Source organism: Coturnix japonica, chromosome 3 (assembly GCF_001577835.2).
Source record: "Coturnix japonica isolate 7356 chromosome 3, Coturnix japonica 2.1, whole genome shotgun sequence".
NCBI lineage: Eukaryota > Metazoa > Chordata > Aves > Galliformes > Phasianidae > Coturnix > Coturnix japonica.
In genome coordinates, this window is record NC_029518.1 from 93,236,381 (window position 1) to 93,308,469 (window position 72,089).

Sequence of the window (72,089 nt, forward strand, 5' to 3'; positions counted from 1 at the left end):
ACTCAAAGGTGACATGTGAGGTACACAGGGTGGATCTGCAGACAGGTTTCACCTTGTGTTTACACTGCAATAGCAAACACCGATGGAGAGGTCTGCAGAAGACACATACTGATGTTGCACAGATAGCACACTGACAGTCATTCTATCTGATGAGCATCTGATGGACAAATCTTGAAGAGCACATGAGGACTATCTCGTTCCCTTTTTCTGGTGTGTGGTCTCTGTATTTCATTTGTCCAGAGAGGTAGGAGTAGAACTTGAAAGAATCCTGGCTGTTAGGAAGTACTTGAGGTCCTTCTGCTAAGATCATAGCAAATACTCTTGGTTTGGGAAAACACACAAAAAAGTAATCTTTTAGAAGATGAACTGTGTGATGGCGTAGGTATCGATTCAAAGTTGCAGATGTATAGCCCATCTTGGAGAAACAAAGGACTTTGGAATTTTTAGCTTGAAAGCTACACTGACATAGATATGTACATAACAAATGTAATGACTAAGTATTACTCACAGAAAATTGAGAGCACAAAAATTTACTGCAGAATTCGTGGAGTCTGGCATTTTTTCTTCATTCCTAAGTGATGCTTGGGGTGGTGTTTCTTTCCTTTGTTTGTTATAGCTAATTCCCTTTCTGGTTTCGTGGTAGGAATTTGGCATAAAAGAGAACACCACTGCTGTTATTCATATTAATTGTCATGTTAAGTAACCTGATGCTAAGAGCTACCATAGGTGTTAACAAAAATTGCTTCCAGAACATAAATGTGTGTTGCCAGCAGAATTTAACCTCAGGCTGTAATGGTAACACTGAGACACGATGAGGCTGGAGTCGAGTTCTGCCAGATTTCCCCGGGCAGTTTCTGCAGGTGTTTCCCTGAAAATGAAGAGTTGCTAATAGATACGATGGCAATTTCTTTGTTCCAAAAGATAGAGTGGGCAAGTAGACTTCTGGATGTGTTTTGACCAGGAAATAGTTTGTGATCTCCCTGATACTGTTTAAATGCATTTTTATAGAAAGCATAAGGAAATTAATATTAAAATCTATCTTGTCAAAATCCCTATACTTGATGAATGAAAAATGTTGGTGGCTATTCCCATAATGCTTTTTGAATTAGAAACATGGGGGGAGAAATCAAGAAACTGGAAAGGAGTAATGTTTTAGAAGGAAAACATAGGAAATATAGGAGGTTTTTCTCTGTCTCTCTGTCTCTCTTTTGTTTCCCCAGTCAGCTATCCTTGGCAGTCTCAAGAAGATTTTGCTAAACTAACATGGGGACTCTATGGCCTAGGAGGGTTTATGACGTTCCTTTGACTTAGGTCCCCTAGACCAGTCTGAACAGCTAAAGGCCAGTCCCACTGTGTCCTTAGTTATAGCCACCAGAAGTCTGTATCCTATAGGGCTGCTTCTCCTTTCATTTGCAATACAAGAAAACAAAAAAGGACTTATGAATATGAAATGAGAATAAAGGAGAGAAAGAAGTCTTTTGTCCTTAAAACTGCACTTCAGCTAAGGCTGATTCCACTGGTATTAATGGTTTTACACTGCTGGAAGTGCTCAGGGGATCAGAAAGCTGCTCAGCTCTATTTCATCTGCAGTGGCTGCCAACGCATGCCAGATGTGGTCTGGACTGCGATGCTGTGTAGAGATACAGATTTACCTCCATGGGAATGTGGCTCTCAAGTGCCTGGCTAAGCTGTTTAGCTCTGCGTTGGCTCCAGCTCCAAGGGAATGTAAAAGCATCTGCTGTGATAGTCATTATTCTTTCCTCTTTTTTTGCCAGTGAAGAGTTTTGATTGACTTGAACATTTCAGAGGTGTCCAGATATACACAGGGAGAAGCATAGTTGGGTAGATTACTGATTTTAGGTCAAGAAATGATTTTAAATATTGAGAGGTGTGGACAGTGCTGTTCTGGCATACATCCCAAGAAGGTGGGGATATACATTCGTGTGTTTGGGTTACAATTGGATTTGCCACTCCAGAAAGACACTGGAGCAAAGCCAACCTGCAAAGACTCCCCCTCAAACCCACCCCAAAATTATAACCAGCACTGGGGCTGTTTTCTCTCACCTCACAAGTACTGTCCAAAACGCACCATTCCTGAACCTGCCCCATTCCATCTACCACCCTTGTCCTTTCCTCGACCCTGCGTGCCTGCTGCTCTCCTCTCTGCCTGTTAGCACAGCTGAAATCAAGACCAGTCTCCTCTTACATCTTACCGAATGGGGGGTGAGTAAGTAGCTGGCTTGGAAGGAGAGAGAGATTTCTTCAATTTACGTGTTTTTTTAATTCCTTCCTTCTTCTGTTTTCATGCAATGAAATCACTCTTTATCTCTCCCCCCCCAGGCCCCTCCCCCCCAAAAAAAGAAAGAGAAGAGTGATGCATTGAATTTAACCCAACATTTAAGTCCTGTGAACAAGTCACAAATCAAGTTGGATTCTTTTTTTCTTTCCTTTTCTTTCATTCTCTTTTTTTCCTCTCTCTTTTCACTTTAATGGTGAGTCCAAGCAGGGGAGAATTGCCAATGTGCTTATGAAAAAATGACAGACAATCCATCTGCAGAGAAAACAAACAAACCAATAACTAAGCCTACAATCCAGGAGAAGTACATCAGCTTTCACCTGGCATCAAAATGGCTTAGTTTAATCTGATTGAAAAGCGGGAGAGTCTTGCTGGCTAAAAACAAACAGAAAATTTCAGAAGAGGTCAAATATGAGATGTAAGATATATGTTGGTTCCTGGGACCTGGGAAGAAGGGAATACATTCCTGGCCCTATTAGCCTGCTCTGTAGATGAAGTTAGAACATCTCAGTCATTCTGTTTCTTCTACAGAAATTTGTGATACTCAGATTGCTGTGAAATTCAAACTGTAGAGCTGAGGCATTCTGCAGCAGGCTACTTGTGGCAGTGTTTGTAGAGATAGCGTACCTTTTATAATCTGAGAATTATAATTGACAAAAACACTGAGCTTCTGAAATCCCCAAACCTCCTAAACATCCTAAACTTTATTACTGCTTGTCATTTAGAATAGTACACTTGAACTCATTAAGTTTGCACATTGTCATTGGTTGTTTATTCAATTAAAGCTTATCTGCATACTCTCAAAGGAGCCAAGGAGTGACTGTGGGAGAGAAGCCTGAACAACACCCTTCTCCAACATCTTTCAGCCCATCCTAGAAGCCATAAGCCCATTAAAGGTCTATCTCTAGAAGCCCAGAGGAGTCCAGAGGCACATAGGCAGCTGGAAACCCAAATAAAGGGCTAAGCAGAAGGAACATAATCTCTAGGCTTTCCCAGGAGATTCTCAGCTCCAGTGTGCAAGTGTGGCAACAATTACAACAAGCCAACATTGAGGCAGCTTTTGGATTTGGTTGTTGACCATAGGGTTGTGGGATGCCTGATGCAGGGGAAGAATCTTTGGTAATTGTGCCAGACTTATTATGTAACATTTAGAGGAGAAACAAAAGGTAAACAAAGGAAGGGATTTAGGAGATTTGAGGAGGGATGACTATTGTGTGTGTGTGGGGGCGGAGGGGGGTGGCTAAGAAAAGAAAAGGAATAAAAGAGGTTAAAAGTGTTGGCTACCTGTAGATAATTTACTGGTTGGTATCCCAGTCTGGCCCCACCTGGCTCCTGAGCAGCTCAGTGTGTCCTGTGTTCTCATTAAGTTCCATTTCCAAATCTTTTCCTTGGTGAGGGACTCCATTAGTTGCATTTGTGCATGTAGGGGGGTCATGCCAGCATCTGGAATCTGACTCTTTGTCAGGGGTTGCCCAGAGAGGGGTTGCCCAAAGTCTTGCCCAGAGAGGCTTTGGATGCCCCATCCCTGGAGGTGTTCAAGACCACATTGGATGGGGAGCTGGCAACCTGGTCTAGTATCAGATCTGGAGGTTGGTGGCTCCACCTGTGGCAGGGGGATTGGAACTTGATGATCTTTGGGGTTCCTTCCAACCCAAGCCATTCTATGACTCTATGAAAGTCCATGTGTCTGTAGGGCCAGTGCAAGTGTGTGTTAATGCTGGCAGCTTGGTGACCCATGTGAGGGTGGAAGCTGTCCTGACTGAACCCAAACTTCACCTCATGTCCACTCACCCATAGCTGTGGGCAGCCACCACAGGTAGAAAAGGCACCTGAGCCCATTCTAATTGAGCTAATTTTAAAGGGAGAAAAGCAGGATGATGTGGGTCAAACTCCACTGCAACCAGCCAGCAGACTCCAGTGTATTTGCATGATATAAGATCAAGAACAGGCAAATGATCTGCTTTGGGAAATGGTGTTGTGAAAGTATGAAAGTATCCTGGAGTGAACCAGCTTGGAAAAAGCAGCCTCACAGCAGTGAAGATTGAGTGGGATCTTCCTCTGCACATCCCCATCTATTTCTAACCCCCCTCCCCTCCCCTTCTCCCTTTCCCTCCCCTCCCCTCCCCTATTTATGTACTGCGAAAGACAATTGGGATTACTGTTGAAAGCTGAGAAATATTGTGAGAAACATTATTCTTGGAACAGCACATGTATGTGTTGAGGGATGAGAGGGGACATGCGCCAGCATGGGGTGGTTAAGGGGGCTCCAACCACATTTAGATTAAGGCCAGATTTAGGCTCTGACCAAGAACTTGGATGGGTGTTTTCTTCCTGTTTTCCAAAGCTAAAGCTAAACAGGACAACTGCTGGAAAAGAGGGAAAAAAGCAGGTTTACTCTGTTTATCTGTGTTGGGTATGAATGAAGCAGGTTAAAAACGGTGGAGATTTACTAGGAAAAATAAACATTTTTTGGTATTTCCTGTAAATGCCATGACAGTTTACCAGCATTTTGAAGCGTTGTGCTCTGTGAGACATGCAGACTGAAGGCAGGTTTGGAGCTTTCATCTGCTACTGGTTTCATCATCTGCAGCTGGGTGGTAAACACTGATCTGCAGCAAAGACAAAGCATAAACTCCTGATGCTGCACTGTAGCCTTCCCATGTCATCTGGTTTCTGCCTGGCTCACTGGAGAACTGCTTTAGGAATATGTTAGAGGAAATTTAAAGATACAGCTTATAAGACTGGCACAACTCTCCTCTATATAGACTCTGAGCCTGGTCTAGTGGTTGGCGACCTTGCACATATAGCAGGGGGGTTGAAAATGGATGATCATTGTGGTCCTTTTCAACCCAGGACATTCTATGTTTCTACGAAAAGGAGTAGCCTGAAAGTATGATTATTTTTCATTGTTGAAAAAATCTTTTATATATATATATATTTTTTTATTTTTTAACATAATCAGTTTGCTTTTTTAAAAAGAAGACATTTACAAATACCATCAAAGCTTTTTCAATGATTTCTATTTCTTCAGCGTCATTTGAAAATGGAAAATGCTTTTCATGTAAAAAAAGAAAAGGTCTGTCAGCTATATTAGAATTTTTTGCAGAGTGCCTTTTCCAGAGTAAAGCAATACCACAGGAGATGATGAAGCAGTGGTTGATACTCCAGGCTGCTCCTGGGTCTGCTGCATGTGGCACAAGAAAGCAAACTTTCAATTCAGCTGATATTGTAGAACGATTCCTGTGTGAAATCCCCAAGTGCTTCAGAAAAGGAGAGCTTTGTTACTATTAAGAGACGTTTAGCTTGAATTCCATCAAGCTAGGTAACTTCAGGAATTAAAAAATAAATCTCTTGGCCTTTGTTGAAGCCTTTCTTTTCCTCCCCTCTTCCACAAAAGAAATAGTGTGGAGAGGAGAATTTTAGACATGCATATGTTTGGTGAAAAGATACTTTTTTAGCTATAAGAACCAGCTTGTTGCCAATTTCCGTCAAAATAAATACCCCAGGTTAAATCCTGTCCCTATTGAAGTCATTGTCCAAGTGCCCATTGGCTGCGAGGGGAGATCAGGATTTGTCCTGCTCAATTCATTAGTGATGGTATGAACCCCAAGTAGTATTACGCTTCCTTTAAAGAAAGAGAAGCTCCTACTTACTGTTTATATACCAGTGTTATTTCTCACACGTTTATTGTGTTACTCTCCTTAATTTGGTACCACGCTGGGTCCCTGTGGGATGCCACTCAAACATTATGTCAATGATCTCAAAATTGAACTCCGGCGCTTTATTTTACAAATGGTTTCTAGCAGATGTGTGGCACACTTTATTAACTTAAGTACCCATTAGTTGAAAATTTCATTAGTTTGGGGGAAAGGGATCAGTTTCGTCAATAGATCTGGTATGGGTGGACTCTTTGTGTCAACCTGACCCATATCAAAATGGATTATTGTTGTAAGTGAGACAAGCGACCTAATGTTCTGCCTATTATGCACACATGATCTATAACCTTTTAAAATACTAGTGTGGGAAAGGAGCACACTTCACTGCATCCCCGAACCATGGATTCTTAACAGGTGGCAGTCCTTCTCTTAGCAACCTTTGCTATGGGCTGCCTGTGAGGGTGGATGAGTTATCAGGGGGTACAGTTTCCAACCAGGTAACCAGGGGAAAGCTGGGATTGAGAATGAAAGCAGAATAATGAACAGCCCAAGGGGTGTTTTAATGAGCGCAGGACACAGCTGGTGGAGCTGGGTCTGTAGTGCCATCATCTGACTGACTGGTGCAGTTCGGCCAAGGTATTTTGCAAGATCTTTGCATTTTGCAGCTACAAAGCTGCCGAGGTAGAGCTGGACGTGGTTACATCAACAACATATGGTACATTTTACTCCACAGTTTTAATGTTTTGATGCTGTTCGATCCCTGAATGATGGAAGCAGTAGTTTCCAATATATTGTTTGACCTTGTTTTGGAAACCATTTTAGGGCCAACATGAAGGCCACATGTAAAAATATTTGGTGGGACCACCCACTAAAAGGTGCACCATGCAACCCTGGGCTGTTTTGTGCAGCGGCTCTCACACCTGCCCTGCACTACCTGACCTTTATAGAGGGCAAGGAAAATCATGTTTCTCCTTATCTTGTATTCTACACTATTATACTGGAATATAAGCAATTATATTACAGTTGTGTGGCATCTTGTTTCTGGAGAGCAGCTGATGGCAAATGCAGAAGTTTTGGGAAGGCACAGCCATGAAATGTCCCACAGCCACCTAAGTTCTGTAGGCAGGACCACAGGCAAAAATCCTCTGTTTATTGCCTAGTAAATTGGAAGTGGAGGTGATCACACCAAATAAATTTTATGTATTGTATGTAAACAGACCGGTATAAAATGCTGCTGAAAAGGCACTCCTCCAGGCACTGCAAAAATTCTTCCATAGAATCACAGAACTGCTCAGGTTGGAAAAGACCTTAAAGATCATCGAGTCCAACTACAACCTAACCATACTACCCTCACTAACAACCCTCTGATAAATCCTGTCCCTGAGCACCACATCCAAATGGTTTTAAACACATCCAGGGATGGTGACTCAACCACTTCCATGGGGAGCCTATTCCAGTGCTTAACTATGCTTTCTGTAAATAAGTTGTTCCTGATTTCCAACCTAAACTTACCCTGGCACAGCTTAAGGCCATTTCCTGTCACCTGTCACCAGTGAGAAGATACTCACTGTATCCATACTCACAGTACTCACTGTGCCCATACCGTAGGGCACTGCATCCAAATTTAGTGGTGTCACCGACTCCTCTGGAAGCATGACACATAAACTTCTGTTTGCCCCAAAAAATCCCAGAAATCAGGATGCTGTTGCAGGGAAGATGTTGCAACTTACTCTCCTGTGCACTGTGAGCTGTGGGATAGGTAGCAGAGTAAGGCTTCTAAGGATGCCTTTCCCTGCTGCATATTGGAGATCTGTATTTTGGTGGGGTTTTATCAGGTGTGATATATCCTGGAGAACACCAGCAGTGAGAAACTGATAATGTCAGAGCCACTAATCTGATTCACAACCAATTGCTTGCAGCTGTGTCTGGGCAACACATTGATGGAACCGTTCACACAGGACTGGCACAGCCTGAGGTCGTATGTTGAATGCAGTAACAAGAACAATAATAATAATGATGATGCAAAAGATAAGGAAAAGAGGAGAAGAAAGGAGAGGAGTGAAGAAGGGAAGAGAAGAAAAAAGGCAGGGGAGGGGAAGGGAAGGGGAAGGGGAAGGGGAAGGGAAGGGAACAGAGAAGAGAAAAGAAGAGAAGAGAAGAGAAGAGAAGAGAAGAGAAGAGAAGAGAAGAGAAGAGAAGAGAAGAGAAAAGAAGAGGGAAAACCGCAATACTGAGAATGTTTCCTAAAAGGTGAAATTGACTTTTGGTTATTGGGAAGCCATAGGCAAGTCAGCACTCCTAGGACTGGTGGCTGTTCACAATATGGCAAGCCTGTGGATTTTGTTATTACATTTATTGTGTGGTTTTCCTGGATATATCTATACTGGTAAAAACAAACAAACAACAGAGCCAGACCAGAGATTCAGGCACTGTGATTCAAACTTTTGCAATATTACATTTTTAGAATATTCTCTGGTGTGTTTTTTGCCTATAAACAACAACCACACTCCATGCAATTTCTGGGCACAGCTCTAAAGACAATACAGCTCAAGGATCATTCCCAACAAGTAACATGGGGTTGTGATTATCCAGTGGAGTCTGAGACAGTTTGATTATACTAACGTATGTGATAACAGCAGCAGGTCATTCAAATTCCTTGTTGAGGTACATCCACTCAGACAAGGCTTTCAGAGATATTACAGAATCTAGTCTCTAAATTTTCATCGCAAATCTCAAGTAAATAAAATATGCCCATGATGTTGTAGTATTTGTTCAAAGTTTTACAATGGGGAGAAAAACATTTGTAGCATGCACCACTCCTTCTCTACACATATCCCTTATTTTAGACAGAATGATGAGTATGTAACCTGTCATAGAGTGCTCCTGCTGTTCAGGTGGAACCTCCTGTGCTCCACTTTGTGCCCATTGCCTGCATTTCCCTGCTTGTGAGAGATTTCCTTCCTCCCTCTGCCAGCTTTCATGTCTCTGTAAGAAGTAAGTGTTTGTCCAGAGCTGTCTGGTTTCTTCAGGATAGTCATGCACTGATTTCTCTGAATCAGGCTGACTCAGAGAAGTGAAATCAGAAGGGTTTGTGCCTATGTCCAAATGCTCCCAGTTGCATTTTGGGGCTTCTAAGCAGCTATGGGAGCATTGTTCTCTTTCAGCTACTCATATTGGTTTCTCACCTCTAAGATTTAGGTTTGTCTTCTGCAGAAAGCGTTTGGAGGTGAAGAAAATATTATGTAAGAATGATGTATGTCCATTCTTACTGTATAGTGTCATCATAAATTATGTTATGAAGCAAAAGCACATTGGTTTATTATGCTTATTCTTATGTCTAGCATTCAAACAAAGAACTTACGAGATTTAATTCTAGTCACTGCTCCTGCTGACAAGCTGAGGACCCCCCACTCTCAAGTCAGTAAGGAAACATATAGTCTAGCTGCTCTTTTTATATCAGCTCAGTTGTCATTGCGTAATCCTTGCAAGCGACATTTGCTGGAGAAGTTGTTTCTCACAGCCAGTCTCCTCATGATACCAATAATCTTGAGTGTACATGGTACTCTCTCCTTATTTCCTCTAGAGACTAATAAATCCTTTACAGTACTTTCAGCTTGAAATGAAGTGTATGACCTAAAGTCTATAGAATACTATGAATCACTGGACAGTAATTTATAGGGTCACCTCATAATTACTTGTGAGTATAACACAATCGTTATTTCTGAAATTTTTATTGCTCATTCAAGCCAACATTGCTCCAAACATGTTTGTGTTTATTGATACCACAATAAAATAATTGTTAAATGCAAAGGAAGCTTTTGAAACAGGTAGAATTGTCCTACTGAAATTTGCTTTTGTGGACAGTAAGGAACAATCTATGGCTCATGACTTCCCAATGAAACACCATCTTTTTTGTGTACAAAGAATCAAGATTTACTTAGGGATCAGTAATAAGAATTAACTAACTAGATGATATCAAAGCATGTTGAGCATTAGTGTTCCAAAAAAACACATTGTGTTTGGAAGAAAAGTGGACTAAAGTAAAGAACTTAAAGAGGGAAAGTTACATTTTGTGAATTCTCAGGTTTCCACATTTTCTGCCCTCTTCATGAGAGGATGAAGAGTTAAAAGCACCTAGATACATCACATCAGATCAGAGACCTTTGGGAACTGACAACAAGAGATAATCAAAGCCTTCACAGCCAATGTAGTAAGTGCGGTGCTTCAGAAACCCAGCTTGTTGCTCTTCTGGCATTCAGGATCCCTTAACATTGTCACACATTCCAGATGTGCATCCCAGACTGCTCCAGTTCTGAGAGTATGTTTGGCTTGACAAAACATAGGTTTTTTTTTTTTATTCCAAGCTGAGATGTACTCATTTGCAGTCATGAAAAAAAAATATATTTCAGGAGGAAAGCTTGGACACAGCAAGCTAATACACTGATTATGAGTGTGTAAAGAAGTACTGTCAGGCTGCATATGTTTTAAATATCTAAATACAGAGACCAAAATGCATAGGCACATCAAATGCATTAGTGACATGCTTGTAAAGCTATGGCTACATGCGTTCTAGTAAATTAAATAGTGTCAGGACATGGGTACATATGCTGGAACATACTCATCTGCTCTATTCAATTGCTAGAACAGTCCTTGGCATGATTTTTGCTCTGAGCCACTAACAGTCTCCCAGAAATTCCTAGGTATGGTCTGTGAGTGGCCAGGGACCACTGCCAGTAGGCAACACAGAGGTGGCTGTCCTTTTCTAGAGGTTGAGTTTAATGTTATTGATGCAATCAGATAGTTTCAGATGGCTTGATGGCCCTGACACTGTTTAGTTTACTAACATAGATGTAAATTTTAGGTTTTTATACTCAGCCACTTGGACTTGTGACTCACATACACCAAACAAGCAGCTGTGGTGATTTAAGATGTTATTGCACCTGAGCTTTTTGTTACTGGCTCTTGATGGAGGTTGCTGACCCCACTGTAGAGCTGCCAAAAGTAATGTGCTTCAAGTGTTTTAGACCAGTGAAGGTCAAGCCATGATGTGAGGTCTGTGCATGTACTGAATATGGGGAAAAGAGCAGTGTAAGAAAATTCTCCCTCCTCCCATTACATCCATACATTTACAAGGCCTTAGCTAAGGTCAGAGCTGTCACTGGAGCTGTTGCTGTCTCATTCTTTATCACAGAATGCTCTTAGTCATGAGTCACCTTTTGGATAACATCCCTGTCTCAAAGCTACTATTTGGTTTCCATGGACGATGCTGCTTTGCCTTGAATCTGGTATTGCAAAACAGTTTAGCACACTAAAAACTATATAGAAATGATATATGTATTTATTCCCCAGTTGCAATCACACTTGCTTTTAGGGGCAAATGAGCTTTAAACAGTTTAGTTTATGTTCAGTTGTCCCCTACAGATTTATTGTGAAGGGAGTCTTAAGGCTAAACACAAAACCATTTCATGGCACACTTAGTTCTTTAAGTGCTTAAATACAAATCTTATACATCATAGAGATTAAGAATGTAAAATAATAATTTTTTAAAAAACCCTCTTCTAAGCCGTTGTTTAGTGAGAGAAGGCATGAAGTCCTAACAGTATGAAGAGCTCTAATGATAAACCCCCAACATACCTAATTTTAAGATTTGAGTGGCATTACCAGTAGATCTTAGGTCACCTAAGATTCTAAATTTCATAGAATGATATAATAGAATCACAGAATGGCCTGGTTTGAAAAGGACCACAATGGTTATCTAGTTCCATCTCCCCTGCTATTCGCATGGTCACCAACCACCAGACCAGGCATCCCAGAGGCACATCCCGCTTGTCCTTGAATGCCTCCAGGGACAGGGCACCCACAACCTCCTTGGGCAACCTTTTCCAGTGCATCACAACCCTCTGAGTCAAAGACTTCCTCCTAATATCCAACCTAAACCTCCTCTGTCTCAGTTTAAGACCATTCCCTTTGTCCTATCACTGTCCACCCTCGTAAACAGCAGTTCCGTCTCCTGTTCATATACTCCTTTCAAGTACTGGAAGGCCACAATGAGGTCTCCCCAGAGCCTTTTCTTCTCCAAGCTAAAGAAGCCCAGTTCCCTCAGCCTTTCCTCACAGGAGAGGTGCTCCAGCCCTCTGATCATCTTAGTGACCCTCCTCTGGACCATCTCTAAGAGCTCTATGTCCTTCCTGTATTGGGTGCTCCAGGCCTGGACGCAGTACTGCAGATGGGGCCTCACAAAAGCTGAGTAGAGGGGGATGATCACTTCCATCTCCCTGCTGGCCACCCTTTTTTTAATGCAGCCCAGAACACAGTTGGCCTTCCAGGCTGCAAGCCAAGTGCACACTGCTGGCTCATGTTCAGCTTCTTGTCCACCAGGACCCCCAAGTCTTTCGCTGCTGAGCTGCTCTCAAGGAGATTGCCCCAACTCAAGTGCAGCACCCTGCTCTTGGCCTTACTGAATCTCATTATCTTTCAATAGATTTCTAAGTCACTCCTGATCATTTTAGCTGAACTGGATATTTATTTCAAAAAATATATACATACTTTTAAAATCCACTTTTGTTGCCATAGGAGAAGAAAGCTGAAAATTTCAGAAAAGTAGCTTTTCTTTCCCCCCTCTGGTGTATTGCTGGGGACACTCCTAGGAAGCCATGCATGAATGCATGAATGCCTTTTTTGTGTTTTTTGCTTTGTTTTGTTTTTCCTCTGAGGGCATTATCCTGGGCAAAGGATACTTCACAGCCTGGCTTTGGAGGACAGTCTCAGAGATAAAATTTACTGGACATAGTCTGTTTGTGTTGCTCAATTTCCTTGCTTTCTTAGAATGCCTTTTTTGTTGGAGAAACGCAGAGCAGTAAGTGTAATTTAAAAGGCATCCTCAACATTTCTGACATCCTTAGCCTCATAGCACATGCCATTCTTATCCTCCAAAGTATGTGGGGAAAGTGTGGTCATCTCACACAGTGTATAAGGACAGCTGCTGTTTAGTGGTTCTTCTAATCACAAGTGTGTTTTAATAAAAAGTTCTACCACTTCTTATTTTAAGCCAAGTTCATGTGTTTATTTTAAGAAAAATAAGACTCAACTGCAAAAAGATTCAGTGTTTCTCTAGCCAAAGGAATTGTAGACTTCTCACTCCTCCTTTCCCCCATAATAAAAAAAAAAAGACGCCTTATCTGGTTGACTGAAAGAGCAACATTATTAGATTAATCTCAAAAAAGCATCTAATGAGTAAGAGGAATGCAGTATGTCAAAACAAAATATCACATTTATTGGCCTATCTTTTCCTGAAAACAGATTCTACATGTGTTGAAGATAAACAACAGCAACAAACCAGGGTGTTGATGAACATAAAATGTCATCTAGAGCACTTTTCTGTGACTTCTAATGTGAGTGGGGAACATGTGAGGTTCCTTCACTTACACTATATTAAATTTGTTAGAGAACATAAAAAGTGCTAAAGTGAGGTTTAATACACATTTGTGTTGCATGTTTGACGAGGAGTTCTGCAGAAAAACTTTCCTGTGGCTGGGGTGCTCATAAATAAGCTTTACATTGGAGAATCTCTAGCATTTAATGTGCATTAACTCAACAGCTGTTCACTTTTCAGGGGTGCTTACAGTGTCCGAATCTTATCATTCAAAGAGTAATTCAAAGTCAAAGACCCAGTACCCTGCGCAAAGTAGGGGCAAATTTGTAGCTGAATTCAATCTCAAAGTCAGATGAAGCTGCTCTGAACTGTGTCCATTTGAGTTCTGAACATCTCCAAAGAAGGAGATTCCACAATCTCCTCTTGCACCAGGGATCCCTGACTTGGAAACAGCATACCAGATGTGGTCTCACAAATTCCAAACAGAGTACAATCTCTTCCCCTGACCCACTAACTACAGCTGCCTGGTGTGCAATTATCCTTCTTGAACAAAAGACCATGCTATTGACTTGTGTTTAACTTCTTGTCTATTAGCACAATGTGGATTAGGTAGGTATAATGTATAAATATTTCTAGCTAGATACCCAGGTGGTAAAGAAGGCCAGTAGTATCCTGGCCTACATCAGAAATAGTGTGTCCAGCAGGACTAGGGGAGGGACTGTCCATTTGTATGTGACAGTGGTAAGACCAGACCTTGAATACTGTTCAGTTTTGGGCCCTCACTACAAGGAATATGTTGAGTTGCTCAGGTGAGTGCAGAGAAGAGCACTGAAGCTAGAGAAGGGTCTAGAAAACAAGATGTATAAGGAGGGACTGAGGGGATTGAGGTGGTTTAGTGTGGAGTAGAGGAGGCTGAGGGGAGGCCTCATTGCTTTCCATAACTACCTGAAAAGAGGCTGCAGCAAGGAGTGTGTTGTTCTCTTTTCTTAGTGAAAATGATAGGGCACAAAGAAATGATCCCAAGCTGTGCTAGGGGAAATTTAGAATGGAAATTAAGGGGAATTTATTCACAAATTTCATCAGAGTCCCCAGAACAGAACTAGTTCATAACTTGGAGATAATCTGAGAAATGTAATGGTAGTCTAGCATCAAAACAGACTGTATGAGGTGGCGGTGGATTCACCATCCATGGGTGTATTTAAGTCATGAGCGGATGTGTCACTAAGTAACATAGCTCAATGCTGGGACAAGGTAGGTCAGGTAGATGGTTGGACTTGATGGTCTTGAACATCTTTTCTAAACTCAGAGATTCTGTAATTCGAAATTACATATTATAAACAACCAAATCTTTACCCTACCCACTAGGAAAAAAAAAAGGTTTTGAAAAAGTTCTCTTGCAACCTTATCTACAGTGAAACAAATGGGATATCTGCTAACTACATCAGTAATCACTATGGGAATATTTACTGGCTGCATACCAGATACAGAGCAGAAGTGGAGATGGTGTGAAGCAGCAGCTGAGTTAGCATCAGACTTTCCAGTATGTGCTGACTTTTTGGTATCATTCTTTGCAGGCTACGCTTTTCTACTTTGAACAATTTTTTTTGGAGTTATTTGTGTGGGTTTTTTTTGTTTTTTTTTTTTTTAAAGGAAAAAAAGTAATGTAATTTTATTAAATAAATCATCTTCTCCCTGTAATATCTACTAGTATGCATGCCTTGCTAAACATTAAACCAGATGAAATGAGGCTTGGTTACATACGATTAAGTGGCATAGTTTTTGTGAATTGTAAATGAGATAACTATTTGTTATTTTTAAAAGAAATGTTCACCATAAAAAGAAACATCTCCATTAGGCAGAAAAGTGACTTCACAAAAGTGCATTATGTGGCAGCCAAAAATTGAAACGGGTGGCAGATTATTTCCAAAGTTAAAAGTTTATGTCGAAACCACGATATAAATTAACTGCTAACAGCCGTTGAGTCCATTCCTCGGACCATTTATCTGTATGAGAGTGTTATATGCTTGATGCCTGGTACGTATGATGATTTTGGGGTGGACTAGAGTGTTTCTGAGTGATTTAGCAATGAAATCAACTCCAAGTTTCTAAAAAAATAAACATTATGATGGGAGAGAGAAGTCAATACATGCATCTTGATTTATTGTTGCCGTTACAGTGCTCCTATCTACTTTATGGAATTCAGAATTATTAGACTTATTAAATTATCTCTGAGTCATGAAATAGGTCTATCCTGAGAACTGTGCTGAAAAACAGAGAGGTGTAATTCCCATTTTACTACTGGGGAATTAACATATAAGAAAACAAGGTGACCAAATCACACAGTGAATCCAGAGTTGGCCTAAGAACTGAACTCCAATCCAGAACATGACCTATTTAGACTAGATTCTGACTTTATAATGGGTAAAATGTTGTAAGGGTAATCAATCATGGAGTATTTATTAAGATTTGCAAAAAGCAGAAGGATAGGGACAGTCAATAAAAGGCTTAAGAGGGAGGACATAAAGATCAAAATGACATACACATATATATGGCCAAAGAGAAGTCACTAGCTGCTGAGATCATCTCCCATTGGTAAATACTGATACTAAATTTTGCTTCTAAAACGGTTTGAATAATTCATTTAGAACGTTTTGGAGAGGAATTGTGAAAGGTTGGATAAGATCAACTGTATCATTTTACAAAACTTTATATTGAATTCATCAGGGTTTTTCAGCTAAAAGGAGAGAAAGATCTGAGTAAAAATAACTCACTGAAACATTTTACAGACTTAGTTTTCTGATCCTTTGTTTTGTTTAAACAAAAACTGAAGCTTTAGATGACAAACTTTGTGGAACACCGTTGGTGAAGCTGCTGAATTAATGGGAGCTGAGTGGGAAGAGTTACCTCAGCTAGCTGCTGACAGTCATCTTGGGAAGACTTGGCTGGCTCAACATGCTGAAATGAAGGGGATGACCTAAGGATTAAGGATTAACTTTAGGCATTTAACTTGACAGTAATGCACATTGTACGTGTGTGCATGTTTGTATGGTTGTATGTGCGTGTAGACAGATGTGTCTGAGAGAGAGACAAGGCGGTGTTTGTACTGTTGTAATGCACTTGACTTCATAGCTTTGCATGGATAGGCTATGTGTGAGGGATGAGTGTTCATTAGAGTTTGGCTGGTTTTCTTTCTGCAGCTTTCAAATTAAATGTTTTTGCGTAACTTTCTGTATTGTTTGTAAGTAGTCCTAAGCGAGTCATTATCATAGACAAAAACAAAGGCTTATTAAAGAAAGAAATATAATAAAGACCAAGAACGTTACAGAGAGACAAATAGCCTGTTAATGTGAAATGTTTGCTTGTAGTGTCACAGAAGACAAACATGGTAGGTGCTTATGAGATCTTTTTTTTATTATTATTATTTTATTTATTTATTTATTTATTTTTTAATGACTCTGGGAATATTTAAATATAGTGATCCTGAAATAATTTAAATTAGGAGCAGGAAAACACAATTAACACCTATGGAGAAACTCAGAGTCAGTTGTTCCACCTCTCCATTTTTCTTTTTCTATGATGCAGCTTCAGTGGGAATGGGAGGTGCATACACACAGAAAATGGGCATTTTCTGGCTAAATATAGAAGTCTGATTCAGTTGCCTGAGCATAGAAGTCTAAAAGCTGTTTGCAACTGGCTGTGGGTCTTAACTGCCTTTTAGTCTGGCTACCAAAATTTTAAGAATATTAGAAGCTTTAGAAGACAAAAAATCATCAGGGTCACTGGTAGATATTTAGTGAATATTTATGACATAGCTGGTGAAACAGAATTTTAGCAGAGTGATTTCTGGAGTTCGAGCATGTAAAGCTTCTATGCATTAAACCTACCAAAATAAATACAAGTGCCAGCACTTTCAGATCAATGGTATAGCTGGATAGAAGGGTATTCACACATCACTTTCTACACAAAGTAATTCTTCGTAAAACAAAATCAAGCTTTATGGAAGTAATGACAAAGTGGGGAAAGTGTGTAGGTCACTGTAAAAGTAATATCTCCTGTTTAGCCCCACTGTGCTCACAGACACTGTTTAGTCTCCAAGAACGTTCATCGAGTGTTGATAAATGTCAATGGGTGCCATGTTTTCCACATGGAGGAATTCATTGATGCACCTTTACTTTACCTGCACTTCCACGTCAGATGCCATTCTGTCAGACTGCCCCTCTGCTGCCACCTGTCACACAGTAACAGCAACATGTAATGGGATATTGGTGGAAAAGTTCAACCACTGCTGACATACCAGCGTCATCTGCCTCTGATTACGTGGGCTGACATAACAAAACAGGAGGTGTTACTTTCTGAGCTTTCATATGTTCTGGAGGCTAACTAACTACTCATTTTCCATCCTTATCTGAGTCTGTAGGCAAAACAGTAGAACAACGTCTGTATATCACAGAGCAGAATATAGCAAAAACATCTGAACTATTTTTCAGAACACAAGTTAGGCCTAAGTGTTATTTATATCATGTCTCTAATTTGCTAGTGGAACTGCTTCTCTGTGTGTTTAGTACAATGCCACTGTTTGTTTAAGCCAGTGCCCAGGCTGGCGGATGAGCCACCTCCAGAAATTCTGAGAAGAATTAACAGTGTTTATTTTCCTAACAGGTACCAAAATCACAGTCTAAGTGTAAATGATGCATACAAATCATATTGCACTATTTGTTTGGTTCCTGCATGCTGGGAAAGCCTTTGTGTTTGGTAAGGCAGTTGTGCTTCTATCTAAAGTGTCACGAAGAGAAATGATGAAGAAATGATGGGGCAAATTTAAACTGACAGAAGGCATCAGGGGAATTCAGGATGCTTTTATAGCGAATATGGGACTGGTAAAGATTATGGGATGTAGATGTGAGGATACAGCATTAGCCATGAAAAATTTGTCATACCCTGTTACATATACTATCTACTTGCTTTTGAAAACTTGTTCTCATGTAGATATGTACCTAGTATTGTAGAAATGACTGATTGGTTATCGACACACATATCCAAATAAGTGGGAAGCTTAAACTGAATACTTTGAGGATGGCACATGCTTTTGCCCATACACACTGCAGAGTGATTCACATCAGAAAAAGAAAGAGCAAGGCTTTGTTTCTTGTGGAAGAGCAGGTTAAAGAAAAGGTTTCCAACAGTGTGGGTGAAACTGGGTTTGAAATCCTCTGGCTCGCAAATTCTGCTAGGCCTGGAAACCAAAAATATAGAAGAGAAATTAAAAAAGACTCCTCCAGTAGGTGGTCCAGGTTGGTAGAAGTCAGTTTCACAGGCACTGAAGGTTGAAGGATATGATGGATTATACCAAAGAATAATATATCAGATTTTTGGCAGGTAATGTCTTGGGAACTGTGTAGATTCCTGGGGCATATGTTATGTGCATTTCAGGACGAAGTTATTTTCTGGAGGGAAAACAATTTGAAGAGAGAGATGGTTGAAGAACTGTTACGATATCGTACTATCAATCAAAAGGTAGAAGTTCCAAACCCCTCATCAAGCTTGTACTGGCACCTCCTTCCCCTTAATACAGCCATGATACTGTATCAGGTTGCACAAATCAGAGATAGTGGATGGACAGATAAGAACCTGCTCACTTTGACTTTGCTAATTAAATTCCTTTTACTGAATTATGTCTTAATCATACCAGTTAACAGCATTCAAATCTCCTGACACTCCTTCAACATAATCATGGAATGATAGACACAAAGATTTTATCAGAAACCTGCTGCTATCTATAATTATGTTAATAGATGCTGACACAACAGTAGTAGGCTAGTGATAGAAAGAATCCAGCTTGGTGGTTGTACCTCAGTTTAGTATATCAGAGACTATGCAATCAGAATGACAATGCTTTTATGGCACAACTTCTATATTTTTGTATAATGATGCATTAGAATTATGACAAATCCGATTTCTTATATTTTGCTTAACAAAGGGTAAGCATGGTGTTAAGCTCAGTAATGTAAACCATTTTTGTCACAAAAAATGAATGATGAAGAAATTCAGGCTAGAAGGGTCACTGCAATATCTCTACTGCACTTTCCCACTCCAAAATGGACAACCTTGAACAAATGCTGGGTTGCTCAGGGCTTTGCCTGGTCAGGCCTTGTAATCTTCCAAAATCTGCCTTTGTTCTGTAAGGCCTTGGTTTTCCTCAGTGCTTTGGACTGATAATGAAAAGAGGGAGAGGGTGATGCAAATAAGGATATTTCCATGTTTAAGGCATGAGACCAGAACCCAGGATGCTTGGCCTTGCCAGACTTTCTCTGCGATACTAGGTAAAACTGGATAACAGTACATACAGAAAGAGACTGGTTGACATTGTGCAGGCAATCTGTCTTGAATTTGTTAGTGCTTAATTTTCCTGGCTGCATGTTTTTTCAGATATATTTTGTGTAGATTTTTATAGAGAATAATATAACTTTTTGTCCTGCACGATCCCAAAGTACTTCTCAAGTTATACTCATAACTATAGCCTACTCCTGTTGAGGCCAATAGACATTTTGCCATTGATTTGGGCCAGGATTTGGCTGTGCTGAAACAGAATGCAAACAGTTCTGTATGTCTGTATGGTCTTTAATAAATTCTGGTTTCCCACCTGAGCAATAAATCTGCCAGCAGAAGAGGACTACAAAGTTTGGTGTCACTGAGCAACTAAATATTTCAATTCAAACTTTTTTTAAGCTATTGATAGGCCATAATGACAGTTGCTCTGCAAATATCTTTATCACAGAATAGAGTTCGAGCCGGATAATGCACAGTAAGGTAAGTCTGGTATGTTTGTAGAATCTATGTATACATAGCAAATGCATACGTGTATTTTTAATAAAAGACTCACTCCAGTTAGTTGCATAATCTAAAATTCTGGAACATTTTTTCTGTCCTACATCTGCAAAAGTTTTTCATTTAGGAACACACACGCTTCTTGTCAATGCTATTTCTACAATCACTTGGTTAGAGCAGGGCATATTGTTCTCTGAATTTCTTGTTAAAATGTTTCACTTAATTAAACTTTTACAACCAGTTCTGCTCTATGTCCGATACTTGCTGTAAATTATAAAGAAAAGCCCCTCTGGCATTTATGAGAATTCAGACGATGAAGAGTATAGGAAATAAAGAAACAATGTCAGTGAGCCCCAGATAGTTGTTTCTTCCCTGTTATCTCCCACACAATTCAATTTAATGAAATATATTATTTCTTATTGTATAAGCTAGGCTGAAAAAGAGGCCAAAATGGAACTAAAAATATTTCAAATTATTATATCACGGAAGTTTCATAAGTGGAGTCAATTGTACCATTATTTGAACACTTGCGGTTTTGTCTATGTTTCTCTAATACTTTATGTGGAAAAAAAAAAAAGGCTGACATCTGCTAGAACCTGAAAGAAAAAGAAAATAATGAAGAAAACCAAACAGGAATAGAATTCAGAGTTACATGTGGTTGTACATGCTTGTGGGTTGTACCTGTGCATACATGCAAACACACACTCCTTTCTATGTTAAAACATAGCAGGAGTTTCGAAGAGGTGCTTAAGATAACATCTGTGGTATGCAGATACAAATTCATACTGCAGCTAACTTCCACCAAGATCTAATTTTTGAGATTGATGTTCTGCTTCCAGGCTCTCCCCAAAACAACTGCGGAATGACTGGAAGATGACTGTCAGATTGATGACAGGATGGAGAGCTCTAATCCAATTGGCGGCAGCACTGCTTTGAGACTTGGAAATCTCCTCTAACCTCTAACCACAGTTCAGTGTGCAAACTATTGTGTTTGCTCTTGGGAAGCTTCACTCTTGCCAAAGAGAACCAGTATTTATGCTATTTGGCATATTTATTATTCAGTTAACCCATTCTTTGTAAGTAAATCCTTCTTCAGAATTTATAACCCTCTCAAGAACTGTGGATGATGAACAGAAGTAAATAGCCATGAAGACAAAACTTAAATCTTTCTCCTCCCATAACTTTTACAATTCTTTCTACTGTCCTTTGTTTCACAGCGCTATTTGTCATGATGGAGGGAAATGAGTGTCTGAGAAATCTGCTTGTGCTTAAACATTTCTGAAATTCAGGGAAATGAGTTGTGTTATCTGACATCAGACTTCAGTTTCATTGTGAATGAAGGTGAAAAGGCTCTGCAGCCAGTGTCCTTATTTAGTATGATATTTCATAGAATTCACAAAGTTTTATACCTCTGGTTCCCCTGGGAAGAGTGACATACACAGGCTGTAACTCTTCAGGGCAAAACCAGGGTAAACTGGTGCTCCATTTCTTCCTGTAGGCAACCCACTACACCATGAGATGAAACTAGACTCTGAAAGGTCATGGCTGCAAACTAGGATTACTAGCGCAACGACACATCATCAGTAGGATAAAACTAACCTGCCTCACAACGGTCTAAACCCAGCTCACGTTCCCTATTAGTGGGTGAACAACAGTGGATGAGATAATCTCTGGTTTCCCATTAATAAAGCAGCAAAAATCATCTTATAGAGTAGACTGATGGTATCAAAACAAACATGCATGTGTGTTTCTAGTCTTGCTTGTTAAAGAGTTTATTATTAAAGAGGTAATATTATTTCAGCCTAAGCAAGCCTTTTTCAAGCAATATATATAGTGTTCCAACAGATGAAGACAAACCACAACAGGTCCCATTTTTCACTCAAAAGCAGTCCCATATTGTGAATGAATTCTTCAGTATTATTTAAACCGGGAATTCATTTAGATGAGGTCAGCCTAGAGGATGGAGGGGAAAACATTTTGACTTCCGTTTCATTCAGTGATATCAGTGAAACACTGACAGTCAAATAAACTCATGAAAAGTAGAAGTTAGACAGTGTGGTGTCAAGCAAAAGATATCACAGGGAAACAGGTGAGAAAAACATGTATATCTGAATCATAAATTAGCCATTGAGAAAAAATTCTTGGCATATCTTTTTGAAAACTGATACACATTTAGATTTATTTTTTTTTAATAGAACATTGCCGTTATCTGAAAATTTCCAAGACTCTGTTTCCTGTTCAGTGATATTCTTTTATGCCTTTTCTATGAAGGCATTTCTGTGCTGGGAAATAGATGTGATTCCAAGTTATTTTTCATCTTACAAATGTGACCTTTATTTTAAAATCCACCTTTTGTTATGTATTTCATAGCTTTTGTGAATATTTACAATATGTATTGCACATTACTTGCTTGATCCAACATACACAGAAAACAATACAAAGAATTCCATTGACCTTGACAATTGTTGGATTAAGCCCTATGGCCCAAGTAAAACTAGCTTCAATGAATGACACAAAAATGTAATAAAGAACTCATTTATTGGGTTATTAAGCTTATTAAAATAACCTACTGTAGATTATTTAGTTTTCAGTTATAAATTCAGATTCAAACAGTATCTACCTGAAGTTCCAGTATGTTAATCGCTGTTACTTTTAAATACACTGTGGTACAAACTTATTATTTCTCCTCTTCTGTGTGTTCATTCAGGTTTTCATGCGCCTCTGTATGTTTTCCACAATCTGCTGAAGACTCATCTGCTCACTGGCAAGTTGTTCATCAATGAATGCTTGCATTTCTTCCCATTTCCTGGTGCCTTGTTCAACGCCTTGCTGAATTAGTGTGCGTGTTAGTTCCATTTTATTTCTGAGCGCCTCTCTGCTTTTCTGGGGCATTTGGTTAATGTACTCCCAATCAAATGGCACATCTATTCTCAGCTCTCCTTCACCAACAGCTATATATGGTTTTATGCTGTCAGCTGTTGCTTGCTCAAACCAACGAAGAAGATCAAGGATGTACTTCATGAATGTAGAATACTTCTCCACAGTTACATCAATTAACATTTTGGCGACATTGATTAGCTTTTCTTGAAAGTCACTAAGCTGCCCATAGATCTCCTGGAGTTTTGCTTTAACTTGCCTGTTAAGCTCATTGATTTTCCTTTTAGCAACTGCTGACCAATATCGGATTTTTTCTTGAGCAGCAGATGAGAGCTCCATAACCTTCTGTCTTCCTTTTCCTTCAAGATCAGTTATAAGGTCATAGTACTCCTGGCTGTAGTTTTCCACCAGTTCTCTTACTTGGTCTGTGAGGCGTGTAACCAAATCAGAAAGATCTTTAACATATTCGTTGTACCAAACGACTAGTGTATCTATAACATTCTTCAGCAATCCTTGTACCTTGACTTCTACTTCATAGTATTTCACTGACTGTCCAAGTGTAGTAGGATCGAAGTATTCCTCACGCAATGACTTTACATAGAGGAGCAGCTGGCGCAGATTTTCTGAAAGCTTCTGTAACATCTTCTGGCTAAAATTTTTCATCTGAGAAATGTACTTTTTAACACTTTCTGCCAAGGATCTAAGTTTCTGTGCATAGTCTGAAGCCATTGCATCTTTGTACAGCTGTTGCATTTGAACTTTGATGTCCTCAAAATTTTTGGACTGCAAGCTTCTAACCATATTTCCTGCTTTCTGAAAAGTTTTTTGCACCACCTGCTTCAGTAGGTTAAGCTTTCCTGCAAAGTCAGCTTCTCGGAGAGTAACAAAGGTCTGCCTGATTTTCTCCTGCAAATGTTTCAGCATTTCTTTAATTTGATCAAGTACATTACGACCTCTGAGGATGGTTTCAGAAGCAGGAACTCTGACTTCCAGTTCATTGACAGCTGCAATCAAGGCATCAAAGTACTCCTGAAGTTTTGAAAGGCATATATCAGCAGCTTTTGCAGCCTTCTCTGTAGTCATAAGGTATAATTCTTCACCTGTATACTTTTCAGACACTCCAGGAACCTGGAATTTTGTGGTCTTCAGGAATTCAATGACGGAGTCAATCAGGTGTTTTATTTTCTTGTGATACTCTTCCATTAGGTCAACTGTAGCATCCAAAAGCCTTGCTTTTATTCCTTGATAGTCAATCTGTGAGGCTTTATCTGCTGCTCTTTTATATAGCTGTCTAGCTTTCAGCTTCATCTCCTGATATTTGTCAGAGGCTTCATTGGCAGCTGTGCGAAGCTGAACATCCATTTGATCTATTTGTCTTACAGCAAACGTGTAAGCTTTGTCAGCATTATTCTGCATCATATTCTTCATTATGACAGTGGCATCACTTATATCCAGTCCCATATGCTCCTTATAGTACCGATTAACACACTTATAGACTGCATTTGTCATTTTAGGTACTTTTTCTTTCAAACCTGACAGCAAGTCTTTGGCAGCATCCTCTTTCCAGTTGAATTTTATTTGAATCATGTCAGGATTCCTGAAGGATATCTCACTTTTTAGTATGTCAATGTCCTTCTGAGGAGCAGACTGAAAGCATAAAACAAATAAGTGTAATGGATTTTGTAAACAAAACAAATTCAGTGCTATTTATAATGAACATATTTCAGTATTCTCATTCTGCATCCTTTCAATTTTATTATATACTAGGACACGATCACTACACATTTTTGTCTACTGTATGCTTGCTGCCATCTTGAGAGGGTAGTTTGGAACAAATTATTGTACCATACTTCTCTGTGCTTCTTTGTACAGGAGCACTATGGCATAATTTAATCTGTTTTTGTTTTGTTTGACTCTAAGTAAGATTTTTCTTTCCTTTCTACTAAATACCCATGATTTTTCATAAAGCATATGAATTATTTAAGAAAATGATCCTTCCAGCAGCTCTTGAAATTTATATTAAAAGTTAATACAAACTGCCTTTCATTAACACGAAAACATAAGATTTAATTTTGCAACCATTTAAATCTATGGTAGAATTTAGAATGAAAGCTATTCAGATAAATTGGTCGCATATTAGTGAATCCAAAAAGAAGATACTTTATGGATGATCTGATGTCTTCCAATGCAGTGATCACAATGAAGACCACTTCTGAGGTAAGTGTAAATAGCCTAATGAGCGTATGCCAAACCTGATTAGTGGCTAATAAAAAACTAGTTCTATAATTTCATCACATTCAACAGGTGTGTTTTCTTGATCATAGGAAAAGGCAAAATTAATTGTGTGAAGCTGAACTGGTCTCTTCACACGGATGCTACTTTTAGAATTTGCAAGGCCAGTATAGGCAACAAAAACTGTAATTACTGATAATATACTTCTTGTTTCGACAAATGATGGTTAATTTATGTCTTAACATCAACACATACAAAATTAAAAAGGGATTTTTTATCTGACAATGCTCAACTATTTTTCTTTTTACTTGCCATATCAAGCTTACCAGAGTTCTGTAGTAGAATTTCTCCTTGAGAGTGTCAGTTTCTATTTGAACAAGATAGCCCAAGATCCCAGCAGAAGGAGAGGATATTGAGGAGGATATCATGCTGTCAGTCATTTGATAACGCACATGCAGGTCAGCAAATGTTGGGCTGATGACGTCTAGTGATGCAGTGTTCTCCACAGCTCTATAACAACAACAAATATACAGGTATGTAGGAATGCACAAAGACAGCACAGGCCCTGAGGAAGTACACAATGCAATATGCCTAAATATAATACCACCTATTGCATTACATATATCTACATAAACAATCAATCTGTAACAAAAGGAGGGCTTTGCTATCCATGTTTCTTAGGATTTAGTCTAACACATTCAAAATCATGCTATTTCAATTTTTTTTTTTTTTTTTTTTTTTTTTTTTTTTTTAGATACTATTTTGAGCTGTATTGAGAATTTTCATTAAATCATGAGAGCAAATAAAAATGTGCAGCTCCACCACTATAAGCTTTCTAGGCCTCTAAAAGCTGATTTCAGTTTTTCCACCAATTCAAAGTATAGGAAGAATTTTGTGCCTGCTCTTTTACTTGCCTTCACAAATTTTGGTCACTTGGATGTATAAACACAACACTCATAGACAAAAAGAAGCAGTTAGAAGGTCAGCTCTGTAATCTGCAGTGTTGGTACTTGTGAATAAAAATTACTCTTTAATGGTTTGTGTTTACACAAAGGCCCTCAGTGAAAAAATGTGTTGCAGGGCTGATCTAGAATTGCTCTGATTGTAAAATGTTGTGTTCATAGCTCAGCAATGATATGAAATAGGACTGCTCAGAAAAACTATGATGGATATGCCCAGGGAGATTCCAGCTACCTCAAGATTGAAAGTGTTATCACCAATAATGACAGAATAGTTACTAGTTATAGCACAGCATTCTCAGGCATTGGTCTTCAAAGTAACATGTACATAATTGGCACTTTTGCCTATTATAAATTATATTATCAGAATAAATCCTTACCCAAATCCCTGAACAGAGAGATCTTCCATGTAGTTCGCACTGAAGTCACGATGAGCAAAGTTGCCTGTGGTCTTCATTACAAACTTGTCTTCTTCAGATTTGTAGTTTGAAACAACTGTGAAACAGATTTCAGATGTGTGCATTACCAGAATTTACCAGAAAACACCACAAAATATATGTCAAGCTGTCTGCCAGAAGGCCAGTTGTGAAGTGTTTTCATAGTATGCAAAATTATGCATTAAAAAAAAAAAAACAACCAAACTTTGATAATGCGCCAGATAAAAAGACATAAAAATGCTTTTTCAACCAGAGTATTTAAAAACTCCACTTTACCCTACATTTATAATGACAGAGGTATAATATTTTGCATTTATACAGGCCATAAATAGGGATTCTAATTTCTTGAGAGTTTATAGTTTTATTCTGGTGTATTTATTATTATTATTCTAAAATCCAGAACTAAAAGCAGTATGGGACATCTGAGCTTTCTGAGTTGGAGTAATTTTCAAAATCAAATATAGTCAGTTCATAAGAAACAGGATAAAAACTTCTTTATTTGAACTGAATTGCATAAAAAGTCAGCCTACTTTCTCTCCTTTATATGTATTATTATAAGTAATGGAGGAATGTCATTATGCCTGCAATTTAAAGTAAGAAGCAGCTATATAGTAAAGAGGTCTTTTCCATTTTCTTTTTTTAAATAGCAGAGCATGTTATTAGTTATCCATGTATTTTGTCATCAGTCTTCAGGGTGTCTAACTAGTGCTGAAGGGGATGAAAGTAGAGATACAATCTAATATAACTGTTAAACAGATATTAGCCCATTCATAAGGAAAGTCCATGAAAATATCTGTGAATAACAGCAAGCAGCATTTCTCCCAAAATTATGGCATACTGAATTTTAATGTCTTACCGTTCAAGTCATATTCCAGGAATTGCAATGTTGAGCTGCAGGTAGAGTCAATGGACACTTCAAAGGATTCCTTTTTATTTGTTAAATCTGTTCTCCAGGTAACATTATACAGAGGGGAGGCAACTTTCAAAGATCCACTCAAGGCACCAAATGATGGAATGTAAATTCCAGCAGGCAAGGACAATTTGAGAGGGGGGATCTCAATTTTCTGTTCAGGAATAGTAATGGTAGGCAGATCAAAATCTGCAATCTTATTTGCTACTTCATCCAGATCCACATGGAAGCTGCCAAGAGAAATACTCTTTGGAAGAGTGAATTGAGACACAGTTATTTGGTATTCCGGTACTGTCATCTCAAAATACGGTATTTTATATTCTTCTAATGTAATATAATTGGCTCCTACATCCACTCTGGGGAATCTCAGTTTTGGCAGTGTGGGTAAATTTACATCAAATGGCATTATGTTTAGTGTCTTTGGAATTTTTATGTTGCGCAAGTCAATGGTGTACGCTGGGACCTGGAGGGTAGAGAATGGAACTCTGAACTCTGGAGTGCTGAAAACAGGACTTGGAGCCTTCAGGTGTAACTCTGGAATGCTGAATGTGAAGCCATCACTCAACCTAATCACAGGCATAGGGAAAAAGTAACCATCGTCACTCTTTGTGTACATGAAGGATGCTGAAGCATTTAAGTAGTGTTTTCTGTCAGCAACAGTAGTGACATCCAACTTCAAGATATCCCACAAGCTCTTCTTAGAAATAGGACAATTAATTCTTTTCAGGAAGTCCATGTATCCTCCCACAGATCCAGAAATATCAAACTTTGCATTTGATTTTTCATTTGATAATTGCATATCATGTCTCAGAGATAATGACTGAATTTGGCCTTCACCCTTCCAACCAACTTTCTGGTCTGTAGGGCTGATTTTCATTAAGATAACTTGATTAACTGAGGCTGTGTCCAAGAAGGAATTTGGCTGAGTGGCTTGAATCTGGAGATCTGTTGACATTCTCCAAGAAGCCAGCTCAAAGGTTGCTTTGCATTTCTGAGATCCTGTAGTTGTGAAGAGAGGTGTGTATCGTGCATAGTTTTTCCCATTGTGCTCCCAGACTGCATAAACACGATTGATAGATGCTTCAACTGCAAGTATTTCTTTCATTTCACTGTTCCAGAGTCCATCTACTTTGGAGTTGGTCTCAAGCTTGAGAGATGATCGAACTCCATTAGCATGCAGATAGGTGTTTGCTTCATGGTCTAGAGCTCCAGAAAATGTATTTCCAGTGTAAATTGCTCCATCGATATTCCCCTTTGTTGATGTTTCTACTGACAGGTAAGATGTAAGAGTCTCTAAAGCAAATTTGTTAGCAACTCCTCCCTTAGCACTGATACCATGCTTAGGTGTGGTAAAGTCATATGTTACTTTTAGCTCTGAAGAAACAGTGGGTTTAGATTTAGTATTTCCAGAAAGCTCTTGGCTGAAATTCATTTTAAAAACTGGTGTGCTGATTTTTGCATTTGTCACCATTGAAGCTTCCAGGTTCCTTTTTGTGAGACTAATAGTGTTGTCATGACTTCCTCCTAGAAATTTGTTATTATTCAGGTTCAGTGCTGTGGCGAGCTTCAGTCCTCTTTTTCTTGTCAAACTGGTTGAGCCATCCAGCTTAAATTGTAGTGCATCAATGACAGATGAAGATGAAACACTAAGGTGCCCAGCAATATCTGACTGATTAAACAGCCCAGCATTTGCAGTCAAAGTGATCACGCTGGATTTAAATGAGAAGTCATAGGTAATGTTTCCCATGGCAGGAATTAAGATCTGGTTTGATGGGCTGTTGATTCTAAATCTAGGAAGCTTTAGAGTGCGTAGGTCCTGTGGAACATGAAGAACTGGAAGTTCCAGAGAAGGTAATACTAGTGTGTAAGATGGTACTGAAAAGCCAATAAATGGAACTGTGAATCCTGTTGTGCTTATTTCTTTTGGAAGCATGTAACCAAAGGCTGGCATCTCAGCAGTAAAAGGAGAAACCTCAATATTCACAATTGGAATAGTGTATCCAGGAATCCTGAAGGTCCGTGGCAGTTTGTTCAGTGATGTCTGTATTTTGTATTTGTCAAATTTTGTTTTGGCTTCATTATATGACTTTGTGAGAAAATCTAAAGCTGTGTTTCTTCCACTCTCAAAATATTTGTTGAAGAAAATTATATATTTGTTAAGTGCTTCATGCACTGTGGCTAAAGGAAGTGGGATTACATGCATATCTTTGTTTTTCTCATACTGAGCATTCAAATTTAAATCAAAAGACTGCCTTGTAGTCTTCAATAAATCCTTCAGGCCTGCCTGTTCCCACAGTGAATAATCTTTTAGTTGAGGTGTCTGGATTCCAGTATAGGGAATCTGAAGCTGAGGAATCGTTAGAGGAATATTCAGGAAGTCCAAATTAGCATCTCCACCTCATTTCAACATGAGCTTCAATTCTGTCATCATTATTGCCAGCAGACATGTTATGGGAATACCTGTACTGATTAAACCTGCCAGTAGCTTGCCAGCTGACCTGCTGAACAGAAGAACTGAGTGAAAGACCATAATTATTCAGGAAGTCAATCTTGCCAGTCAGTTTCATTGGGAAGCTGATTTTCACATTTCCTTCGTTGTTGGTTAATAGGCGAATTTCAAAAGGCTGTGCCAAGAAGAAAAGCTCATTATTTACAGTTCCAGTAATTCGTCCATTGAGACGAGCATTGTGAGAGCCCGTTAATTCTACTTTCATTCCTCCAAGCTGTCCTGTGCCTTTTACATTAAGAATGCTACGTCCCACACGTTGTGACTCAATTTCAGACTGAACCTGAAGCGTTGCATAACTTAGGAAACCACATTCATATCTCATAGATTGGCTGACTTTCAGATACCTATCATTGATTTTGTAATCAGCAAAAAATATAAGAATAGGGCCGTCAATCCTGAAGGTAGCATGTGAATTGTGAGTGCCTTCATCTGAGAAGTTAGGAGAAGTCCACTTCCAGTTTCCTTTGCCATTGGATGTAAATGATATGTGTCCTGCCTCTAACTCTGTTGTCATATTGTTGACCAGATCAGCCTGGCTGGAAAAGTCAGCTTGTGGAATATTCAGCCTGTGCGAATATGTTGTTCCGCTCTGCACCTGAATTTTTCTTTGCAGGTTGACCATTAAATTATTCTGAAGTTCTACTGAATTTTTTATTGCAGAGAATTTTGCTCTAGTTTCAGCTTCACCTGACACAGAAGTCCCTAAAAATACCACTTCATTGGTATGGTCAACTTTCAGGAACTTGTGGCTGACCTTCATGGAATTTTTAAGCTTTAGCTGTTTCATTTCAGGAGCCAAAACATGTGAATCTGCAATAACACTGAAAACTAGGAAATCTAATTTGGATGTTGCTTGAGCTGAAAGGGAGGTCACAAACTCTGGACTGTTCGCAGATGTTGTAGTATTATGAACTTCAGCTTGAGTAGACAGTGTAAAGAATGGGGAGGCAACTCTAAAAGCACCAGATAATTTGCCGAATGTAGGAGCAGTCACTGTATGTGGAATACGTGGAAGTTGGAACTCTGGTATCTTCAAGTCAGGAATCTGGAACTCATTTAGATTTAGTTTTGGAATCAGTACTGCTGGGATTTCCAACTGAGGCATTTGTAATTCTGGAAAAGAAATCTCAGAAAAAGGCATATCTCTCATCTTCAGATCTTTAAAATATAAATCAATTGCTGGTAGCTGAAATTGACCAGACATGAGTTGGTCTATCATTCTCACAATCTGAATCTTAATCTCATTTAGGTCAATTGTATAAGAAGGAACTTTAAAGCTATTCAGAACAGTAAATTCTGGGGTAGTAAATTTTGCTGGGATTTTAATGTCCTTTAGTTTCTTAATATTTATCTCATAGGAGGGGATTTGCAGATCAGTCAGTGGAACAATGAACTCCGGTGTTCGGAAAGTTGCTTCCCGAAGACTTCGAAGACTGAATTCAAAGGCAGGTATAGTGACTATAATTGTTCTTATTTCAGGGACTTTAAATCCTGTTTCAATAAACTGGTTTAAATTTTCAGCCCAATTTTTTAGATCATACTTTTCAGCCAAAGTAACAATTTTTTTAAAAGCTAGGTTCCATTGTTCAGAAACGTATATGACAACAGAATTGTAGAACTGGCTTATCTTTTGAAGATACCTTTCAAATTCCTTGGAGATATCCATGTCAGAAATCCTCTCTCGCAGATCTTCCAGATGTTCATTTACTTTGGCTTTCAAATTAGTAAATGTTGTTGAATCGATGAGCTCCTTGAGCCAGTTCATTATAGCAGCAAGCTTGGTATCCCTTAATTGTTCTATGTATTTTGAAACTACAGCACTAAAATCTCTCATATATTGTTTCAATGCCTCTGCTTTCTGTGGAAGTTCTAGATTTCTGAGTTCTTCATTTATTTTCTGTGTCATTTCTTGGATTTTGTTATTTGCGTCATCAACAAACTGGTTATAGTCAAAAGACTTCAGTTTCCTTATAATCATGTCAAGGAATTTGTTGAGTTTCTTTATCATCATTTCATAATCAAAGGTTTGCACTTTCTTGACAGCGTCGTCAATAAAAGCCATAATTTTATCAAGGCATGTCTTCACATCAATTTTTCTTACATAGGTGATCATTTTCCGGACCGTTTCTTTTATTCTGTACTGGTTAAGCAGTTCTACCATTCTGTCCAATAAAAAATACACATGCTTATCAATTTCATATTTTACAATCAGTTTATGCACATGACCTCGGAAAGCACTGATCTTCTCAGACACTTCGTACTCCTCCATCCAATTCAGAATAAAGTCCTTGATTTGTTCAAGAACTTCTTTCATTTTTTTAACTGGTAACGAACGCCTTATTTTTTCTAATATTTGTTTAACATCAATCATTTTAATCTTCCGTTTCAAATTTTCAGCAAAGCTTTGGATATCAATGTTCTGAATCTGAACCTTGAGCTGTTCTAGGTTCTCCTGTATCCTACCTGTGATCCTGTACTCATCATCTACATTTTTAATCCAAGTCATAGTGCTGCTTCCAATGTTGCTGGGGTAATATTGATGAAAAAAAAATTGTAACTTCTGAATAGTGTCAACTACAGTCATTCTTATCTTGTATTTTTCATCTAGAGCTGTCATTTTTTCAACTATTTTGTCAAGAAGCTGTGCAATAAGTGCATTAATGTCAAACTGATCGTAATTCTCTTTTATGTACTGTTCTATTTGTACCATATAGGCCTGAAGCTGGAGCAGTATTTCTTGAAGATTGTCCAGGGCTTTTTCCAGAATGATTTCAAGATCATCAGATGTTACTCTATAGTCCTTTGTGAAAGCAATCAAATTAGTTTTTATGGTGCTAACTCTGCCATTCAGATCCAGTTTGTCCATGTAATCATTAAGTTGCTGTGGGAATTCATCTAAAGTTGCCTTGTATTTTTTCATATATTCATCCACGTCAATGTTTTTCAGGTAATTCTGTACAGCTTGCAGCGTGGATAAAATGACACCTCTGATTTGTTCAAAGTAGAGTGGCAAGTGTTCCAAGAATGGTAAGTTAATAACATGCACATCTTTATTTTTGTCATACTTCACAGAGCCAGAGATGCTGAATTCTTGAGGCTCTGAGATGCTGTCTCTGAGGCCCAACACATCAATTACATTAACTTCTTCAGATGTGAATGGTAGTCTGATTGCTGTATCCATCATAGAGAGATCTGCTAAAGCTTTTCCACTAAGTTCCACGCCAATCTTTTCAGCATCATTGTAAGCATTGATATCTTGTGAATATATGTTACTGTTTAGTTGACTTTTCAGTTTCCAAGCACTCGACTGCTCTGATGGAGTAAAAAGTATATGAAATTTGTTATCAAGCTGAGTAGTGTATTTTCTCATAGACTTGATGCTATGGCTGGTAGATCCTCTGTAATCATGAGAGATGGTGAAAGCAAGAGGCTCTGCTTTGAACAGGATTTTGCTGTAAAGGTCTCCTGTGTGTTCACCCAGAGCAATCAGCTTTCCATTACCGTTGGTGTGGACATCAGCAGTGATAGTGAATGGGGCCATAGTGGAACGCAGAGCATTGCTGAAACGGAGAGATTTGGAATCACAGTTTGTGTTCATAGTAATGGAGGAAGCCAGTCCTGCCACATTCAGATTAACTCTGTGACTCACTGCTGCCCCTTGGACATTTGCAACTGTGTCTGTCTTAAAGTTTGCAGTTAGATCAGCATACGTAATGGTGTAGGTATGTCTTACTTCATCTGTTCCATAGGCCGCTCTCACATTGCCACCCAAGTTCAGCTTCAGAGGCTCAAGGAGCAGTTCTGCTTTGTTGGAAACTTCAGTTCTGGTGTATTTAATATTATTGTTCAGCTTAGCTGTAAGTGATCTTGGCTGCAGCTGAAGGTCAAAAACATGCTTGTGGAACTTGTCAAAGCTGAAGCTGTTGTCTAACTTTGAAACAAACGTTAGGGATAAGCCAGGAATATTCAAGTCATTAGTGTACTCCAGCTTAATCTCTTTGAATGATCCTTGCAAATTATTTGAAAACTTGAGTCCTTCTCTATTTATTCTGAAATTTAAGACATGTTTATTGTCCATACCCAGAACTGTACTCTGATATTCACTTCCCAGCGTTATTTCTGTTAAGCTTGCTCTTCCACCTACGTTGAATTTTGCATTGTTTTTTCCATAGCGCCCAGATGATGACAGTGACATAGAGCCTCCAGAAGTATCAAGTTTGGCATTCACTTCACTTTGCATTGTCAATGGACTAAACTGAACATTTGTAGTTGCACTGCTGGCTAGACCATACTGATTAATGTTGAGTGATGACTTATGTGCAGCTCGATTCCTTTGATCAGTCAGAGAGAAATCAGTGTTGAAAACAAGATCCTGGGAATTGAGAGAACCTGTGAATAAGGCATAACACTGGGTTTGCTTGTAAGTGGCTTGGTACTCAGAGCGAAGTGCTGCCATCTTCCTTGACAAAAGGAGTTCGAGTTTATTGACAGCTGCGAGCTGAAGATACCTTCCATTTGTTTCAGATGTTATTTTCATTTGGCTATTTTCATACTTCAGTGAAGCTGTGTTCTTTAATAGTCCATTTTGTACATCAGAAGCTGAAGTAATGGAAAATACATCATCACTGTATCTACCGGATAGATGATTGGTAGCTTGAAGGTAAGAAGAATCCAACCTCAGATTTGACTTCCCTTCTAAAACTCGTCTCTTTTCATTGTATGAGCTTGACATAGTGTAAGTGCTTCTTGCAAACATAGAAGCTACTTCCAGTTGCCCTTCTATCTTGACATTATTAATATTCATGCTATTTGTCTTTTCAGATACAAGATCACTGGAAAATGAAAGCTGAGGACCCAGAGCACTGGATGCCATTAGGAATACGGAACAGTTCGAAACTGATGTAGGTTCATAACTCTTTGTCCTAGACATTTTAAAATCTGAAGTTAAGAGTCTGTGCTTCAGATGATTTTCATATGCACAAGTGAATCCATTTCTACTATAAGATGCTTCTCCAGAACCTGAAAAAGGAAAAAGGAGACAAAAGATAAAAATGTCATGTATCTCTTTTTATTTTAAGATGCCTATTTTCTCCAGCGCCATTAAGCTTTCATGTGACTGCTTAAACCATAGTCAATGTTATAATAACCCCCTTTAAAGGCAAAAATGTTGGTATAAAACTCTTCTAAAAAATTTCTTTCTATGTTGATATTTGGGGCTAAAAATTCAAACAATAAATAAATCTATTCATTACTCCATTAAATATAACCACAAGATGATGCAAATTTATGTTATTTAAAATTAACAAGATGGATTCTTGGGAATAGCTGAAACTAGATCATAGCTGACATTCCTTTTTATTTAATGTTGCCTTTATCATAAATCATATAAGGTAAAGAATTTAGAAGAAACTAAAGTTTTTTGCATTTCAAGAACACAAATTGCAATTTGAGAATACCCTAAAAAAACACCCCATTTTAACTCTTAACTAGTCTGAATCTGGACTAACTGCTATGTGGTAATGTCAATATGTGGACTTTTACAAATGATAAAAAGTATATTTATATACATACCTATACATAGAGAGAAGAAACTGGAGGCATAGCTACACACCTGCCTGATACTGGAAACAGTTGACTAGTCAACTATTACATACAACAATTTATCTGAAGAACCGTGGTTCGGTATGAAATATATTGGAAAACATACACCTTAAGATGAATTATTATTAATCCATTATTAATGGATTATTTGACTTTAACTTTCATTCCTAAATAACAAATAAACATAAAATCTTTAAAAACAAAGAGAATACAGAATGTCTTTCTTTAAATAAGCAATGTGAAAATGAAGGTGTAAGGTGTGATACATGATATGTTAAAAAATAGGACATATCATCAAAATAATTTAGCTAGTATTACAGAATCAATACATATCCTTACCTTTCATGTTGTAGGATAGTAGCTCAAAAACAGAATCAGCATTCACACTGTAAGTAGTTCCTATTCTGGATGTTTTCTCTGTGCTGCTATTTGCCAAAGTGTATGCTGCTGTCCAGTTGTAATAGTTGCTGTGCACACTAGCGGAGACCTCTAAAGCACCAAATAAAGGCACAAGAAGAGGATAGGATTCTGGAACAGTAAATGTTGGCATTCTGTATTCCTGTGATGGTATGTTTATTCCCATAGAGTCTATTACCAGACGAGGTGTTCTAACAGTCTGTGGCACTCTTATGTCATGGGACGATCTTCCACCAAACGGTAATGGAATATCAATTAGAAAACTGTTCTTATTGAAGCTGTATTTGATCCGGCCTTCACTAGAAAATAAAAGTGATTCTGTTAAAAATTATGCAACACCATGACATGTACACAGAAATGATTTCCACTACTCCCAGAATACTAAGCTTACTTATATAGTTGTATCCTTAATTCAGGTTTAGAGAAAACTGTAAAGACTATCTATCAGCATTTTTAAAGCACTTATCTATCAGAACCTCTTCAAAGCATTTATGATGATGGTTAATTCTGTCAGTGTTTTTCCCTTTATTTTATCAGAGAGATAAAATAAAATTGAGAGACCAAGTAGGCCAGAATCACACTACTTCCATAAGACCTAGGATTAGAACTCAAGCATTCCTGGGTCTTCATTCAGAGATTAACTAACCTAAGCTCACAGGTAGAGAGTGTCATTCAAGGGGTCAAATATCAATCTTTCATTTGATTTTGTACTCTAAGGATCCAAATCTAAATGTGCCTTATTCTCAAAATGAAGGAATTTGAAGAAAAAATTGCTGACATCCAGGAAAATTCTAATGTGCACTACTAATGAGAATTTAGGAGAAGATATATTTCCCTTCTTAATACTTAGTACTATACAACTATGTTTCAGTTTATCACAGCACTAGTTGTAGATGTACCAATTTAGATATTACCAAGCAATGTGATATGAATACTAATTGGTAAGAACAATATATACTAGAAACTGTAATGGAATCAACTGTACATGAGCACATTCATATCTAGATCACGTTGGCTAGTTAATGGTTTAATTTTGTAGAGACAGAAGAAATATTCTATTTATCTGCCTGTTAGTCTCTTTTTTTGTTGGTTAAGTGCTTATCATAATTTCTCTAGCTACCTTTTCAGGAAAAGTTCTTCGGGAATGGTGATAACAGGCAGTTTAATCTTCTGAATGTTCAGTTCCTGCAGTCCACTTAGTTTGGCTTGTAGCGTCTGGGCATAGGGGATATCTTTTGATGCCTTTTGCAGCCAGGTGTTGGTTGCCTGTTGGTTCAAAGTGAATGACAAGTTTTAAGACTTCCTAACCTTTTACAAGTTATATAAATTATTTGAAAACCAATATAACTATTGAATAGAACTATTCAACTAGGAATTTGATACATTGGTTGGTTTGACCAAAGTTGAAAAACTAAATCTTATTCAAACTGATGAATGCTTTTTCAAGTTGACCCGGTCGTGGTTTCCTTGGGCAGACAAAAACTAATCAGGACTACATGCTGATGCTGTAATTATAATTGTAGATTGAAACATACCACAATGAATTGTGAAACAATATGCCGCATTGTCATATCTGTAAGAGCAACTTTCCGATCCAATAGTTCGTTGGTATACTTCTCTACAGTCTTTGAGTAGTCTGAAAAGTCAACTTGGAAGCCAGAAGACATTCTTCCCACAGCAGCACTGGCACCTGAATTCCACTCTAGCTCAGCTTTTTCAGAATCTGAAAATAATGGATCAAAACAAATAAATAAATGAGTAAAATCAGTAATATTTATGTTCTATTTAGGGATATAATATAAACATAGGTAACAAGATGTTTATATTTAAAGGTTGTACATATGAATTATGTTTTTTCCCATACCATATCTCAGAAGAACTCTTTTTGAAATAGTGTTCCCATGAGTTTCTACAGCTGAGCTTATCTGAAGGTGTCCTTTGGTGGGTGAATAATTAACCAGTGCTTCAGTTCTAAGTTCAGTTTGCAGACGAGGAATAGAAACGGTGCCTCTTACCATTGCTTCTTCCATTCCAGCATATCTGTGAAAGCAAAGTGCAAATGTGAATATAAAACATTTCATTCTACTCTTTTACTTGTGTGGAGCAGTTTCAGCGTTTAAAAGGAGTGTAAAAAGTGACACAGAACTAATCAAACTTGTAAAGTTCTTTCTGAGTCAGTGACTATCTTCAGCTCCCATTGGCTACTTCGGGAATTTAAGGAAAATTGTTAAAATATGACTATGAATACACAAATTATTAATTCCTTAATATGTTCTGAATAATTCCATAATACTGAAACTGATGGAAATATCTACCTGCCTGGTAATATTCTACCTGAACTAAATTCAGGTAGATTCTGAAGGTCTGAACTCCTTACTCAAGCTGAATTTTCTGCTAAGGATACTGAGTGTGACCGTGAATCAGATAAAAACAAAACAGTTGACAAAATATATTATGCCACTGGGCTTCATTTTCCTTTACTCACGTTTATTTTATATCTTGTAACTTTGTTGACTTGAGCGAAATTCTAATATTATGTTAGTACAAATGAAAGGGAATTGAAGTCCCTGACATCTGTCCAAAACTCCCACTGATATCAGACGCAATTCTGCATGAACAGCAAAGACAAAGACTCCCTGGGGCACCATCAAGATCACAGAATTCCATGGAAGATTGAGGTTTATTAAAGAATGTGATCAGCTCATTTCACCATGGGCTTGTGAGGCAGACAATTTTAGAAACCCTGGCAGGCTGAACATTTTTGTGAGCTCCCCTGTAGATGTTCCCGGAAATATTCTCATCGTGAAGCGTGGGAATTTTTACAGGAAGCTCTCAGCTATTTTTGGTTTTGTTGCTTCTTGAGTGCTGTTAGAATAACTCTGTTAGAGCTGAATATACCCAGTAAAACCTAATACCTCTCTGTACAGTCCTTGCTTATATCCTTGGACCAGCACACCTGCAATAGCTCTAGTAAAATTTCATCCCTGCAAACGTGGAAGAACCACCACTAAAAACTTGCAACACAAATTGCACATATACATGTGGTAGAAAGGATCAGTTGGTATATTAGGTGTATTTATTTTATGTGTATGTGATGGATTACAAGTAAAATATTTTGAGGTTTTTCAAAGGACAGTTGAATGACAATTTTATGTCTGTATGTCTATATATCTATATATCTAGATATCTATGTATCTAGATATCTAGATATATATATAAAATCTATCCAAATTGGGATATTATTTTTCCCCAAATTTCTACCTTCAATAAAAACTTCAGTTACCTTATCCTAAGATATCTTAGGATCTTGTGTGCCCCGGTGGTGCAGTGGTAGGAATGCCGCCTTGCAACACTGGGGCCCGGGGTTCGAATCCCCCCTGTGGCGCAAGTGGTAGAAGTGCCGCTCTGCTACACAGGGGCTTGAATCCCGGGGGTTGGACTCGATGATCTCTAAGGTCCCTTCCAACCCACACAAGACTATGATACTATGATACTATGATACTATGATATCTGAAAAAGTCAGAAAAAGTGGTCTTTTGAGTTACCTTATTTGTCCAGTAACAGTAACTTCAGAAATCTTCTTGTTATTAAAGTCTAAAACAAAGGTATATGCTTTCTTCCCTGAAACAGATTCATCAGTGATTCTGAAGTTAGTACCAAAGTCAACATCAACATCTGGAATGGAGACATCGCTCGTCAGAATCTTCCTGTCTCTGTTGTACTTAAAGGTCAGTGTGGCTTCATGCTGCTTTACACCTGGAAAATATAATATTGTCCTGTTATTCACAACTATGGGGCATTTTGGACTTCTCTAAGGAGAAAACCTTCTTATATATATATATATATTATTAAATTATATATGTATTATATTATGTGTTATATATTATATTATATATTATAACACCCTGAAAATCTAAATCAAGCCTGAATGTGTCTCAGTCAGAAAGAGGGTCATCTTTTTCTCCTTATCTTCAGAGCTCATCATGGACTAATCCTGCCACTATTTTTGTTGCATTTGGTTTGCTGACTCATTAGAAAAAAAACAACATCTTGTGTTTTATGCAGTTTTTCTCCATTTGTATGCTTTACTTTCATATTTCATCAGAAATGTAATTTTCCTTTTGTTTATGTAGAAATAATTAATTTCTCCTTTTCCATTCTTTCATTCATTGACATCGAAGTTTAATTTAAATCTCATGAAGGAATTTTTAGAGATACAAAATCATGAAGAACTTGTAATCTGGCTGCAAATATGAAGCACAGTGAGAGGGCCTATTTGGGTGTTCTATTTCATACTGTACATAGCCCTACTATGTTTTATTCATAAAGATCTTTTTCTCCAGCTCAGTGACATATAGATCAAAACAGAGCTAAACCATTTCTTTTTCAGACACTTACCTTCTGCTTGTACTGCAAACTTTAATGTGTCTACCAGGTCATTTCCCTCTCTCTGTAGGTCATAGTTTGCACTTGCAGAGTATTCTTTAACTTCCCCTGTGGACACTATTTCAACTTCAAATCTAAAGGAGGAGTAAACAAATGTCTTGTAAATAACTGATTTTGCCATGAGCTGCTCATGCTAGTCTGTATTTCAGTATTTGTAAAGGTAAGTTTTAGGTAAAAGGGTAATGTAATAATAAGCCCTAAGAGGGAAGGTTAGTTAACCCAAAATAGGCATAGTCAATGCTTTCCTAACTTACCTGGTTTCTCCAGTCAAGGGATAATATGGAGCTTCCTCCATGGAACTGGCATTAGAGTACAATAATTTGGTGCAGAAGTTTAGACCAGAAATGAAAGGCTTGCACGAAGTTGAAAATTCTCTGTTCTCAATCAGAGGTGGAATTTCTTCAGTTTTGGCTGGAGACACCAAATGTAGTGTGTTGCTGGAAAAGGAAAGCAAATCATTTATTCCCAGAACAGTTTCGATGTTGCACATAAGTTGCTGTATTAGTAAGGCTACACTCTGAATACAAATGACTGAGGTAGGGGCTTAATGAAGTAACACTGATGGTTCAATGATAAAGCAATGTATTATTACTATTATGACAAGCATTACTAGCAATAATTTTAATTCCATGTGTTAAGCCCTTTATCCTCTCCAATTAATGTAAGCAGTTCATTTAAATTTCATTTAAAACCAGGCATTGCTAATACAATAATTTCATGTTAGAGAAATCAAAGCAATAGAAATGGTACATATCTTATTGGAAGTTACAAGAAATAGCGACAAATTAAAGAATCTGTGAGGCCTGGTTCCTAAGCTATTTACTTATCTTACAAGAAATGTTATCCCAGTTTAACAGTACCTGAGATTTTTCTATACTGAAAATTTCTCCATGTTTGCCTTCATCTCTCAATTCTATCACAGTGAAAATTGAAGAACAGAAGGGAAGAACAAAATCTCAGAAGTTCTCATTCACTTATTACCTGATACTGAGGAGCTTTGTTGGGGTCTTCGGGGCAGGAATGCTGAATTTCAGCTGTCCAGCTTTCACACTAACATGTGCTTCAATTCCAGACTCGTGGAATATATTGGAATTCATCTCCACACCACTTCTAGCAAATTCAGGCATGTTTATTCCTAGATGTGTTACAAACTCAACCGCTACTGAAGGTTTAGCAATGAATTCTGCATGCATCTATTTAAGAAAAGCAAAATAATGTATTTTATTTTCCCAAAATACCTTTTAGAACACAATGTCCTCATTCTTGATAATCTAGAGGTAGATTTTGTATAATTTATTTTGCTTTTCAAAAGTTGGTTCCCAAATCAGATCAGCTGGTGGAGCAAATAAGCGACAGTTGTCATACAGCAAATACAGCAAGATGACAGCATTGGGAAACCTTACACAGAACTACTCATTTTGTACTTGAAGTTACTTGCATGCATCTTTAAGTATGAAAACAAGAACCAGTTTTCCACTGTAGAGAAAATAGAGCAATTGTCCAAAACAATGAGTGAAGAGTTTGAAATAAAAGAAATGGATCCAAGATTTCAATTTCTCTAAACAGAAAACAGCTCCTTTTCAAGATTTGGGTTTCACCATTACAGCAAGAATGGACAGAACACAAGATTCTGGAAAAGACGCCACAAATAATGTAATGGCAGCCAAGAACAACTTTAAGGGCCTTTAAAAAATTTTACTTAAATACTGTACACGTTATGAAATTGAAAGTTCAGTGAACTGAAACTACTGAAGTCTTGATGTAAAATATTGACTAAAATAGAGTGAAACAACTACAAAAACTGAAAATAAAAATAAAAATATCCAAATATTTCATTTAAAAATTTAACTGGAGAATGTCTTGATGTAAAATATTGACTAAAATAGAGTGAAACAACTACAAAAACTGAAAATAAAAATAAAAGTATCCAAATATTTCATTTAAAAATTTAACTGGAGAATGTATTTTGTGTTGCATCCACTTCAATGTTTTAATTTGTAAAATGTTTTATTTCTTGTAGTACAGTTTTGTTTAGCTCATTTTCCAATATTTCTTTGAACTGGAAAGGAAAAAATTTCACTTTTATTTAGTTGCGTCAACAATTTCTATTAACTGTTTGGTTTGATCACCAAATTGTGCTGCAGCTTTTTGCACTACTCTCATTTGAGATTATAGAGAGAGAAAAACACAGGCGTGACATGGATTAGATCATTCATAAATATCATTTTGTCACATATTTGACTTACTATATGCATCACTTCTCACTTGTTTGTAAACATATTCCATGAATTAGTGGAAAGCCTCTAATGAGTAAGTTCTTTTTTATTTCATGACTAGTTTAGTCTTTAAAATTATTGTGGTGTAAACAGTTTAATTCCTAAATGAGTGTTGCTGATTATTAAGAGAAGCCAAATTAAAGACAGCTGTTGACACTTACACTTTTTTGATGAAGTTTCACAGCTACTTTTGCCCCAGGTGTTGCTATTCCAGAAAAGGCAAACTTCAGTTGCAAACCTGCTCCAGTTGGAAGTTCAAACTCATTGTCCATAAACATATAGTGGACGAATAAGTCCTTGTCAACACCTTTTGAGATGGCTTGTGCAACCTGTGAACCAAACAAGGAAACAAATATTAACTAATGGATGCTGGATACTAGATTTTATCATCTGCCTTGAGATACACAATTGTAATGCGTATTGAGAGTGGTGAGGTCCTGGAACAGGCTGCCCGTCCCTGGACGTGTTCAAGGCTAGGTTGGATGGGGCTCAGGGCAGCCTGATCTTGTAAACGTGGAAGTTTGGTGGCCCTGCCAGGCAGGAAGGTTGGAGTTTCATGATTCTTGAGGTCCCTTCCAACCCAGGTCATACTGTGATTCTGTGATTCTGGCTTCCCCAAAATCAATAGAAAAATGTCTATTACTTCATCAAAAGCAGTGTTTTACTATATATTTCTGAACTGTACTATATTCCCTTTTCTTTTTAATGTGATATACTATTAGTTCATGTTAATATATATATCTAATAATAATAATAAAAATTATCGGTAATGTCCCATAGTGGCTAGCACTGAAATTTTAGGAATTGTTCTAGAATATATCACAATTCTGCAATAATATCTGAAACCTACTTTTTTTCCTTTCCTTCACCCATCTACAAGAAGGATTCTACTTAGTTACTGGGGGGTCTGTATGGGTTCCTTAGAGTCCTTCAGACTAAATTTATATATTTTGTTTTAATTATTTTTATTTTATGTGACTGGAATGGGCATTAAATACACATTCTTCATATAATATATCAATAAAATCAAAACTTTGGTGGAAAAAGAAATACTGGTGAATAATATATGTTGATAAATCAGAAACATACCATTTCAGGAATTCTCTGAAGAGTTTTAATGCTCTCGAGAACCATGCTTCCCAGCAACTTGAAATCATTGAGTTTCATGTACCCAAGCTCTTCTCCCAGGATTCGCAGAAATGCTCTTCCTTCAGGAGCTTCCTTCTTGCTCAATTCTTTTATCAGTTTTTCAAGGTTAAGAATTATTGCTTTAGTGATCTCCTGAAAATTCAGTCAGAAAAAATAGATTTAGTGAAATCTGTAAGGTTTATTATTATCTAGAATAATGACACACTGAATATCAGTTAACTTTGCTAGTTTTTCTTCCTCCAGACAAAGGCCCATCCACATTCCATGAAGAAAGAACACTGTTGAACAGCATTAAAGACTTCTACTTTAGCATACTAGAAAAGGCTTAAGTTCACATATAATAAACATATAAGTGCCGTAATTACTATGTAAATATGGGAATGCTGGGCTGCACAGAAAATGCTTTCAAACTATACCTGATCCTGCTTGCCATCGTGGGAGTAACCAAAGTAGTCAAAGAGAGCCTTGGAAACCTGCTCTGGCACCTTGCCATCAACCCAGTACAGGGTCTTGCTTGCAGTATCTGGGAAAAATCCCTTCTCTCCAAACAAAGCTTCCAGTGTTGGTTCAAATCCCTTTCCATCCAAGCCAAGCTGAAACGAACAGAACAATGCCATAACTGAGAGAGGTTCTTCACTTCTTTGTACCTTTACAACAAACAGACTTTCTGGGAAACAGAAAATGCATTGAAAGTAAATCCTACAAGTCTATGATTCTTAAGGGAAGATATTCATGATAAGATAATACTAGATCTTATGATGCCTTTGGCGACATCCAACATAAAACCTACACATAGGCTGTATCTCACTTAGAATCTACTATGAGCACTTCAGAGTGCCAGTAATGACTCATTAGCATGAAGTCCATTTGTTACAGATGAGTTCATTTTACACTAGCTGTGGCCTTTAATAACTCCAACAGGGTCGTCCATACAGGCAAAGGCAAGTGACATCACATAACGGATGGCTTGCTCTAAAGCCCATCGAGATCAAATGAAAGTCTCCTTGTAAGCACAGTGATCTTTAGATTTCTCCCAAAGCTTGTAAAAACAATACATTATTCATGGAAAGTTGTTATAAGCAAACAGAAGTGAGAAAGAAAACAGTTGAATACTAGCAAAGGCTTTTGATAATTGTACCTCAAAGATATCACTTGGGCCAAAATCATACACATTCAGGGTGGTTTTCAGCATAGTTTCTTTAGGAACATAGCTGCTTGGATCAAATATCACATTTCCTTCTGCTTTGGCAGAGACGGGACTGAGGCCAGGTATAGAAACACTTTTGGAAACTTGATAATTTTGTGAGAATTTTCTGAAATCTTTCGCTGTTGGAATGTCGTTTCCTTTCAGTGCTTCTTCAAGTTGGCTTTTCAGACTAGGGAAAAGGATAGCAATGCAAATATGATCAGTATGAATTGCAATAAATCTTTATCCCTAAGTGTGAGATTTCTTACATCACTGGCAAACATTCATACAACAGAGGTGACTGTATACATGGTTAGCTCTCTGCACATACTACTACTAAGTCTAAGGGCAAAAGCAACCCTGCTGTAACAAAGCCGTTAACCTGCTCAGTTGATGTTCTGACAAAGAAAACAAGCCAGCAAACTAACAATCAAACAACAACAACAACAAAAACACAGAAAACTCACACTACTAAAACAACATTCAATGCAGTATGGAAAAACTTTGCTCTTCTTAGGAGATCAGTATATAACAAAAACTTACTCTTCAATGCCTGTTTCATCAGAGTCTAGGATGTTGGCAATGTGTGAAGCGACAAAGCTTTTCACTTGCTCATTCTTCTCCCTTGTGAGGATTCTTATAATCTTTGTGAGATCAGCTGGGGAAGGATTCTTCATCAGTAGGAGATAGGTTGCTAGACGTTTATCTGTAGGTGCATCCCCTTCCTGGAATTCTTTCAGAAGTGCTGAACGATCCTAGATAAATATAACAATATTGTCATACTCCTTAGAGAAGAGACAGCATGAAATAATTTTGAGTATGTAATTTCTTCAAGACTGCATAATTACAAAGTATCCTTTTTTCCTAAAATCGGTCAAAGTCTTGTCATGGATAATATCCTGATACTGTTTCTTTTCTTAGATCTTTTCAGAGAAATTATTTTTTTATTAAAATAGATTTTCTCACTCTGTATCTGGCAAATTAATTTGTTTTTTTCTAAAAATGATTTTCTTGTGGGGGAATCTGAAATGTCCTGGTCTGCAGAAAAAAAAAAAACCTTAATTTTTTGATCATTCAGAAAGAAGGTGATCAAAATGCTCTGACGTAGAAAAACTAAAAACAGATGTTGGAAATAGATAGTGACAAATCAAATTCCTTAAATGGATGTAAGTCTGAGGATGTGATTCTGGGCTTCCAGACTTCTTAAGCCTTGTCTGGAAATAAGATCTCACCTTTTAGGTGAGATGATCTTACTAACATTGAAATCGTTATGCCATTGTAACGTGAACACAAATCTAAGCAATACTATGAATAACAATGACAACAACGTGCCAGTATAAAATATCGACCTGATTTTTCTTAGTAAATACATTTAAGTTTGAATTAATTCCTTATTTAAATCCAGCTCCAAATAAGCAGAATTCCATTTAAACCCTGTCCTGGAAATTTCCCATTTTAATTCAAAGTGTCCAGGGAAAGTGGCTTCTTCAAAGAAGCAGCATTCCCTGAATCAGAAGAATTTCTCAGACTTGTGGATTGAAATTAAACTAACAAAAGAAATTCTATTAGAGCAGGATGCAGCTAAAAGGAAGGTAGCAAAATTAAGAATTATTAGGAGTGCCCTATTTTATTCAATCATTTATGTGAACAGTCAAGGTGAACTGAACGCAGGTTATTCTAGTTCTTGTGTATTACCTCGTCTGTAATGGTCATTTTCCGGAATGCCTGTATGGCTGCTTTTTGAACTGAAAGAGATGCAGCTTGACTTCTGATACATGTTTTAAGAGAAGCTTTTAGGCTGGGTTTAGCTTTCTCCATTACTGCACCCATGTTTCCAATAGCCTGTCAGAGATGAAAACAAAGGAAGATGATTAATTTATTTTCTCCACCAATTGAAGCAAATTAATATATGTGTTGTGATAAGAAAGAAGCAAATAAAAATACCCGAAGTGTGAGATATGTGAGTTCAGAATCTCCAGAACAGTCAGTGCCAAGCTGTGATACCATGAAGTCAGCAACATCTGTTATTTCCTCTGTCACAATCATCTTCTCATTATAGAACCTGAAGCAAAAAATGCATGAGAAAAAAATGGTTAAAATGGAAAATGCCTATTTATTTTTTTATTTCAGTAGAACAAATTCAAGAGAAGAACAAAAAACCCTCAAGGAGAACTAATCTTAGAGTTCACACACTGTTTTCTTGATGTTATTCTGTAAAATTACATGCTGCCATTACTTACTTAGTAACAGCATGACTCAAGCCATAAAAGGAAGCTCGGCTTGGCTGATACTGGGCCATGTTAAGAATTTCCCGGATTCTCTTCGGAGTAGGAGAAGGTAACAGTCCCAGGGTATACGTGACCAGGTCTACCACAAGTGGATTCACGTTTCCAGTTCTCAGTATCTGAAGGACTGCACTATAACACTCCGGAGTTCCACACTGAATCAGGGCCTGAATTGTGATGGAACTGAAAGGAAAAGAAATAGCTTTAATTAATGAATTTCTTATTTGCACTTATTCCTGCATGCTTCATGTTTAAAGAAACATTTGACACATTCGCTCAAGTCTGTTAATATAAATGTGTGGTTATGTATAGCCAGAAGTAAAGCACACGATTACTAATCAGGAAGAAGCTGCTTACTTTTAGAAATTATGATAACACGTGACTAGATAAGAACAAGATGAAAAATATTAACATTATTACAATTACACAGACATATCTATTTTTCTCCATGGCTGTGAGATTTTTCATACCTTTCAGTATTATAATACATTGAATCAGACCGAGGCTCTCATCTATCTAGAGCCTGAGGGCATAAAGTACGCATAAACTCACTGAAATCCAGGCAAGACAGGAATAATATGATTTGGGAGTGGAGGTCAATGTCAAACCAAAGGTTTGTGCCCTTACATGGCTCTAAAAATCTCACTTTAAAAACTGTGTTCTTGGAATTTGGAATTACACTGCCCTTGAGCAAAACTAGATCAAAGATATTTGTCTATAATAACATGTTCACTGCATTGCATCAGGCATTTACACTTGGCTTGGTGGTGGGGAGGAAAACCCTACACTGCTATATTCAACTCAATTTAATTTATAGTTTAGTTTCTTAACTAAAATGAGAAGATTTGATCAGTTAATGATCATGCAATATTAGTACTTCATAGCTGTCTGGAACTTTCAAACCTATTTAAATTCTTAAACTGTTTTCATTTATTTAATATTCAAGTTATTGCCATCTGAGCACTTCTGATGGAAAAAAATTAGTTCTTGCTCTCTGATTTTTCTCTCTGGTTTATTAATATGAAATTTATCTTTCTGAAGGACAATCCTAACATCTATTTAAACTACATTTGCAGATAATGTGCAATGAATCATCAACTTTGGAATGATTTTTTGCTACGGCACTGACACAGGCTAGAACTGCTGGAACATACCTTGAAGTTTCCATCATCTTTGGTACAAGAGAGCCAAGAGTGCTGTTGTGTAGACTTCTAAGTCCCGAAACAAATTTGTAAAAGAGTTTTGCTCTCTGTTGGTTCTGCTGGGAGGCAGTAAGTTTCTGCAGTTCCTGAAGAATCTTCAAAACACCATCACCCTGCTTGGAAAATTTAGCATCTGTGCTTTCCAGTGCAAGTCCTTTCTCTTCCAGTTCATCTAGAAATTAAACCAATGACACTCTTTATTACTTGATCAAGGAGCTCTCTGCACTGAATATAATATCAACAGTTTAGATTGATTTATGCTGCAATTGTTGAAGTTCAAGAACTCAATATTTTGTAAAAATAAATGGAATGTACATGCAATTCCCCCCAAAATAGAATAATGACACTGAATTGCATAAAGCATCTGAAAATTTCATGAAGACATTTCCTTGGCACCTTTTATACTAGCAGAGTTTGCCTTTCTAACTTCTAATGAGTATATATTAGGAAAAAACATGCTCTGCCAATGCAATAACAATTGCATTTTAAAGAAGGGCATTTCAGAAACAAACATATAGTAATCAAGAATTGATGCAACCAAAGTTGCAAAAGAAATTATGGCTAACTTAAGTAATTCTGTTTGAGATTTATTTAGAATTGCAGCTGTACCTCCATCAAAATTTCTGCTGTTCATTCTCTGATTATCTTCAAGCTTCAGTGTCTGGTTGACTTCTGTCATCATACCATACTGATTTCTAGCAAAGAAACAAAAAATCAGTGCTTTAGTTGCATCAAAATTCCTTTGAGGAATCTTCCTACACTTCTTGCATCCTTACAAACAAAGTGCAGATTTAGGAATAAAGTCTTGTCAGAATTTGATACATTAGCATCCAAAATGAATATTTATTTTAAAATGGTAATTGTAAATAGTGATCAACATACTTGTATGAGGAAGGCAGAAAAAGGTGTTTCTCACTGCAGACAACATCTCTTATATGCTTTTTCTTTGGATCAATATTGTAGAGACAGGACTGAGTGCTACTCAGAAGGGTAGATAGTGGGATGTTCTGTAAAATGAAAAAAAATACGGGAGTTATTTTACTGAATAGGACAGGAAACAGTTTCAAAGTTTGCTAGTTTTCTTGAAACCTTAATTCTTACAGTCTATTGGATGGAGCATAACTTGTAATCATTCTCATACAGAAAGGAAATTATGCCGGTAGCAAATGTAAGTCTCTCAACAAGCAAAAATCCCACAGATATTCTGCCTTGGGCCTCACTGTAGTGTTTGGCATAGTAGTTACTTCATGATTTTCTTTCTTAGAATGTGTGACTAGTTCATATAAATTAGCTTGTAATTTTTAGAGTAGTTCAGGATCATGACGACAACTGATGTTCTTTCTAATTTCATTATTATACACATTTGAAGTTTTCTACAACAACGTGTAGAAGTAGTAGAAGTTATAAAACGTGTTTTTCACAATGATTATTTATTTATTTATTTATTTAACTTGGGGGGAAAACACTGAACAACTCAGAAGCCACAGTATCAGGAAGAAATCTTCAAATATTCATGCAAGCAACTGCATTTGATTGTAGGAGATTCAAATTTATCCTGAACAGCATGTCAAAACATTTACTTCAGGAGATTTAAAGCCCTCTCCTGCATATCACAGACATATCTGAGTGCTGGTGGTTTATATGGTTTACATGAAGTGGGAATGCTGAAAAGGTTAACCCACAAAATAAAAATGTTGTATATGATTTGATAGGTTATTGTGCAGTCAACAATTCCAACTCCATTTATTACAAAATTTCCTCCAAGAATTCATGAGAGGAATATCAAAGATAGTTACATTCTTTTTCTCTACTTCTGTTCTTCATAACTTACTGCCAACAAAACCACAGGCTGCTCTTACATAGGGGAGCAGAAAACAAGGTCAATATTGTATAAAATTGAAGGTCAATATTGTATACAATTATTCAAATTGTATAAGGTCAATACAAAATTAGTAGTTGCTTATCTGTTTAAGCAGTGCTGTATCACAGACTTTTCAGTGGTATACTTACTAGTCCTTTTACAATGGCAACAGGGCTGACATAATCTCTGATTGGACTGAAGTTGTCACAGGCTTTCAGGTTCCTGTTAACTGAAATATCTTCTGCAACACTTCCTCTTCTGGATTTGAACGCAACCAGACTGTCACACTTTCCATATACGGTATCCTAGAAGGAGGAAAGGAATCTGTATTTATTCATGCTGTCAGCCATTTTCTGTTCTGGCATAAATGCACACACTATCATCTGAATTTCCAGGTCTTCTGGAAATTATACATAACTCCACTAGGTGAGATTTCTTCCATTTATTAAGAAAAGAAGGTGAATGCTGTTCAAAATTCTTACCATGGAAATTTTTTGTAAGCTTTCCTCTGTTTCCGTTGGTGCAAGGAGAGCTGAGATGATTCCTCTCTTGAGATTGAGAATATTCAGAGGTTCATCCTTCTCTGGATATAGTTTGACTTTTGTTCCATCCTGAGTACTGAATTTTAGCTCATGTCTGTCAAAGAAATCCCCAATGTTAGAATGAAATCATTTTAAAACCACACAGGAAGGTGTGGTTTTAAACTGATGGGCCATTCCTAAAGCAGCATGTTTTTTCTTGGTCTATTAGTATTAGTATTTAATATTTGTTGTTACTACTATTTCAAAATATTATTATTAAAGTAGGTATTTCCCAGCAAAATTCTAACCAAGGACATTCTGGTATCACCAGACTACGTCATGTAAGGACAAGTAAATATCAGGAGCAATGGCTTGAAGTTAGAATTGCAACAGTTCAGATAGGAGATGAGCAAATTCTTAGACTGAGGTAATTATTAACTACCACAGTTCGCTACAAAATGATGGGAAAGACTAAAAGCCACTACTTGTGGTTTTTAAATAAAAATTGCACTGTGAAAAATAGATTTTAACACTCTCTGAAGTTTTTGTTAAGATTGATGGGTTGGGAAACAAGAGGGAGTGGAATGTGAGGCACTGCAATACGCTTATAGGAGTACAAATAATGCATAACTACCAAGCACTAGGGACTAGTTGGGTGGAGGGAGTAGTAGTAAGCGACAGAAATAGATAAGCAAGGAAAAGGTAAGTTGCATAGGTCATTAAAAATCATGATAGGAAATCCGGACTTCAGTCTCAAATGCCTTTCTATTGCAGTCTTTGTATCATATCAGCAAGGGAAAATGGCTGCAGACAGTCATGTGAGAATTTGCGTACAAGAACAAATATTCCAGTTGCAATAATCTTTTAGGGAACTAACCAACAGTTTCATGGGGTAAATGATATAAAAATTATAAAGACATTCCAGGTGAAAATTCTGGATAGAAAAAAAGCTTCCCTGGTAGAAATGCATTAGCCCAAACATAATAGGGAGAGAACTGCTACGGAACCAGCATGTAAACCTGCCACATTATCATCAGCATGTCCTAAACTTGGAAAGGCATAGTCAGGGCTGTTACATTACCAGTCATTCAATGCTAAAACTTCAAGTATTGATGAATTAGTTACTGATAACTTATATTTCTTACTTGGACATAGCATTTGCAAAGTCGTCAGAGTTCTTTGACTTCTTCAGAATGGCTTTTTTCTCACTGTCAACACCGGACGTCTCCCTTAGGGAGCAATGCATTGTCCTCAGGATGAACTGGCACAGCTGTGGTACCTCCAGCTCAACCTGAAAATACAAACTCTATGTGCCTATCTTTTTTTTTTTTTTTTTTTTTTTCCCATTACCATGTTCCCCTATCATCTAGCTGTAGTCTTGAAAACATGTTGTTCTTTGGGCTGGGCAAAGTGTCAGAATCATGCTGACAACTGCACTTGGGAAAGAATCCAAAGTGCTCTCAACAGCTTCAGGTAGCTTGAGGAAGAAGACATGAAAACAAGCACTGGTTTGGTTAATGGAGCAAAGGGTTCTATACACATATTTGAAAAACAACTTTAGGTGCTGAAAACTTATAGTACTAGAATAATTGTTTGAAAACCTGTGTCGCTGTAATTATTACTGTTGAATGTTAGAATACTGTAATCCAAAAGTAAAAATCAATTATTCAATTTCAGGGGAAAAAAAACAAAACTAGTGAAAGGAGCATTTTGGAGAAGCTAGAAGGGGACAGACATTAGTTTAATGCCCTGTGGGGCCTTTTTTCCCTACAGCATGGATTCTGGCTTGACGGTTACCACCAATAGGCTATCAAGTGGTAGTCATGTCATCAGTGAGTTGTTTTAGTTTGATTTCTAGAAATGTTTGATGTACACTCAAACCAGTAGCCAAGGAAAGCTCAATTACCAGGTCTTTTTCCTCTTTCCCTAAAAAATACAGCCCAATCAGGACAAAAAAGCTCTGATACATTGGTATGAAGGAATTATAAGTCTAGAATAGAGAGGCTTAATCTTCAGGACTCTCAATGAGTGCCTTTCAAAATAATAATCTTATTTGGAAAAACACTGAAGGATGCTCCCCAGTTGCCAAGTACTATATTAGTTGATATACTGTCCCAGTGAGTTGTATTTACTCCTGTTTCCTTACTTTACAGGTGATCTTTGAACCGCTCCGAGAATCTGTTGTTCCCGTGATCCCACTTGATGTTTCCGCTTCATATGAGTAAACATATTTTCTAAGGCTTTTAAACCGGGCTGCATCTTCTGCAATTAGGAAAACAAGTATTTACATCACTTGATATGATATGCATATCTAGGTCCTTACAATCCATATCAATGTGTAACTAAAATGTATAATACTCATAAAAAAAGCATGCAAACTGTCCCACTACTTTCTTGTACATTTGCTATAGAGGAGTTCATAGACAAAGAACAACTGGATAAATTCTAAAGAAACTACAGCTCAGGTAAAATTTTAGTTAAAGTGTTGAGTTTTTGGTTACACAGCTCTATATTATGAGCATTGACAATATGATCCGATCCACATTCCATTAATGACTATGACAGAACTAGCAGAAAACTTAAGGTGTGGAACTGTTTTAAAAATGATTCAATTTGTTCTATTTAAACTAATAAAATGATTAATTTCACCTAAGATTTCCACATAATAATTCAAAGATGCAAGAAGATCTAAATAATGTGAAAAGGACTGAAAGTAAATAAATACAGAAAAGATTAGGACAACAAAACTAGCATTCCTCATTACTATTTCACCTGAATCTACCAAACATCTTCCTAAAACCACTGATGTACTGTAATAAATTCACTTATTAAGTCAAGGAATTTCCTTAGAGAAGACTCTTTTTATTGGAGTTAGATTTTAGCTAGGTAAAGCATAGCTAAAACGCATGACAAAACCACCAAGTTTTGAGTGAGGATAAGGCAGGAGGAAGGATTTATGAATGAGTTTCTCTTAACATCAAAGGAAACCACAAAACAGAATGAGCTTCCTCAAAGGAATGGATTTAACCAGTGTTAAACACCTCTGCTGTTTTTAGAGGTAATTTGTCTATAATTTTGATTCCTACAGGGAAATGCTTTCCCAAGAGAGTGGTCGGGCACTGCAGTGAGCTGCCCAGGGAGGTGGTGGAGTCACCGACCCTGGGGGTGTTCAAGTAAAGACTGGATGTTGTATTGTCATGGCTTAGTGGGAAGTGTTGGTGATAAGTGGACAGTTGGACTGGATGATCTTAGAGGGTTTTTCCAACATTTGTTATTTTACGATTCCATGAATATTGTAACAGACATAAAAAAATGTATTTTGTTCAGAGTCAGATACAGGGATATAATCTTTTATGTTTGGAATGTGTAATGTAGGCCACATAATGTCCACAGGTACAGTTAGTTCCCACTATATTTACAGCTGTCATTTTAATCTAACCATATGACTGGGCATGTTAGGTGACAGGTGTTTTAAAGTGTTAAAGCAGTTTAGTGGCTACCATTCCCTCAGTTTGGACTGAGCATCTCACAGGGTTGTGACATTATTGTGATGCTGAGTGAAAAGTACTTCCCTAAACTTCTCCTATGTGGTCATTTGTGGCTATCAAAATGTATTTCATTTACAGAAGTAAAATCATCTTGCTGTAAAACCACACACCCACCATCAAATCTCTACTTTCCAGAACCTGCCATGAATGTAGCATACTCCTCCTCTGTTATAAAATATTTATTATGTCACATGGCAAGAGCAAAGGGATCTTGATGTATATGTCACAGATTTACATACTTAAAAAGGAGAAGAGAATATTATTTTGACTCTTTGTATTTCCTCCTTGGGCTGTCACTTTCATAAGCTTTACATACGTCAATGGTGTTTTAACTGAATTTAATGCAATTGCTACAAATTAATAATGTAATTAATAATAAGTATCATATAGCACTCAGCATCTTGCAAACATTTGAAAAGTCAAGTAAGTCATCTAATTAACCTTAAATTTACCACTATCCCTGTTGCTTTCCGCTGTCCTGAACTTTACCACTGCTTAACTGTACATGCTTAGAAATTTTCGTCAAAAGGATAATTATTGTTTTGTTTCCCATTTTTAGATAGCAATAAATGGAAAAGGAATATGGAAATGACAAGATTATAAATGAAAACAACAAATAATTTATTATATTAAAAATACAGAAGAAACTGGAGATGAAGCCCAGAAAAGTCTTTGTTTTGGGCATCTGAAAAAAACAGTTGCCTGGAGATGGTGCTGAAGTATCCAATAAGAGAAAAACAGCCTGAAGATCAAAAGGGACAATGAAGAAAACAACCCATTTGGAACTTTGACCCTACGATGGAACATTACGTGTTTAACCAGGCAGTCAGGGCCAGTCAGAGTTCATTATAAAGATAGGGGATACAGTCAGCATTTCCTGAGTTGTTTTTAGGAACAGCTGTTCCTGCTGATAGAGTTGATGATTTATTCTACAGGTATTTAGTTAGATATCCAAGTGCAATTCTGTGGGATAAGCAGACAGTGTGATGGAAATATAAGGAGTAAGATTCAGCCCATGTAATAGTAACATATACAACCTCATTAATAAAGTTTAAGAGTTGATAAAAACAGATTTCCAGATTAAGGAATTTGCATGTGAGAGTTAAGAAATCAACAAACAATGAACAGTAAAGTTTCTTAAAAGGGGACTTAAAGAAAGTTTAGAAATGACATCTCATCTTCTCTGATCTTACGAAACTTTTGAAATTCTTAGGGCTAAGCCTTATGGATAAATAAATGCCTAAAATAAATGACCATAAATACTTCAGTCATCAGTTTTGTTTTAGTTATTTCAGAGGAAGAAATTTACAGAATAGGAAAAACTCTGAAGATTGTATTCAGCTAGTAGAGCAATATAAGATAACAAAAGCAGATGCAAGAAATCAGTTACTTGAACATCCTGGGTTTCCATTTTCAGGTGTTTCTTCCTCTGTAAGGAGTAAAAAACAAGAATTAAAAGTGCAGAAGCAGTTTTCTAGCCATAAAGCAAGGACTATACAAACAAAAAATGGAAATAGTTTTCATTGCAAGATCTTTCTAATTAACATAAAAATTGATGTAGTTTTGCACTGAAATAAATAACAAATATGCTTAACACTGATGGCACAGAGTGAAGTTTAAAGAGCGTTACACAAATCGTCCTGACACTGTGAACTATGAGCTGAAAGTAGGATCTTCAGTTCACTAAATTAAATTACTTTGATTTAAACCTCAGGATTATCTTCTAGGTTGACCAGTATTTTTAAAGGTTCCATGTTACATGAAATTTTTAAGAAGTGGTCACAAAATTTATAGGCAGACAGACGAAATGCAACTCAGGTAATGCAGTTTGCTTACTGTAAAATCTTAGTCTGTTTTGGAGTACAGATATACTGCAGAATGAATGAGTGTCTGTAATCAGCATTTTGTACGCTCAAAAAATGACAACTTTGGTAAGTAATACTATAATTCTCTGCTACCAAAACTTTTCCAACAATTTGGAAAATATAGGCTAATATTCAAAGTTTGTAATTTGGAGGAAAAGAACACTTACTGGAAGTCCATTCAATTTAAGGATTATTTCCTCCAATATATCTTAGATACACATCCCATATGACTATTTTAAATGGAATAAAGGGTACTGCAGTACGCTTGCTGCATTCCTGTGTTGCTATATCTTTCTTTGGACTTTCACACATGAATGCCAGAAGTTTTCAGAATAGTCCCTGTGGACTTTCTAAGCTTCCATAATGGGGATTCTAAGGCTGATTGCTGTATAGTAATATAGTAGTTATAGTAATAACATTGATCATATGCATTAGAAACAAGAGCATACTTCAAAATTGTGTAACACCAGTCAGCATCAGAATGTGATGATGAATTCTATCTGCATATAAACCCTGAACTCGTTTAGATCTGTATAACAGGTGCTGGACTCACTCTCTTCCTTAAAATTCCTGAAACCTTAACACTACAGTGTCAAACTCTAAAAAGCCATTTCATGGGAAGCAAAGAGATTGCTCACAATAAGCACCATCATATTGACCCAGGCTGCCTTTTCTGATTTAGAAAGAAAACTTCAGTAGCCTAGTTCTTTTACTACTGTTAATGATGGCTGCATTCATTTAACTTCCATGGAGGTGAATGCAGAACAGCATTACAGAAAAACAATCAGGACAAAGTAAACTGTATGAATTTCTCATAAATCAGAAAAATAAATAGATAAGTAAATAAATAAATAAAAATAAATAAATAAAAAACAACCAAAAAAACCCAAAAAACAAAAAACCCAAACCCCAAAACACACACTTAGTTTGATCAAAAAACACCAGAAAACATTTGTGACTTTTCCTGCATTGGGATCCTCTTACAGTTGCCCAGCCCTAGAAGGGGAAAGAGATGATCTCTTCATCATACTTTCCATCTCTAATTCTATAAACCACAGTCCTGTTGATTTTCACTTTCTTCTTATTTTAACAAGTTCACAAATAAAGCAGCAAAAAACGCTGACATAAAAGATGGTACTTACGTGTGAGAACACCACTGCTGAGCAGCAGCAAGAGTAGCAAGAGCTGCACAGGGCCCATGGTGAGCCCTGGATGCTCTTGGTCCTCTTTCTTTTCCTTCCCTCCCCTCTTCACGTCTTCACCACCACCTCAGAGGGAGAATGAGCCTTCTGACTTGGACCTTCATTTATATAATCTGTAGCAAGCAGCTGAGGCAAACGGTTTAGAAACCTCAGAGCAAATTGCCAAAGGTCCAAAGGTAAGAGATCTAGATCCTCACTGCACTCCAAACACTGCTCTGCATTGGTTGCTGGGAGTCCCCGAAGGCAGAAGACTGAGCATATACTAGAAATAAGTTACTACGCCAGTTGTTGGGTTGTTTTTTTTCACAGATTTTTGAAAACAACATCTATCAGCTACAGCATTTCACAGTGTTTTCAAAGACATTTCCCGTGTTTACACAGGAAGGCTTCAAATGCATAAATCAGAGCTGAAGAAATGATGATGCCTGCAGCATGTTTTCGGCATGGATGTTGAGGGTACTTCAGAATGTCAGAGATTACTGTGTGATTTAGGCCTCTTCCCTTTACAAGCAGAAGAATGAAAAGCTGCTTCTTTTTTTCTACAATTTTTTTTTCTTCTTTTTTTTATTTTTTTTTTTTCCTACATAGTTTCTCATATGCTTTTCTAAAAACCAAGTTAAATTTCCTTTTATTATTCTGGCAACTTAGAATGTGTTCATGTTGAAGGGAGTTCTGTATAATTCTTTTGTTTTCTTGGTTTTACGTTCCATTTCTTCCATTTGTTAATGCAGCAAAGATATGACAATGACTTGATAACATTCCTTTGAATGAAGAAGATAAAACTGTGAAGAAAAACTGAATTCAGACAAACAAATGAAAAAAATGTTTATGAATATGCACATTGGTTAAAATTTGGTTTTGTGTCATGAGAAATCCCACTAGTTTGAATGCTCTCTCAATTCATACCCATTGAAGATAGTTGCAGTAAAAAAACCCTCAAAAACCCTCGACTGTGGAAATAGTTGAGGACATTTTGTTGAGTAAATTTAATTATCAGATATCTTATCAAAATGAAATGTTTTGACATTCCCAAATCAAAATGTTTCCTCTTAGCTTACTGAATCAACAGTTGAAGTTTAGTAATTTCTTTTCCCTTGAAATATTACCATGCATCACAGCAGTTCTCTTCAAAGCCTCTTATTTCTTTAGACCCCTTCTCTCTTGGCCTTCATGGTTAAGTTACCTTTCCCAGGATGTGTTACAGCACATAGGTCTGAGCATCAGTTCAACCAAATGGTAAGCATGGGGCATCCTATTCAATAAAGGAGATATAATTATGAATATGTCTGTGAACACTAGCAACAGAGGTTTTTGTTTCCTTTCATGTACACAGATGTCTCAGTATTGTGATATGTGACAGTGATTTTGCTCTGTAAAGCAATTCTATCATTCAACCCCTTTTCTGCATTCAAATATCAAGAGATCTTCACTATTATTTCAGATCTGTTTATTCGTTCACTTCAGCACTGCAAACTGATAGAGCTCTGGAGTGCCCAGTGTTCAGATGTTTGCTAGTTATATCTGTATTTTCCTGTGCCTCCCCACTGCCTTCAAGCATTTCTTTGGGCTGAAGCTGAGGCTGACTGAATTAACAAGACATTGGATGGACATAAAAAGATTACAGAAGTCATGACTCATCTCATAAGCATGATAAATGTGTAGGTAACCCCATTCTACCATGACAGGTTTATACTGCTGTATTACCTAGGCAAGGAACAGTGTTTTTTTTTTTCTTCACAGCTGATAGCACAAAATGTCACACAAAGCTTCTAGTCACCTAGGAATTATAATTGGAGGAAGTCAGTATTCAAATAGAAGCAAACACAAACTTATTTCAGCCACTTCAAAGCCTCTTATTTTTTATTATTTATATATGTGAAATTATTTATTCCCAATGTTACAGATTGGGAGTGGCTGCAATCTTTGGTATATGTTGTACGCCTCTAATCTATCCAGATTCAGTCCTGATCTAAAAGGCAATTACCTCAGCCATATTTCTCCAGCTGTCCTTGGATCAAGCCATCTGTGGTGAATGCTGTGCTCACCAGATCTTTTCCCTTAAGAAATATTTTTTGGTTGTGTTACTTAGAAAGAGGCAGTTTTGGCTTTGGAGGTCACCATGGTTAAGCTGTGTAGTTGAAGCGCAATGTAAGGCCGCAGACCAAGTTTGTTCAGCATTCCCTTCCAAAAAAACTAATACAAAAATTATAAATGATTTTAAAATGAATTAAATTATATTTAGAAAAAAAAATGTACAGATAGACAATATGCGCACATAATATCTGCCCACATCCTTTTATTCTGCTTGATGATACTGACATTTCCCTTTTTCTGAGACAGATTGGTCAAATGCTTTGACAGAGAGGGATGTGGTAACACAGTGACTGGATACATCCACTATCAGTTTCATCTCGTGCTTATCGCTGCATTGCTATAAGACAGGGGTCCTCTTCAGTCAAATCATGCAGATTCTTTAGTTTTAAATGTTATTTTCACTCAGTGATTCTTCCAAGGCAGAAATGTGGACAGCTGATAGAAGCAACTGCACCAGGTACTAAGTTTCTTATATTCCAAAGAATCCTTGTGCATCTTCCTTTCCCTTCCTCTCTGCCTTCTCTTTTTTTGCATCCTTTCTCTTTTTTTCCTTCCCTTTTTCCTTCTTTTTCCTTTTCTTTTTTCTAACAAATATACCCACTAGATGATGTTCACATTTCTTTATTGTTATTCATTCAGGTCAAGGCCAGCACTTCAGGTTCTTAGGGAGCTCTTTGGAAACATTGGTCTTACTCTTCTACTGTGTTTCCCAGATCGGTGTCATCTGTTTTGGTCTTAGCATGTCCTTCATCAGAGAAAAATGGTTGTATTTTCTGGCGAAACACCTATGGTGCTAACTATAACCCACTGGCACTTGGAGGAAACTGTGTCTCCCAAAGGAGGTGTTGGAGGTGCATAAACATATGCTCTGTTTGTCTAAGAACAGATGCCAGAAGCCTGCTGAGACATCAAGAGTAGAAAAATATTTGGCATCAGCCATCTGCTCCAGAATTTCTCTTCTTGTAGGTAGTGGAAAATGTTTCCTTTTTACATATTTATTTATTTATTTTGAGTATATTCCTGGGCAAATGGTCTGCCTTTTTTTTGTGTGTGTGGGTTTTTTTTTTTTTTGTTTTTTTTTTTTTTTTTTCCTCTGCACTAACAAGAAAATGAACCAATTCTGTTGAAGCTTTTATTCACACTTTCCTTTCAAAGTATTAAACTTCCTTGGTTCCTTCATTCTGTGTGGTACCAAAGCAACGCAAAGCATTTTTGAATTGTGGTAAGTTGGGATCTCCAAGTTCAGTTTTGAATTCTGCCAAAAGAGTCCTGCAAACCTTGACTTTATTCTCTCTCACCAGCAAAAGGACATGGTGAAATGCTGAATGTATTTCTAAAATAGCATTTTTTGCCACTTCTTTCCTGCATTTTTTCCCCCAATTTCCGCTATCTACACTTTCCACCCAGATGTTCCCTTCGAAGCTCACCACCGGATGCTTGTTCACCTACCATCTCTTTTAGCAGTAATAAAAGTGTTACTGGTACAACTTGTTCAGAGCATCTGCAAAAAAGTTAAGACACATTTACTTTCATAATGATAATCCAGGGATTTCCTGTAGCAAAACTGCATGTTGCTGTTCCAGTAACTGCTTGTGAACGAGCAGCAGGTTTTTCATCCTTCTGTCCAGGTTCCAGTGTTGCCAGTCCCACCAAAAGATTATATTCCACCAGAGCAGCATGACATGAGTGGTTCAGTGAACTGTGCTTTTCTGAGAACTCCAGCTCAAAGTTCTCTGTACTTTCTTCCTTCGGCTCTCTCAGTGCTTCAAACTTCCACCATGTTCACACTGTCAGAGCTCATACCTTCTGTCTCCACAGACACTCCCATGCATACTATGCCACCTCTGCTTACAAAATTCCCCTCTTCCAAATTAATTCAGACCACCTCTGTACTTTCAAATGAAACTGTCCCTCACTTCTGCATCTGGGCACTTCTAAGACAGTCACAGCAAAATATTTTTCCCGACATACAAACTGAGTTCATTAACTTAGGAAAACCTTTTCTCCCTTTTTTATTCTTTCTTTTCAAATATTTAGCCAAAATGTGTGCTAATTTTCTAGAGAATACCATGTTCCTTAAACACACACTATGGTTCAACACATAGTCTTCTGCACTTCAGTTAAATGAGAGCTCTGAATGAAAGAATTATCAGCTACAGAACTACTGCTTTTCCCACTGTTTTTCTTTCTTTCTGACTTCTGCTGATCACAAAATACACCAAGGAATAATGTTTAAATCTATTCCAGTTGTTTTGAGAGTTCATTTTCCCACCACTCTGAGCAGTTCATTTTTCTTTTTGCTGTTCAGTAATAACTTGAAGTCAAAGAGTCTGACAGATTGGCTTCACTCTGTGTCAGAACTGATCCATCAATTCAATAATTTGAACTGAGTGGTACTGTACAACATGAATTGCTACAAAACATTTCATGCAATTTTAGTAGATCATTTCATTTCATCATTTTCAAGGCACAGTTCTCCCCAGGTAGAGAAAAAATCTGTCTTCACATTATTTGTAGAGTCACAGAATCACCAAATGGCCTGGGTTGAAAAGGGCCACAACAATCACACAGTTTCAACCCCCTGCTATGTGAAAGGTTGCCAACCGCCACACCAGGCTGCCCAGAGCCACATCCAGCCTGGCCTTGAATGCCTCCAGGGATGGGAGATGGGAGATCAGAAGCACAAAGGAAATTACTAACACTCCTTACATAGAGTAGGAAACCCTTGTTACTACTTTCCTCCCAAGGTTAGATAGCTAATACTGCAGGATACGCACCCTTTGATGCTCTGTGGGCTAAGCTTGTGTGTGATAGTGAAGGAAACAGTCAGGTTTGCCTCAGCCTCATCTGAGAAGAAGAAAGAGCGTCCTTTTTTTTTTTCTTTTTTTTTTTTTTTTTTTTTCCTTCCCCCCCCTTTTTACTGAAGTGCTGATGCCACACAAGGAAGAAAAAAAATTAGTCAGTACCTTTTGCATGACATTGCCAGAAACGATAACGAAACTTACGAAGCCACAAGAGTGATAGAAGATATGGCTGTCAGGTGGGGACTGAACTTTAATCTATATACAGCCCGAGTTACAAATTTCATTACTGAATGATGAACTACACCTGTTAGACGTGAGGCTCTGAAAAGTTAGAAAGGAAGAAGATATGTCACTCAGGTTATTGGGACTGACATCAAAGGCTTTTCACTTTCTGATCACCTTCATAAATGCAGCCTTAATGAGAAGTGGGTTCTGTTTCTTTCAGAGGGTAAAAATGTTTTAAAAATTAGAAACATTATTGTAGTGGTTGTGATTTTAAATTCTATAATAGATCAAGGGTCACAGAGATTTCAGAAGGGGCTTTCCATTTGGGTGGCGTATCATTGCAATGGTTTAGGATTAACCATACACCTGATTGATATTTTGCTGCTTAATTGCACAGTCCTATTAGTGATAAACAAAATTCTTGGTAAAAATCTATTTTGTACATTTTCTTTAGTAAAAACTTTCTCTTTTCATTAGCTCCACCATACAGCCAGAAAGATTAACAATAGGAATCAGCATGTTATTCCTTACCGGCTCTGCCTATGCAGAGGACATCTCAGGGTCTACAGTGACATCATATCCTAATTTCAATGTTAAGTATCAAAGGATGTGGTCAGATTCCTTCACTGGGTATACATTACCTTCCTTATCCAGCATCCATATTGAGGTTTGATAGTCTGAAAATCAGTCCATGATGTCTTTGACAAAGGTGTCTCTTTCTGGATAATGATGGATTATAATCACTTGCTGTGTAAGCTAAAACTCCTTCACATTAGGGATTCAGTGAAGATGCAGCTCTGTATGTGCAGGATGTTACCCAATTCCCTCTTCTGTCAGCAATGTTGTGATTCTTTACACTGACCACTGACGTGAGACCAGCCTTTGTTTAACAAGGTATAAGCTGCAAAATGTGTGAAACTTCGTCTTTCAATAGAAGCTGGATTTCAGAAAAGAGAACATCCCATTGTCTCAGTGTTTGTTAGTTCTGATGTTATTTAGTAACAGAAGGAAAGCTTCCAGAAGTTAGTTCTTTGAAGCGCTTTGAAAATATGTGTAATCAAATTAATTAAAACATTTAAATATCTAGCTGTCAAGAATGAACTTCCGAATTATACATTTTTTATACTGCTACGAAAATCATCATCTCAGTGCATCATTTAAAATGTAACAAAAATGGTCTGGTTTCTTATAGAAATGCAGCTCTAAGAATCACATTATGTGCAGGAATGAGTTGAGTGACAATAATGGAGTCAGGTTACTCTATCTGAGAATTTGGCTCCATCTTGAAGCAGCCTTTTGGGAATTCTTATTTGATGGTGTCTGCTCTACTGACTGCTGAATAATTTGTCCTTCTATTTCTTGACTTTTCACCATGTTTCTCCTCCTATCTGGTTTCTCCAATTCATTTTTTCATTGCTACAATTAAGTTTAAATTAATGTAAAAGTGTCACTCTTCCATTTTGAACTCCTATTATTTTTATCTGTTTCAGCACATCATGTATTCCCCACACTATCACAGTGTTACCTTCTTATATCCTCTTAGTTAGCATTTTGCTAAGCCTTGCTTTGATGTTAGATCACAGAAATCTCTTTATCTTCCTGTTCACTAAGCCTTTGTAATCCAAGATGCTATCCAGAATTCCTCCGCAAGAACAACCTGGCAAATTCTCATAACATGCTACTTCCGCTCATTAAAAAAAGCCACTTCTGTTGCATTAAATCATGCATAACCTCATAGTAGTTTACTGTGTGACTTTCTTCAATGACATGCTGCCCTTTTCCCAAGCTCATGATGCAACTCTTGTGCAATGGCATGATACCCTGCCGATATGTAAACTGTTTTCTATTCTAGAACTGTTTTGAGATTCAGTGTAGGACTGTAGAGATCAGATGGTGACTTCAAATGAGTTGTGTTTGATTGAAATTGTAAGGATTTGGGGGTGGGAGATAATATCCTTGAAAGTGTAAGCACTTCAGGATTATAGCCAATGTACAGAGGTGAATAAAGAAATAAATCTCTTTTCTATATGGAAGAGTGGAGAACGGTGTCCAAATTTTACAACAGTGTTACAGTAATACAGGCAATTATATGTTCTCAACAGAAACAAAAATGATAGAAGAATACAGAGTTCTTATTCAGTTCCTGAGGTTCCAGTTTAAAGAGCACACAGTGGAAACTGAGAAGGATCAGATAGGCAGGTCAGAGCCTTGGAAAATATTCCAACATGAGAGAATCTGAGGAGACTGTCATTGTTTGCTTTGAAGAGGAGATAAAAAGAGATAAGATAAAAGCACACAAAACAATTAGAAATATAAAGAAGGAGTAAAAGCACTGTGTCCTTTTCTCGTAGTACAAGAAAACATTTGAGCCGTACACGTGTGTGGAATCAGTTGCTGAAGATATCAAATATTTATTTCAGCCTATCAAGAACATTTGCATGCAGGTTGGAGATAGGATTTTACAAGAGAATTTCAACCTAACAGATTTCTATGACCATTTAATCTTATAAAAACCTAAAATGAATAAATAAAAACAAGAATTAAATGCAATCCACACATAAAGTTTGAAATTTCTGTTTCAAGTCTGTTCATTTATATGTCTCCTGCTTAAGCATATATCCTGCGTACTGTATTCTAGCTGTACTGGGATCATATTTAGGGTACTATGGCTAGGCTGTGGTTGGACTTGATGATCTTCGAGGTCTTTTTCAACCTGGGTAATTCTATGATTCTATATCTAAGTAGTGTTTTACAACAACAGACAAGAATATTTCTTATATCTGCTGATCTTAATACAAACAAGAGAGACTGAAGCTTGCAAATAAAATAGTATGAAGATTCAGAAAGATGTAATTTATCAATTAGACATCTTAACTCACCATCTATACTAACTTGTTTGGTCTTCACTAGAAAATGAACTTCAAAGATTCCATTATGTTCTGACGTAACATTTGCCCTCACTGGACTTCTAGCATTAACACAACTGTTTCCCAATATCTTAAGAGAAATGACTTCTGATGCACCCAGGTGAGACTGTAGAATGTAGAATAAGGAAGGATACAGTGCTTGGTTTTCTGTTCCTTGGTGATGGGTTGTAGAGTTTGAAACAGAGGCAGATTTAGATTGAAGCAACAAATATTCAGCAGTCAAATAGAACATAAATCAGCTATTTTGGTCAGGATTTTCCCCGTTTCTTTAAAATTAGTGTCCAGAGGGAGAAGATGATGATTAGAAGAGAGTAAGTCCAAATAACTAGAATGCATAGTCTTTGCAAGGTCCCTGAATAAAGGCATAACTTAAAAAATAGAATATAGGAGCAAATATATATCTAAGGAAAGGAAAGATGTAGTGCAGATTGGGATGGCACTGAGAAGTTAAGAAAGTGATTGGCCTGCTCAAGTATCTATGCACCTAAACAAGATGCCCAGAACTGCATATAACAACCTCCACAAAGAGAAAACAAAAGATATGCCCTAGAAAAACAGAAAGGAAACTAGCTCCAGGTGATGGGAATAACCTTATTTGATTATAAGAAAACAAATTAAGTGGACAAAGGATCACTTTCTGGCTTTAAGGCAAAGGGTCATGGTACAATTAATGTCCATCAAATTAAACACTCTTGCATCAACAAACCAGGTACTCAGATGTAATATGCATATTGGGAATGGTTCTTGACTGAAATAATAATTGGGAAAGTGGCTAGGTAAAAGTGGGTCATGGACTGTGCTTATTAGCTGTAAGAAAATGGCCCAATTGCCATGGTTCTCTATGGCTTACTAGTGCAGGTGTAGCCTCAGAGAGTAGAGTCCAAGGAGACATGAAGATAACAAATGAAGAACTGCACGATTACAAGGTATGCCATGTCCCAAGGACAGAAGAAAAGCAGGAAGTAAAAGCCCTAGGATTCTTATCAAAACCAGAAAAGATCAGGTCTGAATGCCTGGCAAGAGTCTTACTACTTCATAGGCCATCAAAGACATTACATTTTGTCATCAAGTTGTATCCAGAGAACACCAGGATGTGATATTTGCCAAAAATAAGGCTATGAGATGTCAGTTGGAGGAATCCTGAAAAAACTATTCATTGGTAGGTATGCTTGGAAACCAACTATTCTGCTGGTTTCATACTAGAACAGGTCTCGATTACATCACCTGGGGGAAAACATTCAAGACAAGGAACTTATTTCCATAGAGGAATTTCAGATTCTTTTCTTTCGAAGGAAAAAGATAAAGATTTCTCAAGAGAAGGAAACAGGTAGATTATTAATTAATATTTCTAGGAAAAATGAGAAATATTCAGCCCGTAACAAGTATCTATGAAAAGAGAACTGCTCTTGGGAAAAAAAATAAAATAAAATAAAAAAACAACTGAAGAGATTGATCTCAAGTATGTGGAGGAAGAATGTAATTTCTTTACTGAAATAACACTTTGGAATTTCCATATTAAGTAAGGGGAAAAAAACTGGAAGGGAGAACTGCAAGCCTAACTCAATTAATAGTAATGTCAGAAAACACTAGTAAAACAAGCAGAGCATAAAAGATGAATAAGAAAAAAGAGATCAGCAAAACTGTTAGGTCTTAGATGGGTTACAGGAGAACTGTTGGATGTTCAGAGGGTAATTATGACTGCGGTAAAAGAAAGAAAGCAAAGAGCTAGAAAGAAAGGAGCTGATAGACACTGTTAAGCTTAAGTTTTAAAACTGAACTGACATTGACCAGTATCAAAGTTTGGGACATACACTGGTGTATCCCACAGAAATTTGAAAGGGGTATGAATGATGCTTGTAAATCTACTGGAAGCAAGAAAAGCCAGATAAGCTGGTTGGTGTTGTCAGAGGCCCAAAAATAAAGCTGTCAAAGGCACATCTAGGCAGAAGACTGGAAATTATGTATCAGAATACAAGCATTTGCAGAGGAACAGTAATATCCTATTGGCCAAAAGCAAACACATTTAGAGCCTAGTTTAATGCATTTACGACTAGCCTAACAAAACACAGTTCCTTGTGATAGCAGGCAGGACTCTGGTCCTACGGACATCAATAGCTCTTTCAAGTTTCGTGCTCCAGAAGTTTGGGCAGCTATGCTGAAATTCACTAAGCAGAAATAAATAAAGAGAATGATGGAAATAATACAGTGGTTACTTCTTTGACAAGATCAGTAGCCTAAATCTGCAGAGCTCTTACAGAAAGACCTTTCTTACTGTGGACATTTACACCTCAAGTTAAACATTATCCTGAAAGGTGAAGCCCCTCATTGCAACATCAGATGGTATTTTTCCTCAAACACTAACGGGTTTTTTAAAAGCACAGAGACAAAACGTTCCACTAAAAAAATACCTTAAAATTTCAGGAATGTTGTTTATAAGAAAAGAGCTGTGTCCAGTGTCAAAGGCTGACAACTTTGCAGGAAAATATAGACTATTAAAATGTGATGGTACTGAAATACAGTATTGCAGTTTTTAATGTTTTCATATTAAATGTATGTCAGAGAATGTATAAACAGAGAGGAAGACGGAAGCAAGATTTTTGAAATTCACCAAGAACAGCTCACCAATGTAAATTAGGTGTGTAAGGGATATTATTCCACAATTTCTGTAATTAATGGCATGTATATATTCATCAGTATATTCAAAATTGAATGCAATCATAGTAATGAACTGTGAGTTCTGTCAGAACAACTGCTGTACAATTAGGTGTATCCTTCACTGCATGACAGAATGGTTGAAGCAGGAAGGGACTTCTGGAGGCCATTTGGTCCAACCCACTTATCTGCTCAAGCACACCAAGACTGTGTCCATGTAATCTCTGGAGATCTCCAGGAAAGGAGACTCCATAAAACCTCTCTGGGCCACCCATGACAGTGCTCTGTCACTTGCACAGCACAGAAGTGCTTCCTGATAGTTGAAGGAAAACTCCTGTGCTTCAGTTTGTGTTGCTGCTTCCTGTCCTGGTGTTTGGCAGTGAACAGAGCCTAGCTCTATTTTCTTTGCAGCCTCCTTTCAGGCACTGATATACACTGATGAGATCTCCCTTCTCTTCTGTAAGCCAACTCCCAGCAGTCAGCCTTTCCTCACAGAAAAGGAGCACCAGGCCCTTAATCACAGCACTTCACTGGATATGGTCTATGTCTCTCTTGTACTGTACACAGTACTTCAGGTGTGGCCATATCAGTACTGAGTAGAGCACTCCTGTGACCTAATGCAGCCAAGAACACTGTTAGCCTTCTTAGAGGCGTGGGCACATTGCTGACTCATGCCCTCCCACCTTGAGATAGTCTTTCCCCGTGAGTTTTCAGACTCAAATGCTGGCCTGACTAAAGAAGTTGACCTTGCTGCACCCATATGAGAAAAATACATACAATGAAACAAACAAACAAACATTAAGTATTACCTATATGACTGGCTGAAGTCACTGGTTTTCATTGATGCAACTAGTTCAGTGTGATAGTTATTCTTCTGACCGACCTTACACAAAACAGACTCAGCCTGATTCCAAGAACTCAGTCTATATAAAACATGATTTTTATTAAAAAACACGTAGAATTAATTAATGTAGAGAAAATAAGTTTGAAATATTTTCCTCTAAACTATGCAATAAGGTTTGGAGGGGTGGATGGGCTTTAAGGATGGTCTTTCCAACGTGTGTAGACTGTAACACCGCAAGAAGCCATGTGTGGATCATCACAACTTAATTTAGTGCTTAGGACAGACACATGTATACCACACCCTCCTGTCAGGTCTCACTTTGCACAACATATGCTTTTCTCCCAAAATGCCTGGGCTATTTATTAAAAATATGCAAACTTTAGATCATTTTACTTTAATATTTGCCCATCTGTGGCAAGATAAGAACTACTAAGAATAGGAGGCATTTCAATAAACTTCTGACTGACAGTAGAACACATCAAGCTCTCTTAGAATTTTAATTTACTGTTATAACTTCGGCAATGTGATGGCCATGCAAACATCTTCATAAGACCATTACTTTGTAAACCAACTGTTTTTATTGGTATAATGTATCAGCTGTTTTCATATTTGTGAGGGAAATCCAGGAAACTTCATTTATGCTATCATGAGCCACGACAATTCTTCTGAATAATTTCAATATTTATTTTCATTGGTTTACAGCTACCTACTTATAGCAGGCAAGGCGCGATCTCCAAGTGATGCAGACAGACTATATGTGCATCGTGTTTCACTACCACAAAATAGATGCAAGTGAAAAACTCGTGACGTCATGAACACAGCTAAATGAGAGAGGTTCCTAGTTACATGTTTATTGTTGTTTGATACAGATAAAATAATAGAAGTTGATGATGAAAAAGAAAGGTCTGAGCCAAATTTTGAATATGATGATAATTAAAACAAAGTTGATAACTATACAAATTATGATTGCATATTAAACCAATTAAAATGAACACCATCAAAATCTAGTAGTCTCCAGTTACATTTAACAAGTTCATTAAATAGTGCTATAAAAATTAAGCCACTTGTTTCAGATACTAAATACAAACTTGGCAGACTAAATTTCTAAAATCATTTGGCATTTTTAGACTAATTATTGCCAAATCATAAACTCAATGATACATTTAGTCTTTTATTTTTTGTTTTTTCCCCAGTGGAATTTTAAAGGCATTAATGAGATGTTCTGTGTTCACTCTTGTGTTTGGAAAACTTCTCCGTAAACCAGTTCTCAGAGTTCCTGGCCACAGTATTGAAATTTATTCAAGTATCAGAAACTGTTTAAAGGTAATTCTTGAGATACTACTACATAGAAGGCTTCAGCATGACTGGGAATTCATGTGAAACCCCGGAGAGGCTCAGAACAACAGTTTCTGGGATAGAGCAGTAGCTGCTACCATGGAATACCAAGAAAGTGGTATTTATTTATGTATGTATTTATTTTAGTACAATATATTTCTGTAATTAGAAACATTAAGAAAATGTACTCCATCAATCATTTCTTCATCAGTGAAGTGCTTAAAATAATAAAGTAGTAGCAACTTTTTTATAACTGTAGTACCAGTTTTGTTTTTTAATGGTAGGTAAAGAGAAAAGCAAATTTAGCTTTGTTATGAGATGAATTATTCTCAAAGTTGCACCTATAGACTCAATATACAATAATAAAAAAGGTGAAGCTGGCTAATTTGTTTGTACAGTCATGAAAACAAAACTGACAGAAAGCAGCAAACCCTCCCCCAGAAACTAGATGAAATGTTGGGCAGTGAGACTGCACAAAGCTCTGCTTGGAAGCAGAATCCCTGTTACCAAGTTCAGAATTGCACTGCAGTCCTTAATATATAGATATATGCCAAGTTAAATTCATTGCAACTTGGGAAAGGGGTCAAAGAGCAAAGTACCTGGGATGAAAAGAAGGATCAAAGCAAAGAAACTTAGCATAAACCTGTTGCCCTAACAGATAAAGAAGGTATCAAAAAAGAATAAACCAAGTAATACTTTAACATGAGGGAGCTTGCCAGGACACTGTGATTGACAGAATCTATTTTACTAGATAAAAGACAGCTAGACGTGATGGAAAAAACTTTAAGTGATATCATAACAGTCTCTATTACAGGTATCATGGTCTCAATTATCTCCTGCATTTTATGGCAGGACCAGTGCTTTTCATTGAAGTAGATAAGGATGCTTTCTGACCTTGAGAAGAATGGTTAACTAAATGTCTTAATGTGGTTCATTTTATACACATTTCTGTCACTGTATACATGCACTGCAAGAATAAGTCTCTGGACAGTGTTGTCTTTCTGAATTACAAGGCTGTCATAAGACAAAAGCATAACCTGTGGACACGGACAAAACAAAGCCAACAGATGTGACCACTGCTTCTATGATGATTCTATGGTTGGAAGCCCAGCTGAAGGAAGCAGATGATTTGTTTCCAGAGCCGAGGAATGAGCAAATAGTTGCATCTTGAAAAACAAAGATAGGTAAGCAAACAAACAAAGAATTCCTTCAAGAATCTCTTTGCAGAACTAAGTGTGACTCGGAGGGCTGCGCTGGGCCCACAGTGAAATAACTTGGCAAGGAGACAAAGAATTCTTACTTATTCACTTCAGTAAATCCCATGAAAGGTTTTCGTAGCAAGTTTCTTCTATTTGGGTAAGACTTGTAAGCTAAATTACATCAAATTTTATTTTATTTATTTAATTTTTTTAAGCTAGAAGTAATTCTTCTCTCAGTTTTAAAGTTCTGAGTTTCCTCAATGTCGTGTATCCTCACAGATGTCTGGTCAGAGTAAAAGTATATCTCCCCAAAGCACCAAATATAGTCAGAGTTCAACCACAAATAACCAGTTACTGGCACAAGAGTAACATTATGC

At 37.4% G+C, this 72,089-nt stretch overlaps 1 protein-coding gene across 1 annotated transcript; it reads right to left on the bottom strand.

The window, feature by feature from the left end:
- Positions 1-22,455: 22,455 nt before the first annotated feature.
- On the bottom strand, positions 22,456-57,723 carry APOB (apolipoprotein B). The gene is given in 30 exon segments (XM_015859545.2): positions 22,456-24,673; positions 25,585-25,768; positions 26,598-26,712; positions 27,511-29,962; positions 29,964-35,092; positions 36,014-36,390; positions 37,212-37,357; positions 37,627-37,814; positions 37,956-38,131; positions 39,637-39,847; positions 40,490-40,611; positions 40,792-40,974; positions 41,519-41,730; positions 42,975-43,142; positions 43,903-44,094; positions 44,379-44,555; positions 45,101-45,338; positions 45,692-45,903; positions 46,844-46,990; positions 47,093-47,210; positions 47,389-47,616; positions 48,588-48,807; positions 49,245-49,330; positions 49,518-49,642; positions 50,646-50,801; positions 50,979-51,132; positions 52,163-52,308; positions 53,164-53,279; positions 55,956-55,994; positions 57,573-57,723. Coding segments are annotated over 30 exon segments (13,896 nt in total). The 5' UTR covers positions 57,631-57,723; the 3' UTR covers positions 22,456-22,852.
- Positions 57,724-72,089: the final 14,366 nt, after the last annotated feature.